At 44.2% G+C, this 59,759-nt stretch overlaps 4 protein-coding genes, 1 long non-coding RNA gene and 1 pseudogene across 9 annotated transcripts; 1 reads left to right on the forward strand and 5 right to left on the reverse strand.

Moving 5' to 3' along the window:
• Window positions 1-2,317: 2,317 nt before the first annotated feature.
• Window positions 2,318-15,245, reverse strand: LOC143480156 (ADP-ribosylation factor-like protein 13B). Of its 2 annotated transcripts, none has more exons than XM_076977653.1 (13): window positions 14,877-15,245; window positions 12,944-13,014; window positions 12,326-12,575; window positions 11,588-11,693; window positions 11,180-11,382; window positions 10,975-11,095; window positions 10,766-10,871; window positions 10,006-10,125; window positions 9,465-9,577; window positions 9,211-9,359; window positions 2,916-9,043; window positions 2,685-2,780; window positions 2,318-2,483 (listed from the first exon to the last, which is right to left on the reverse strand). In XM_076977653.1, exons 1-8 carry the CDS (start codon window positions 14,921-14,923, stop codon window positions 10,031-10,033), a joined length of 999 nt encoding a protein of 332 aa, XP_076833768.1. In that variant the 5' UTR covers window positions 14,924-15,245; the 3' UTR covers window positions 2,318-2,483; window positions 2,685-2,780; window positions 2,916-9,043; window positions 9,211-9,359; window positions 9,465-9,577; window positions 10,006-10,030. The 2 variants fall into 2 exon arrangements, with proteins under 2 accessions (XP_076833768.1, XP_076833767.1); XM_076977652.1 differs by having other exon boundaries at window positions 10,766-10,874; window positions 14,877-15,244.
• Window positions 15,246-23,998: 8,753 nt separating this feature from the next.
• On the forward strand, window positions 23,999-30,238 carry LOC143480736 (ubiquitin carboxyl-terminal hydrolase 42-like). Of its 4 annotated transcripts, XM_076978564.1 has the most exons (8): window positions 23,999-24,112; window positions 24,826-24,939; window positions 25,719-25,846; window positions 26,312-26,423; window positions 26,526-26,666; window positions 26,757-26,857; window positions 26,959-27,109; window positions 27,277-30,238. In XM_076978564.1, exons 3-8 carry the CDS (start codon window positions 25,788-25,790, stop codon window positions 27,397-27,399), a joined length of 687 nt encoding a protein of 228 aa, XP_076834679.1. In that variant the 5' UTR covers window positions 23,999-24,112; window positions 24,826-24,939; window positions 25,719-25,787; the 3' UTR covers window positions 27,400-30,238. The 4 variants fall into 4 exon arrangements, with proteins under 4 accessions (XP_076834679.1, XP_076834680.1, XP_076834678.1 ...); XM_076978565.1 differs by lacking the exons at window positions 23,999-24,112; window positions 24,826-24,939 and having other exon boundaries at window positions 25,224-25,846; XM_076978563.1 differs by lacking the exons at window positions 23,999-24,112; window positions 24,826-24,939; window positions 25,719-25,846 and adding an exon at window positions 25,945-26,173.
• Window positions 30,239-34,133: 3,895 nt separating this feature from the next.
• LOC143480907 (uncharacterized) lies at window positions 34,134-37,890 on the reverse strand. The gene is made up of 3 exons (XR_013121911.1): window positions 37,698-37,890; window positions 36,510-36,549; window positions 34,134-35,551 (listed from the first exon to the last, which is right to left on the reverse strand). It is a non-coding gene; the product is annotated as an uncharacterized LOC143480907 (long non-coding RNA).
• Window positions 37,891-40,970: 3,080 nt separating this feature from the next.
• Window positions 40,971-42,222, reverse strand: LOC143481096 (ADP-ribosylation factor-like protein 13B). The gene is made up of 4 exons (XM_076979044.1): window positions 42,204-42,222; window positions 41,829-42,078; window positions 41,323-41,428; window positions 40,971-41,180 (listed from the first exon to the last, which is right to left on the reverse strand). Exons 1-4 carry the CDS (start codon window positions 42,220-42,222, stop codon window positions 40,971-40,973), a joined length of 585 nt encoding a protein of 194 aa, XP_076835159.1.
• A 1,206-nt stretch (window positions 42,223-43,428) lies between these two features.
• Window positions 43,429-50,492, reverse strand: LOC143481098 (ADP-ribosylation factor-like protein 13B; annotated as a pseudogene).
• Window positions 50,493-51,104: 612 nt separating this feature from the next.
• Window positions 51,105-54,162, reverse strand: LOC143481099 (ADP-ribosylation factor-like protein 13B). The gene is made up of 5 exons (XM_076979047.1): window positions 54,144-54,162; window positions 53,769-54,057; window positions 53,254-53,359; window positions 52,909-53,111; window positions 51,105-52,824 (listed from the first exon to the last, which is right to left on the reverse strand). The coding sequence occupies exons 1-5, from the start codon at window positions 54,160-54,162 to the stop codon at window positions 52,680-52,682; spliced, it is 762 nt and encodes a 253-aa protein (XP_076835162.1). The 3' UTR covers window positions 51,105-52,679.
• Between the last annotated feature and the right edge of the window lie 5,597 nt (window positions 54,163-59,759).

A 59,759-nucleotide genomic window follows, 5' to 3' on the forward strand; every position in this document is an offset into this window, starting at 1 on the left:
GCAAGCGGCGATTGGCGGGTTCACACACGAATAGGCTTTTTGGCCTTAATAGGCATAAAGAAGCCCAAAAGGTCCTTTAGACCCAAAAGTTGAAAGAAAGGTGTTTCAGTGGAAAAAAATGCCACTGAAATTATTAGATCACAGAACTAAATCACATGCTGAGATCAGCTTTGTGGTGTGTTTGTGTGGTATTTCATGTGAGCAATAGTTTTTATTCAGTTCTGGAATTTGGCCACTAGATGGAGCCCAAGTACTACCATACTGATATCTCATTAATCTCAGAAATGAAATAGGACATTTTGGTGAAATAAAAGGTTTATTTCTGGTCAGGCAGTGCACTTTTTGTTATGAGATGTAACTGCAAAGTTATGGAGGCAGTTTTTACCTCCAGAGTCTACCAATTATGCTCATACCAATTTTGCCATAATTGGATAAAATTCCTAGGACTAGTTCGTAAAGAGCTGTTTTCAAACAATTGATGAATGTGACAAAACTATGCATTTTTAAATAGAACTTGTAATTGCAAAGTTGTCAGGTGTAGTGCAAGGAATCAAAAGAATCAAGTTTCATGATCCTAAGCGAAAATATGGAGGTGTTATGCATGGTTTTCACAAATGTTTCGAAACTGCACAGCGTAACAGAGTCTTGAGATATGCACAGTGGTGAGGTTTCATGTTGATTGGCCAATAGTAAGTCTGTCAAATGGCCAATTAATAAAAATTTAAATTAATTGGCTCATGGCGGCCATGTTTTTTTGAGTGATGATGTCATCATTGTGTGCCTTGATACCACTTGGGCCCCTGATGATGCATGTAAAGTTTTGGCTTGTTGTGTCTAATGGTTTCTGAGAAACAGTTTTTCCCATGTTATAGCGCCCCCTATTGGACAATCGTGGCCATCTTGGACCTGTGACCTCAAAGTCATGTGCCCTATTAGCTGATCAATTTTCATGAAGATTGGTCAAAGCATTGCTGAGATATAGCTGCTGAAGTAAATTTGGCCACACCTCAGAGCTATTTATTGACATGTGACAACCAGACTATATGCAAATCTCAAAATGTTTTTAAGCAGTCTTGATAATGAGATTCTTCTGAGTAGATTGGTTAGTTCCAACAATTAATAAAGTAACAGCAGGGGGAAAAGCCTTTTCTTGTAAGCCCCCCCCCAGCTTTGGAATAATCTTCCAAAATGCTTCCCGGACTCTGACACAGTCTCAATCTTTAAGTCTAGGTTGAAAACCCACTTATTAAGTTTAGCGTTTGGTAACTAATAAGCCCCCTTAGATAAAGGTACAGATCCAGGGGTTCATAGGCGAAGGGTTTTATGGTAGACTGGAGCGCTGGTGCTGTCATCCTGTCACTGCACGTGGTCACTCAAGTTTGTTGACAGTGCAGTGGATGGATGCTAATGTCTCAGAATGCTCCCAAGTCTATGTTACCTTCTGGGTCTGCCTTTTTAAGCTAGGCTGTAGTAATATAGTTTAATGAAGGAGTTGCTGCCACACTCCAGAAATGTTTATAATTTCATCTGTCACGTATATGTCCTTATACAGAGCTAATTTTCCCTGTTCTATCTTCTCCACATTGCTGCCTGCCTACTCGAGGCACACCGAGATGAGGAGAGACGAGCCTTTCCAAAGATCCATCCTGGGCCAGCCACCTCCTGCCTAACCAGATATGAGGGAGGATCAACCCACTGCCCTGAGTAACCTGTGTGGATGATGGATAAAGGATGATGGATAGGACTAAACAGGAATTACATAAAGGACTCATGTATAACATTACCAACTATCAAGAAGTTTGGGACTGTACAGGAATTGCATAAAGAACTCATGTTTATAAATCCACACCAAGATGGACTTATACATGACGACACAAACATGCTCAATAAACTGAGACCAGATCTTCCTCTTCTGAGCATTCTAACTCCCCCCCCTGAATAGAAGACATGGGGCTCCCCTCTCTCCACACCGCCATCCCCCAAATACTCCAACTCCACATGGGAGACATACACGTCCAAAGGGAGGAGTTAGCGGCTGTACCCGGGGCATTATTTTTTAAAAAGCTGTGGAATGGACCAATTTAAATTTTCATTTCATTCATTCATGAATAAAACCACAATCACCACTTGTCAAGCACACCTGTTTATAGTTTAATCACCTAAAGTGAACAGTGAACAGTTAGGTCTCATTTAATATTGCTATTTAAGTAATCAATATATTTTTTGTGTTTAGTTAACAATATATCGCAGAATACTGGACTTCAAACAGTCACTGACACTGAATCTCATGTTATTAAGAAGAATTGTCACAAGTGAATTCATTTTCATAATGCTGTAGTTTATTTTCACCATGTGTGTATTTTTGTGTTTATGTGCGTGTGTAGTTTGTCCAGGAATCTGCGGTGTGTCAGTTGTGCAGGAGATCACAGCAGTAGCAGAGCTGGAGGAGGAGCTCTAGTGTTGGGTAAGTGGCCGTCCTGCACCTACCATAGAGTGGAGTCATGATAGGGACTGAGTCAAAGTTATACACACACACCAAATTCAAATTAATCTCTTTATCACCTGTTCAACTCATTCAGCAGAGATTTTGTGTGTATGTGTTTATCTTTGTGTGAGGTTTGCCTCACTATCACCCAGACAATCAGGTGATTATCCTGGAGCAGTTATTTCATTCTTACTCTTACCTTTATTCTCCTCACAGGCTGGATCTCTCTTCCTGTAGTTGATTTTCCGACCTTTCCCCCTTGACCCTCTCCTTGTTTTTCTTTTCTCAGTTGTAGCTATGAGGAAATTCAAAGAAGAAAAAGACTCTACACTCCTGGACCTTTTATCCCCCTGGAGCGAATATTATGGTAAAACATAATACCAGTATCATCCCAGTATGATGGGATGTGATGTACATGTGCTTGACTCACTCGGTGGTTGCATAGTGATTATATTGGCCTGTTCGATGTCCTCAAAGGCCACAACCTCAGCACTCTTCAAAGATGCTTCTGCAAAAAGAAAGAATTTATCAATAAACTCTAATTAAATATTACATGGTAATAACAGGTGAATGTTTTTCAGCTGAACTGTAAGTTTGAATGTTGTTGATATTAATAGCTATTGAACAGGTCGATGACAGCAAATTAGCAAATGTGTTATCAACATGGGATGAATGTCTTTTGCTGGGTTAGAGGCCAGCATCCACATACCAGAGTGAAGAAATTTTGTATGTGTATGTTTATCTTTGTGTGAGGTTTACCTCCTTGTTGTCCAGACAATCAGGTGCTTTCCCTGGAGCAGTTATTTCATTTTTACTCTTACCTTTATTCTCCTCACAGACTGGATCTGTCTTCTTGTAGTTGATCTTTCCACCTTTCCCCCTTGACCCTCTCCTTGTTTTATTTATTTTCTCATTTTTGTTATCAATTGTAGCTATGAGGAAATTCAAAGAAAAACACTTCTACAATATTTCATCAATTTTTCCTGTTTCGACCGCAGATATGGAATAACCCTGCAGGTGCGGTAGCCTGTCCAGGTACAAGTTACATGGGCATTTTTTAGACCACATTTTCAAGGTCCCTCCTCAAAACTGAGGTGAACAGTGCGGTCCCTAAATAGGGCTGCTCAGTCACACAGGGGTCTGGCGAGAACAGCTGCCACTCAGCCCCAGCTGTGAGCGACCAATACCCTATGACGCTGACATGTAGGGCTCTAACTAGGAGCTCCCAGCCAATTCAAACCTGCCCCCGTCGCCAGACACCCCATCGCTGTCAGACTTCAACCAGATGTGGATCGGTAATATCACCATTGGTCAGAGGTGGATACCTGCGCCAGGAGATTTTTAAGTGCTGTAGGGGGTGCGCTATCTGCAGGAGGCTGCCGGATCCTGTTTCTGTTCAGGTCTGCCTATTGCGCGCCACCAGCGCCTTACTTTTCTGTCAGGGTGTGCTCCCTTAGCCCTTGCCTGAAAAAAGGCTACCCACAAGGCAGTGGGGCTATTTGCCCATAGTTGGGGCAGTGGTTGATGGGTGCTAGGACATGTCCACCCTGTGGTGGGCCTACACACCGCATCTCTGGGGCCCACTGCTGCTCCGAGATCCCCTGCAGTTTAGCCTGGGACCACGAGGACCCAGTTTACGTGTGTGGCCGCGAGGAGGCACTGCAGGAGTCTTGGCGTGGACAGGCTGTGTACTGGCAGAGGAGACTTACGCACTCAGCTCCTCGTTTTACCCCCGGTGAGGGGGCTAGCCAGCGGCAGTAGCTGAAAGGAGAAAGTTGCGAGCAGAAAGAGACATGCACTAACTACAAGAACTTCTACACTACTGCACTAGACGCCTCACACACACCCTGTGCACAAACGCGCACACACACACACACATACACACACACAGAGGCGGTCTTTGCATAGAGGCATTGGTAGGCAATTGCCTTGGGCCCCTCCCACTGCAGCCCACTGTAGGGCCCCCCTGACTAGCTAACTTATTTCTCGCATATTAATGTTGATTGGCCCCCTAGCTAAATTCACCTTGAGCCCCCAAATTGCTAAGTCCGCCACTGCACACACATACACACACACACCCATACACACACCAACACAAAACACACACGCACACTTACCCTGATCCCCCTACCATGGGGGAGGGGTCTCCTCCAATTCAGGAGAACCCCCCACGTTCCTGGTCAGGGCCTCCCTCGGGAGCTACGCCCTGTGTGTTGGGGGGGACAGGCTGTGGTCCCGTGCCATGGACCACAGCCGGTCCCCCCCAACACACATTTAAGGGGAGGAGCATGCGTGAAATTACATTTAACATAACAAATCACAAACACGCTAGGACAAAACACACACGGAAAGACTAGACACAAAAAAATAACGAACAAATACAAATAACGAACAGATGGGACCCACAAATGCGCGCTTTACGTACATACAAAATAGTGACGCGCCGCTCATGTTCGCAGTCGCTCCCCACATGAAACACAAGACAACACGGGGAGCGAGGCGACAGTGACGAGCGGTATCAGCGTCACACACAAACCATTTAACATTTAACATAACGAGCACGCACACTGATCCACACGTCCCGTTCATACGTACACACTTTAAACACCCACACAACATGAAGAGTTTTCCCAGGGAAGACAGCCCTGGTCCTCGCCGTGCCACACACACAACACATAAGCACGGCGGAACTCTTCACACAAACATCACACAGAGAAACACTTACCACGAGACATGACCACGAACAAACGACCCTCAGGTGAGACGGATCGCGGGCTCCGCCCACCTGAGGGACGAACACCACAACAACAACGACGACAACTGCCGCTGTGGACGGATGCGACCGGTAGGGGGCCCCCGTACGGAGACAGGCCCCCCACCCCCACCAAGCCACACTCCCCTCCACTAGGTGTGTGGCACACAGCGGCAGCACACAAAACATGAAGGGGCAGGAAGGCAGGGACAAGGCAGGGACACACCCCCTGCAGTCCAGCAGCTGAAACACAGAACACAAAACATACATTTGCTCTCCTACCTGGGCGGGACCCTGGACCGACTGGGCCGTCAACAACACAAAACCACGCCCCAGTCGGTCACAGGGCCCTCACGCCCTAACCGGCATTTGGCCGCTTAGCCCCACAGGTGTGAGGACGAGGAGCTACGGCTCCTTATTCGTCCGTGGTGTACGTATGTGCAGGTTACCTCCCTGGGGTGTGGCTACGTCCCCTCCTGGACCTACCTCCTCCCGGAGCTGACCCCTGCCTTCTGCTAGGGGTCACCCCAGCCTCCTGGGGAGTCAGCCCCAGCCGGGGCCTCCCATCACGAGGTGGACTCCTCCACCCAACCATGGAGCGCCAGAGACCGAGGCCCAAAGCACCCCCATCGCGGGCTGGGGTACAGCCCCAAGGGCCTCCTGGTCACCCCGGGCAGGAGGGAGGATCTGCATCTTCAGCAGGAGCTCTTCAGACCAGAGCCCCATGGTCACCAAACAGCCGGGGGCCCCAGCCCTATAGGGAGGGGCTCTTTAAGACCAGGCTCCGGTCACCCCACAACATAAGGGGGCTCCTGCCAGGTAGAAACCCCAACAAGGTCCAGGAAAACCACGATCCGCCGCCAGGGAGAAGACCTGCACATAAAAAACACACACATACACACACACCCATACACACACCAACACAAAACACACATGCGCACTTACCCTGATCCCCCTACCATGGGGGAGGGGTCTCCTCCAATTCAGGAGAACCCCCCACGTTCCTGGTCAGGGCCTCCCTCGGGAGCTACACCCTCCGTGCCACACTCCGTGGCACGGGACCACAGCCGGTCCCCCCCAACACACATTTAAGGGGAGGAGCATGCGTGGAATTACATTTAACATAACAAATCACAAACACGCTAGGACAAAACACACACGCAAAGACTAGACACAAAAAAACGGTACAAATAACGAACAGACGGGACCCACAAATGCGCGCTTTACGTACATACAAAATAGTGACGCGCCGCTCATGTTCGCAGTCGCTCCCCACATGAAACACAAGACAACACGGGGAGCGAGGCGACAGTGACGAGCGGTATCAGCGTCACACACAAACCATTTAACATTTAACATAACGAGCACGCACACTGATCCACACGTCCCGTTCATACGTACACACTTTAAACACCCACACAACATGAAGAGTTTTCCCAGGGAAGACAGCCCTGGTCCTCGCCGTGCCACACACACAACACATAAGCACGGCGGAACTCTTCACACAAACATCACACAGAAACACTTACCACGAGACATGACCACGAACAAACGACCCTCAGGTGAGACGGATCGCGGGCTCCGCCCACCTGAGGGACGAACACCACAACAACAACGACGACAACTGCCGCTGTGGACGGATGCGACCGGTAGGGGGCCCCCGTACGGAGACAGGCCCCCCACCCCCACCAAGCCACACTCCCCTCCACTAGGTGTGTGGCACACAGCGGCAGCACACAAAACATGAAGGGGCAGGAAGGCAGGGACAAGGCAGGGACACACCCCCTGCAGTCCAGCAGCTGAAACACAGAACACAAAACATACATTTGCTCTCCTACCTGGGCGGGACCCTGGACCGACTGGGCCGTCAACAACACAAAACCACGCCCCAGTCGGTCACAGGGCCCTCACGCCCTAACCGGCATTTGGCCGCTTAGCCCCACAGGTGTGAGGACGAGGAGCTACGGCTCCTTATTCGTCCGTGGTGTACGTATGTGCAGGTTACCTCCCTGGGGTGTGGCTACGTCCCCTCCTGGACCTACCTCCTCCCGGAGCTGACCCCTGCCTTCTGCTAGGGGTCACCCCAGCCTCCTGGGGAGTCAGCCCCAGCCGGGGCCTCCCATCACGAGGTGGACTCCTCCACCCAACCATGGAGCGCCAGAGACCGAGGCCCAAAGCACCCCCATCGCGGGCTGGGGTACAGCCCCAAGGGCCTCCTGGTCACCCCGGGCAGGAGGGAGGATCTGCATCTTCAGCAGGAGCTCTTCAGACCAGAGCCCCATGGTCACCAAACAGCCGGGGGCCCCAGCCCTATAGGGAGGGGCTCTTTAAGACCAGGCTCCGGTCACCCCACAACATAAGGGGGCTCCTGCCAGGTAGAAACCCCAACAAGGTCCAGGAAAACCACGATCCGCCGCCAGGGAGAAGACCTGCACATAAAAAACACACACATACACACACACCCATACACACACCAACACAAAACACACATGCGCACTTACCCTGATCCCCCTACCATGGGGGAGGGGTCTCCTCCAATTCAGGAGAACCCCCCACGTTCCTGGTCAGGGCCTCCCTCGGGAGCTACACCCTCCGTGCCACACTCCGTGGCACGGGACCACAGCCGGTCCCCCCCAACACACATTTAAGGGGAGGAGCATGCGTGGAATTACATTTAACATAACAAATCACAAACACGCTAGGACAAAACACACACGCAAAGACTAGACACAAAAAAACGGTACAAATAACGAACAGACGGGACCCACAAATGCACGCTCTACGTACATACAAAATAGTGACGCGCCGCTCATGTTCGCAGTCGCTCCCCACATGAAACACAAGACAACACAGGGAGCGAGGCAACAGTGACGAGCGGTATCAGCGTCACACACAAAACATTTAACATTTAACATAACGAGCACGCACACTGATCCACACGTCCCGTTCATACGTACACACTTTAAACACCCACACAACATGAAGAGTTTTCCCAGGGAAGACAGCCCTGGTCCTCGCCGTGCCACACACACAACACATAAGCACGGCGGAACTCTTCACACAAACATCACACAGAGAAACACTTACCACGAGACATGACCACGAACAAATGACCCTCAGGTGAGACGGATCGCGGGCTCCGCCCACCTGAGGGACAAACACCACAACAACGACAACTGCCGCTGTGGACGGATGCGACCGGTAGGGGGCCGCCGTACGGTGACAGACCCCCCCCCCCCCACCAAGCCACACTCCCCTCCACTAGGTGTGTGGCACACAGCGGCAGCACACAAAACATGAAGGGGCAGGAAGGCAGGGACAAGGCCAGGGACACACCCCCTGCAGTCCAGCAGCTGAAACACAGAACACAAAACATACATTAGCTCACCCTCAGGTGAGACGGATCGCGGGCTCCGCCCACCTCAGGGACAAACACCACAACAACAATGACAACTGCCACTGTGGACGGAGGCGACCGGTAGGGGGCCGGCGTACCGTGACAAATACAGAATATCTAATTGTAAAATATGAAGTTAATGATTATAGAAATGTAGAAGTAATAGTAAATATTATAGTAAGTGTAATATAATAATAATAATAATGATGTTAGTGTCTTGGCCTTTTCTTCTTAGGCTGTCGTGGCATGGGTTCTCCACCGATGTCCACTTCAACTGCCGAAGAACTGCAGGGGCTGGGCTGGCTCTGGCTCGGCCGCGCTGTCTTTCCCCGGCCCGATCCAGGGCCCGTCTTCGGGACGCTGCAGCTGTTGCTGCTGCCAGGCTTTGAGCCTTCACGGGAGAGTTATTCTGCAAAGTGAACAGCGGTCAGTTATGGGAAATCTGAATATCAGGAACAGAAAGTAAGAGTTTAACAGTGTAAACAAACAAAACACAGCCCTCTCAATTATACTAGTGAACAATAACAACCAGTTCCCAGTCAGATTTCCTGGCATGGTGCAGTGGTGTGGTGATACCTTCCCCATGTGAGGAGGAAGCAGTGGACCGATGAAGGAGTTGGAGGTGTACTGAGGCCCGTTCACCTTGGCCGTGCTGACCGGGCGAGGGGAGCAATGACCGGGACCACGGGTCACAGAGTTACAGTCTCCGTTTAAGATCTGTTGACCTAAAAATGATGGATTGGGGGGGGAATAAAAGTGTATAAAATGCCTTTCTAAATATTCCACTATTCAAAAATCTGGAGCTGGTTTAAACATTAGGTTGAACTTACCGGATGTAGAACAGTAAGTGCGCTTGTTGGTTCAGCACTGATCGTATGGGAGAGACGGCGAGGGGGTCGTTAGTGACGGGGCGAGTGCAAGGAGACCTGGTCACAACATAAAACTGGGAGGGGGGAAAAAAGGTGTTAGTGGCTCATGCAGGAGGACGCGCTTTTGGGGGGGGTTTGAACAGTTACCAGAGTGCCAGAGTGCCGTGTATCTCCAAGCGGCTCAAGTTTAGGAAGTCTAGAAACTTTGGGAGTTGCCCATCCAATTACAAACAGAAGTAAAATGACGCTTTTGTAAAAACTCCACCAAAACACAAAAGGCATGTTATTGAAAATCTGAGGTCAGATTAGGGATTCTTTGGAGTAGACTTCCATGTTGGTTTCACCGTAGTTATAAGGTAACATATTGTTTTCTACAAGCACAATTGGAATTATAAATGCTACAAAAAATAAATTATACATTGTGTAAAACAAAAAAACAGTGAAGTCCAGTGAGTGTCACGTGTTTCAGTGCTGCTTAAGTAAGTTTGGCTAGAACTCTCACCTGGTGAAGGTGGTGGAGTGGGGCTCTAGGTGGAGTCCTCAACCCTCAGAGGTTCAACCCTGTTGTTTCTCCACCTCAGACGCAGTTTCCTGCTCTTCTTTTGGGCTTGGTCTGCTGGCCCTGAGGAGGAGATAAAACCTTTTAGCAGCCTAGATTAGGTTGCCAACGATCTGTTTCCCAGGGTGTCTCAGTTCTGCTGACTGTTTGTTGACCCTAATTAAATAGCAATTGTAGTTTTTATTAAATCCATCATTTTAAGTGTTAATTCAGGTTAGTTATCTAAAGCAAGGCTATCAAGTTCTACTGGTAGAAGCCCGCAGCTCTGTATAATTTAGTGCGTGTCATGTTTTAACATTAGTGATTAATTTCATCAGCTAATCAAGTGTTTGCTGAGGTGAGTCAGGTGTGTTAAGAGGGGAAAATGCTGAGGGATGTATTGCAGATCAGAACAGACTAGAGCGTGGACCTAGGGGACTAGAGCGTGGGCCTAGGGGACTAGAGTGTGGGCCTAAGGGACTAGAGTGTGGGCCTAGGGGACTAGAGTGTGGGCCTAAGGGACTAGAGCATGGGCCTAGGGGACTAGAGTGTGGGCCTAAGGGACTAGAGTGTGGGCCTAGGGGACTAGAGTGTGGGCCTAGGGGACTAGAGTGTGGAGATAAGTAATCCCACACCCAACAGACACCCTTCCACAACAGCAAAAAGAGTAATCACTTTAAAACAACTTAATACATTTTATTTGGATCATATGAAACATTCTGACCTGATTTGGTGCTCTCAACATCCTCCTTCGGTTTGCTCCTGCAATCCAGAGCGCCGCCCTGCAGGGCGTCCTCTCCCTTTCCCGTCTCCTTATCCTCTTTATTGTCCTTCTGAAATAATTTACTAAATTAACTGAAGTTTGAACAGCGGTCTGATTAAGAGGAACATTGAGGCACATTAAACACCTCATTGGCTGGGAGGGAAACCTGCCTCATGAACAACATTGTAAATTGGCTGGAACGGGTTGGGCATGTTGGCACCCTCCTCCACCTCCTTCTTCTCCTCCACTCGCCTCTCTTCCTGCTCCGCCTCCTCACGCTCTTTCCTGTCCCTACAGGAAGTGTAAACCCTTCAAAATATATATTTCACCAGAACCAAAACAGTACTGTCTCTCTCACACACACGGTTTCCTGACCTCTCCTCCCGTATTTTCCTCACTCGTTCCGCTCGCTCCTTCCTGTCTTGCTCCTCCCAGGCCCGCTGCTTGGCCGTGTCCCTCCGCACGCGCTCGGCGATCGCCTCGTAGTCCTCGGCGATGTTGCTCAGGAGCCATTTCAGGCCTCTCCTGATGGACTTGTCCACCGTCCGGCCGTAGCCCAACACCGCCGAGCACGGCTCCTGGTGAGGTCAGCACAAGTTCAGCCTCGTCTCGTTGGCTTGTTTTCTACAGCTGGATTTCACTCATCAATGGCAACCTTGCTATTAGCTAGCAGAGTGCTGCCAAAGTCTGCAGTAAGCTAGCAACCCCCCCACCCCACAGGAAAACCTTGTAGGCTGCCAAGTTTCTCACTGCTGTGAGGATGCTCACTGAATAAATACTCACAAGCTGACAGCGACATTTATGCTCATTGACCAGCTTCTCCAATGACAGGCTCTCAATGATTTCGCCTTCAAGCAATGCTCCGTCCCGGTCCTGCTTATTGGCCAGTCTAAGGGGAGGGGGAGGGGGGTTAGAGTGAGCTGTATGTGTACGCCACCAAGTGAAAGCTGTCACAAACACATGACTCAAGGTCTGCACTTCAGAGCACTGAAGAGGTGTGTGTGTGTCAATCAATCAATCAAAGTTTATTTGTATAGCGCTTTTAACAACTCAAGTTGTCGCAAAGCAGCTTTACAGGGTTTACAAGGTTAACAATACTATGGGTCCAGAACCCTAATGAGCAAGCCAAAGGCGACAGTGGCGAGGAAAAACTCCCTATGATGGTGGGGAATAGGAAGAAACCTCGGGAGAACCAAGACTCAAAAGGGGTGTGTGCGTGTATGTGCCTAACACGGACAAAACACAAACAACACTGGACAACCAATACATCCTCATGGTGTCTGCTGTCTGCGATGTTGTGTTTCGTGATGTCTGTTACCACAATATCACGTTGGAGAAACATCTATAACAGGAGATGTCATGTGGATGATCTAAGGTCTGTGCTTCTCACAGTGACGTTGTAGGAACTATGGTGTTGAAGTGCAGGGGTGCTCTGAAGGCTGCGAGGAGGTGCGGGAAACGAGATGTGCGTGAGACGCGTGCGAGACGCGTGTGAGACGTAACGAGAGACGTGCCACTCACACTAGCACGGGCTTGCCGGCGATGCGAGGGTGTCGGAGGACCTCGGCCAGGGTGGCTCTGGTCTCATGGATCCGCTGGATGTCGCTGGAGTCCACCACGAACACCACGCCGTGCGACTCTGAGTAGTAGTTCTCCCAGATGCCGCGGATGCGCTTCCCGCCGCCGAGGTCGAAGATGGTCACCTGGAACTTGCCTCGTTTCAGGTCCACCTTGGAGAAGCCCACCGTGGGGGCCACATTGACTGGGTTCTCTGAGGGAGAGACATGCGTTACTGTGAGACTACGGTGCGCTTAGCGACCCGCAGTAGCTTTAACCTTGGAGCGAGCTGAACTTGAAGAAAAGATAGACTTTGAAAAAGAAGAGAATAATAAGTAAATAAAAGCAAGAAATAGCAGCTACAAATGACAAACCAGTATATTAATCACGATATGCTGTATGAAAGGGTGGGTATAAAACACTATGGCATCTGCACCTTGGCATTAGGAGTTTAAGGTGATGGATGAATGGCATACCACACACACTCACACTTACACACACTCACACACACACACAAACACTCACACACACACACACACACACACACACACACACACTCACACACACCAAGTGTAGCCTCACCTCCCTGAATGCCCCGCACGGCTGCAGTCTTGCCAGCGTTGTCCAGGCCCACCATCAACAACGTCACCTTCCTGTGAGCACACACAAACACAACGCTAGCACGGAGCTCTTGCTAGTGGTCCGCCTGTGCCCTACCTCCTTCCATCGATAGCACGCACAGACAATGACTCAGGCTGCGTGTGGGCACTGCCCCGTGAAATGTTCTGGTCCAGGACTGTCACACTATTCTGGGATTAGCTGGGGATTTGCACTTTAGTCCTGAAGGATTAGTGGCCAGGTTGTTGGAGGGCAGTGTTAGTGTTTAGCATTCGGTGACACTAAATGAGCAGTAGGCAGCAAGCTTTATCACTGATTTTGGAGTACTCTTTACGTTGGGGTTGTGGTTTGAGCTGTATACTCAATCAAGGGAAGGACTCTGGGTCTTCCACCTCTTAGGGTATAGCTGCAACTGGGATTAACTAATATTTAATATTTAACTAATATTAACTAATATTTGACCCAATTCACTCTCACCATAAAACACCTTACACCAGGAAACAGTAGAACATTGGCCAATAGTGAGAGTGCACCAGTTTTGGAAAGATCTTTACTATGAAATTCAAAGTTTTCCATGCCAAGAAAGTTCACCAAGTTCACTGCACAGCTAGTGAAAGGTAAGAAATAATCTGTACCCCCAACAGAGGGAGCTTTGTGTTTAGTATGTGTGCACACTGTGTTTTTGGTCATTTCTCCAACAAACAGGGCTGAAGCAGAGAGATGTTATGAAGAACAGAGGTGCTCTGTTAGTGTTCACAAACCAACTTAAACTGCTTCCAAGGTGGAGGCCATGTTTCCAACATTGAAAGACAAAGACACACTCACTATACCACATATCATGTCTATAGTGTAGCCTACACACTCACTATACCACATATCATGTCTATAGTGTAGCCTACACACTCACTATACCACATATCATGTCTATAGTGTAGCCTACACACTCACTATACCACATATCATGTCTATAGTGTAGCCTACACACTCACTATACCACATATCATGTCTATAGTGTAGCCTACACACTCACTATACCACATATCATGTCTATAGTGTAGCCTACACACTCACTATACCAAATATCATGTCTATAGTGTAGCCTACACACTCACTATACCACATATCATGTCTATAGTGTAGCCTACACACTCACTATACCACATATCATGTCTATAGTGTAGCCTACACACTCACTATACCACATATCATGTCTATAGTGTAGCCTACACACTCACTATACCACATATCATGTCTATAGTGTAGCCTACACACTCACTATACCACATATCATGTCTATAGTGTAGCCTACACACTCACTATACCACATATCATGTCTATAGTGTAGCCTACACACTCACTATACCACATATCATGTCTATAGTGTAGCCTACACACTCACTATACCACATATCATGTCTATAGTGTCGCCTACATAAGAAGAATTTTCTCTGAACTTGGTATTAGTTCTCAGTAATCAGACAGATTTTCTTCAGAACAAAATGGTCTCTCGAAAACACTGTCAAGTCTAACTTAGTGATGGTAATCTAGATTTAAAATGATATTGCAATAAATGTCAATACATCACAATTTGTTCTCAAACACCTTAATGACTGAGGGTTAACCGTATATAAACCTTAAAGAACAGTTGAAGTAGTTGATGAGGTGGAACCCACAACACACCTCATATAGTAGATCAGTACAGAAATGTACAGACCACATTTACAAACACATGTATGCCATTGTATATACAATACTTTGTCTAAATACATAGTACTATTAAGATAAACAGATTTAAGCTCATCTACGCGGCAATTACGTGGTCGTGCGGATTAAAAGTTAAAGTACAATTCAGACATCAGCGATGTATGGACAGTATAATCAAAATACACTGACTTACTTTGCAGGCTTACGCCACCTCTTCAACCAGCTGCAGCAGCTCGCCATCACACTGAACTTTATAATTCAGCGTTCACCCTGAAAGCCTAAATGGTCACCAATACACGATCACACACTGGTCTTAATAACCAGTCCAACTAAATACAATTTAAACACAGATATAAAATCAAGAAATAAAGCTGTATGTATTAAACTTTGTCGATCCACGATTGTTAAAGGTAGCGCTAGCTAACTTTAGAATCCAAACAAGACGCTTTGGTTGCTGTTTACGCAGCGTTCTCTGGCTGCTATGGCTGCATGTGATTTCATACGTTCTGTCCCGCTGGCACAACCGTCCATATCGGCAGTAGCGCCCCTAGTGGACAGTGTGAGGATGTCAGGCCCAACACCTCACACGTCTCGGTAGCCGCTAAGCGATACAAGAGTAGTTTAGTAACTTTTATTCTGTGAAAAGAAACCGATTACATTGCATACTTGGAGTCGAGGTTCAGTTTTTGTAACCTTCCTACACTCTTCAGTGACAAGTTATGATCAGTGGGATTCATTTTGGAATAAACAAAAACATTTTATACTTTCATATATGCATTTTATAATTTTTTTTAGGACAAACATTTTGATATAAACCCTTGAACCCATTCCAATTATATATACCATTTTAATTTTTTTCAAACATTTACATAAGATAGAAAAAAATAATAAATAAGTAAATCACTGTTGCTCTTTGGAACAGTTCTGACATGTTTATGTTGAGACAATATTTCTTCTCTTCATAATTCTGTTTAAAGAGAAGTCCTTTGGCAGGACACATAACATCAATGCTTTAGGAAGTTGTATCTGAGACACACACACACACACACACACACAGGCGCGCACACATAAGCACACTCTCACAATTGGTCCTACAAATACCTTGGTGTCCACCTTAACAACAAGCTGGACTGGACTGACAACACAGCTGCTCTCTACAGGAAGGGTCAGAGCAGACTGTATCTCCTAAGGAGACTCAGATCCTTTGGTGTGCAGGGGTCACTCCTGAGGTCCTTCTTTGATGCTGTGGTGGCATCAGCCATATTCTACGGAGTGGTCTGCTGGGGTAGCAGCATCTCCACCGCTGACAGGAAGAGACTGGACAGGATCATAAGGAAGTCCAGCTCTGTCCTCGGGTGTCCTCTTGACCCAGTGGAGGTGGTGGGAGACAGGAGAATGAGGTCTAAGCTAAAACACATGCTAAAGAACCTGTCCCACCCCATGCACCACTCTCGGACCACACTGAGCAGCTCCTTCAGTGCCCGGCTGCTGCACCCGTGGTGTGTGAAGGAGAGATACCGCAGGTCCTTCCTTCCACACACCGTCAGACTGTTCAACACGCACTGCACTCAATAATCTGTAGTTAATGTTTAACATTGCTACCACATGCCGGACAAACTGTGCAATTCTTCTTTCAATATGGCTAATGTGCAATAGCTACTACTTCTATGTGCAATAACACCTTACATAAGATTACTACATTTTTAATAGCACATATTTCTGTAACCAATATACATACATTTTTTTGTTTTTTTTTATTATTATCTACCTTATATATTGTCTTTTTACTCCCTCTCCTTGTCTCTTCCTCTCTGTTGCTGTAATATTGCAAATTTCCCCGCTGCGGGATCAATAAAGGACTATCTTATCTTATCTTATCTTATCTTATCTTATCTTATCTTTAATAGTTGAACCCGTCATTGAGATGGAAGTGCTAAGCTTGGCTTTGTTGGTTGCTAATACGTTCCTTCTTATAATTCCTTCTTTTGTTATTCCTTCTTTACACGTTCCACATCCATGCCTTCATATATTCATTTGGGTATTTAGGTAAAAAAAGTATCTTGCTGTTCTTATTTTAGATAAAATTTCACACAACCTCCATGTTTATGTTTGAGATTAATGACAAAATGAAAAAAAAAAAAAAAAAAAAAAGTGTTCATAGATTTAAAATACAAGTTTCTAAATAATTAAACTGAGTTTTCTCCCCACACATGCCAGAAATATGCTGAATTGCAGAGCCACTACATCCGCATTTATTCCTGAAATCAAAGTCAAAGCGATGAAACGGGTCAAAGCACGCTACTGCTCCCGAAGCCCTCCTTGGTCCAAACCAGACTCACTATGTCTTCCATCACCCAGAGAAAAAGCAGTCAGTGGTAACAAGAGAGGAAAGCAAGCCCCTCTTTACCAGATGAATGACGTGTTCGGGTCAAATCTGACCGATTTACAACTTAAACCACTCATAAATATTGTGTTTTACATCTGATTGCTGCAAGGCCTTATGCCATCCTCCACACTATGCACTGGAACATATAAAAGTGATGATCATCTTTTTCATTGAATTTTGAGTGTTTTAAACCAACGTTTTACATCTGTGTTGTTGCCGGTCAAATGTGACCGTCACAGGAAATGAATGGGTATATATGGTTAATATCATGTTCAAAAGTGCATTTTCTTAACTAAATAACAACTCTGCATTTCACAACGCAAACAAAGTTTTCTCTTTATACACCACTTTGTTAAAACACAGCAAGGTTTTCTCTTTATACACCACTTTGTTAAAACACAGCAAACCTGGTTCAGTATCCAATCATTCTTTCAAACACTAGCACAGATTCTCTATTTGAGATGAACATAATCAATCACTGCATAACCACTGTAAAAAAACTAACATTTGATGGCAATACAGAAACAGTACTAAGAAAACAGAACTGTTTTCTTAGTCAGTTTATTTTTACTGTAATCCGCTTTGTTTGGACTTTTTTCAAATGTGTGCATTTTTGGCAGCATACTGTCTACACAATGAGTGATATTTACTGTTAGTGTGACGGGCAGGGTGAGCAACTCAAAAAGGAAGCGATCACGCCAAGTCTCAGGGAAAGAGGATGGTTTAATAGAAAGTGTGCAAACCAAAAACCCGTGCATTGTTCCAAATGAAGGAAATAATAACCAGCAGTCAACTGGTACAAAGACAAGACATATATAGACGAACAAACGACCCTCAGGTGAGACGGATCACGGGTCCCGCCCACCTGGGGGACGAACATCACGTGACCAAAAACAGGACCGCTGCCGCTGTAACCGGGGGCGACCGGTAGGGGGCCCCCCCACAACGTGACAGTTAGGTACTGTACTATATGGAATGTAGATTAGACAAAAAAGGAGTCAGTAACAGTTTTGCAGTAAAGGGTATATTTTACTGTATTTGGGACATTACTGTGAATTGTGGCCTAACCCAAAAAATAATTACCGTAATTGTAAACATAATTAGCCATGGTCCCATATGTGTAAAAATACACATATACAAAAAAAAGGCACACAAGGGGGAAAAAACAGAATACAAAACTGAACAGTCTTGTTATGTGTAATGTAAGTGGTCTTCAGCAGTTGGCCACATGTTTTCATCCACATCACATCAGATGTTGGCCCTTGCCATGCACCTGAGATAGAAACGCTTGGTATGCCTTATTCACCCCTGGCAGTCTTCAGCTGAAATGTTTCTGCAGCCGGGATCCATTGTATCCAGGACAAACTCGCGAATCGACAGCGCGCGAGGCCCTCGCGCACGGGCGGTGCCACAGCGATTATGTAATTTTCGCCGCGCGGACGCGTATAACCAGGCTTTACGTTCGCCACCCCCCCGTCAACAAATTACGTTCTGGCCCTCTGCCAAATCTGGCCCGCAGATAAATATAGTTGAATAGCCCTGTACTAGAGCCTTCTAAAAAAAGTGTCTACATTAAAAGTATCTTCTAAACGGCGTTTTCATTCATTTTAAAACCAAATTATACATTCATTGCCAAACTGCGATACCTGTTGTTCATTACAGCCTACGTTTAACGAACACAAAAGACTACACATCTTTACCAGGACACTCGAGGACAGTACACAGACATGTAGGTCCCTGCGTGAGCGGCGTGCGTGTGAACGTCTCGTGGTGCACGAGGACACGCGCACAAAGACGCATCAAAGATCTACGGTGCAAAGTGCGGCGCGAAGGACAGCGGCCGCTGAAAACTCATATTTTGTTTCAAAACAGTGTTTGGATGTGATAACAAGCTGTTTTATCATGTTTGTAATGTTACACATGCATTTCCAAACAAGTAGTAAGTCTTGCATTAAGGCGTTCAAAACAGCGTTTGCTGGCGTTGTAAGCGTTCTAAACAGTGTTTCTGAGCATAACTTGTGGCAAAAGTGCAACTTTTGAAGAATGAACTGAAAACTCATATTTTGTTTCAAAACAGTGTTGGATGTGATAACAAGCTGTTTTATCATGTTTGTAATGTTACACATGCATTTCCAAACAAGTACTAAGTCTTGCATTAAGGCGTTCAAAACAGCGTTTGCAGGCGTTGTAAGCGCTCTAAACAGTGTTTCTGAGCATAACTTGGAGCAAAAGTGCAACTTTTGAAGAATTTACTCATTCATTCATTTTAAAACCAAATTATCCATTCATTGCCAAACTGCGATACCTGTTGTTCATTACAGCCTACGTTTAACGAACACAAAAAGACTACACATCTTTACCAGTACACTCGAGGACAGTACACAGACATGTAGGTCCCTGCGCGAGCGGCGTGCGCGTGAACGTCTCGCGGTGCACGAGGACACGTGCACAAAGACGCATCAAAGATCTACGGTGCAAAGTGCGGCGCGAAGGACAGCGGCCGGGTGCGTCTCCCCATCAACTACTATCAGAGCAGCAAACTGTGGTTTATAAAGGAGGCGTGTAACTCAAACAGGGCAAACGAAGATACATTATTTACTTCAGTTAAATAATAGAGGAGCAGGCAGAACTCATTACACATTGACTTATATTAAGGAGAAGGGAGCTGACGTTCAACGCTTTCCTTCTAACACATTAAAAGCATGTTCTGCGATGGCCTGGCGCCATGTCCGAGTCTGCGTCCCGCTTTGTCGGTAAAGACTCCTGCGTTGAAGTCTTGAATGAGGAGGAATGAACGATTAAGCGAATGGCTGACTGCATGAATGAACGAAAAAGTGAATGAACATACCGTCAATTAATAATGACATGTTATTTTGTATTTTATTGCGTTTTATTACTAGCAATAATTAATAATTATTAATAATCAAATCAAATCTAATATTGTTTTATTACATTTTAACAAGGATTTATTTGTTTCAATACACAAGAAACCGGAGGGGGATGATATATTTAAAATTGTCATTTATTTAAAAAAAGATAATCCACAGCACCATCTGCTGGGCACGCAAAGTGTTACGTGCGAGACCAGCCTGCCCCCTACTGTGTTTTTATATGAAAACCACATTACATTTCTTGGGACTATGATGACTTTTAACAGGTTTACAAATCGTAGAGGCGTATGGTTTATCTAGAGCTAATGAAAGTGTCCCAAGAGAACATATAACAGGAAAAATAATATAACAGAAAAAATTGCTGGATAGACTATGCTAATGTTTATACGTACATGGGAAAAGGTCTTCAAACGGGGTTCTTTCCTGGGGTGTGTTTGTAAGAACGTGTCTGGGTTTGCTGAGTAGAACAGGTGTACAGAAGGGTGAGGTTCTTCTCCTTTACTAATACAGAGTAACTACTGATATTCAGAAAGTATGAGGAACTGACACACACCCACACACACCCCTCCCCAACTGCTCTGTCTGTCTCTAGCACCTTTTTATAAGGAACTGTGTGTAGGAACACTCACGAAGTCTCTGCTGTTCGATGCTGAGGGAAACATGGTGTGTGCCAGCTGCGTTTCTCTGACTGGCCCCCTGCTCACTGTGACCACTAAGAGCTTCTCAAAGCGATATCACTGAAGGACCGTTCTTCTGAGCACATGGAGATTATGAGTTTGCTGTCAGATTACAGATTTTCCTTTGCTCTTTCTCTTTTATACTTTTTGTAAATATTACTTTGCCTGATTCTGTTTATGTAATAGTTTATTTATCAGTTTTCACTTCATTTGGGTTTGGCTGCCTACAGCTTGTCTCAAGAAAATCCATGAATCTGTGAGAGATGAAGAAGAAACGTTGCACTGCACCACATTTCATGGTAGGAACAAACAGTGGCAGCCCTCCGTTTCTGCTCAGAAACACCCAAAAACTGTAAAAACATTAAATAAATATTTGACAATAAAGAACATGAATTAAACAACATTGTAAAAATAAAATCATTTTATAAAACACAGGAGCCAATCATTAACATTCTGAATTGAAGTTTCTGCACTTTTTCCTGAACATGTGACTTGTCATGGTTGACCTTCCACCCCACTAGCTGTATATGAAAAAATATAATAATAATGTGCAGGTCATCATCATTCAGCATTCTGTAGCATTTTGTTCACCTCTCTTTCTCTCACTGTGTGTGTGTATATGTGTTTTTTATTTTATTTTATTTTTTTATTAATGTCCCACCTCCACCCCCCATCTTTGGAGGACAACTTTGTTTTTATGTACAGTTCAAATGACAGTTATAACAATTATAACAATATGCAAAGTGATAATTATTGGGGTTAGGTGGACCAAGAAAAGAGTGGGAGAGAAAGATTAAAAAGGGAAAAGACAAAAGGGCAGGGGAAAAAAAATAAAAATAAATAAATAATTAAATAATAATTATATAGAAAGAATAATAATAATAATAATAAATAAATAAATAAATAAAAAACCCCAACCAGCTCGAATGACCACAGCAAAGTAAAGCAGAAAGTGTACCAAAGACATTTAGCACAAATGACATGATGTATGTGTGAGTGTGTGTTTATGTGTAACCTAGTTGTGTAACATAGGATAAATGTACGGAATGTACTTACCAGCAAGGATAGAAAGCTGAGACAACATTCCCCCAGAGGCCAGAGGTAGGCAGAGAAAGACCCGGGAATCCCACCCGCCCTCGGCCCCCCCAGGAGCTGTGGAGCCCCAGGGCAGCACTTCCCAGTGACCCTCGCATGCCCGCCCCCACAGGCGGGAGAGTAAGAACCCTGGACCGCGCCCCCACAGCCAAGAAGTGCAGGTCCAGGGGAACCCCCCCCCCGACGTGGGCCGGTAGCAAAGCCCCAGCACCCCGCGCCCCGGAAAACCACCCACCACCCGGCAGGGCCCCCCTCCCGCCGAGGAGCACCGAGCCGCCCCGGACCACAACCGCCCACGGGAGCGGACCAGCCGCCCCCACGCCAAAGCACCAGGCCGGGCTCCAGAACCCCAAGGTGCCCCCCCCGGACCGGGCACGACTAGCCCCCGACCCAGAACCAGCCGTCCTCACTCATACACTCAACTCATATATGCATTTGCCCCTATACACCTTATATACACCCCTACCATGCACACACCCACACCCATCCCCATACACATACACACACGTGCCCCCAAACTCACCTTCACATGTAGACCCTCACACATACACCTACACGCACATGCACATTCATCCCAACATGACTTCCTCCACACATCCGACCACACCCATATACAGTCTTGCGCACATGGGCCTACCCCCAAATGTGCCCACACCCCAATATATACACACATACCCATATATTCCCCCCAACATGTACTCATTCACCTACCTGTATAAAAAGATAGGACAAAGACACACATACCTCCAAACCAACACACCCTCCGCGGCGGGGGCAAATGGCTGGACCAGCAAGGATCGGTAGTAGTTTCCAGGACGCCACCAGCCTGGCCCCGCGCCTGCGACCCTCCCCCGCCCCGGCAGGGAGCAGGAAACGGGTGAAGGAAGGCCTTCCCACCCCTCCACCCCCAGTGCTGTGTTGTGTGTAGGTGTATGTGTATGTGTGGTAGTGTGTAATACTATGGTGCTGTTAAAATTGAGGGGACAGGTGTTGGGACCAACGTGGACAAAGCCCCGGCCCACTGGCCAGTGTTCGTCCATACCGTCCCCTCAAAGGCCCTCAATGTCTAATGTATTGGTTGTCCAGTGTTGTTTGTGTTTTGTCCGTGTTAGGCACATATGCGCACACACACACACACACACACACACACACACACACACACACACACACACACACAAACACACACACACACACACACACACACACACACACACACACACACACACACAAACACACACACACACACACACACACACACACACACACACACACACAAACACACACACACACACACACACACACACACACACACACACACACACACACACACACACACACAAACAAACACACACACACACAAACACACACCTCTTCAGTGCTCTGAAGTGCAGACCTTGAGTCATGTGTTTGTGACAGCTTTCACTTGGTGGCGTACACATACAGCTCACTCTAACCCCCCTCCCCCTCCCCTTAGACTGGCCAATAAGCAGGACCGGGACGGAGCATTGCTTGAAGCCGAAATCATTGAGAGCCTGTCATTGGAGAAGCTGGTCAATGAGAATAAGTGTTTCTATAAGATTGTGAGTATTTATTCAGTGAGTATTTATTCGGGGGGGGGGGGGGGGGGGGGGGGTTGCTAGCTTACTGCAGACTTTGGCAGCACTCTGCTAGCTAACAGCAAGGTTGCCATTGATGAGTGAAATCCAGCTGTAGAAAACAAGCCAACGAGACGAGGCTGAACTTGTGCTGACCTCACCAGGAGCCGTGCTCGGCGGTGTTACGGCCGGACGGTGGACAAGTCCATCAGGAGAGGCCTGAAATGGCTCCTGAGCAACATCGCCGAGGACTACGAGGCGATCGCCGAGCGTGTGCAGAGGGACACGGCCAAGCAGCGGGCCTGGGAGGAGCAAGACAGGAAGGAGCGAGCAGAACGAGTGAGGAAAATACGGGAGGAGAGGTCAGGAAACCGTGTGTGTGAGAGAGACAGTACTGTTTTGGTTCTGGTGAAATGTATATTTTGAAGGGTTTACTCTTCCTGTAGGGACAGGAAAGAGCGTGAGGAGAAGGAGCCGGAAGAGAGGCGAGTGGAGGAGAAGAAGGAGGAGGAGGAGGGTGCCAACATGTCCAGCCCCATTGAGCCAATAAACAATGTTGTTCATGAGGCAGGTTTCCCTCCCAGCCAATGAGGTGTTTAATGTGCCTCAATGTTCCTGACTGTCCTCTTAATCAGACCGCTGTTCAATCTTCAGTTAATTTAGTAAATTATTTCAGGAGGACAATAAGGAGGATAAGGAGACGGGAAAGGGAGAGGACGCCCTGCAGGGCGGCGCTCTGAATTGCAGGAGCAAACCGAAGGAGGATGTTGAGAGCACCAAATCAGGTCAGAATGTTTCATATGATCCAAATAAAATGTATTAAGTTGTTTTAAAGTGATTACTCTTTTTGCTGTTGTGGAAGGGTGTCTGTTGGGTGTGGGATTACTTATCTCCTTCATCTTGGTAGTACCAGTATCCTAGGCCCACGCTCTAGTCCCCTAGGCCCACGCCCTAGTCCCCTAGGCCCATGCTCTAGTCCCTTAGGCCCACACTCTAGTCCCCTAGGCCCACACTCTAGTCCCCTAGGCCCACACTCTAGTCCCTTAGGCCCACACTCTAGTCCCCTAGGCCCACGCTCTAGTCCCCTAGGCCCATGCTCTAGTCCCTTAGGCCCACACTCTAGTCCCCTAGGCCCACGCTCTAGTCCCCTAGGCCCACGCTCTAGTCTGTTCTGATCTGCAATGCATCCCTCAGCATTTTCCCCTCTTAACACACCTGACTCACCTCAGCAAACAGTTGATTAGCTGATGAAATTAATCACTAATGTTAAAACATGATACGCACTAAATTATACAGAGCTGCAGGCTTCTACCAGTAGAACTTGATAGCCTTGCTTTAGATAATTAACCTGAATTAACACTTAAAATGATGGATTTAATAAAAACTACAATTGCTATTTAATTAGGGTCAACAAACAGTCAGCAGAACTGAGACACCCTGGGAAACAGATCGTTAGCTGCCTAATCTAGGCTGCTAAAAGGCTTTATCTCCTCCTCAGGGCCAGCAGACCAAGCCAAAAAGACCAGAAAACTACGTCTGAGGTGGAGAAACAGGGTTGAACCTTTGAGGGTTGAGGACTCAACCTAGAGCCCCACTCCACCACCTCCACCAGGTGAGAGTTCTAGCCAAACTTCAGCAGCACTGAAACACGTGAAAGTCACTGGACTTCACTGTTTTTTTGTTTTACACAATGTATAATTTATTTTTTGTAGCATTTATAATTCCAATTGTGCTTGTAGAAAACAATATGTTACCTTATAACTACGGTGAAACCAACATGGAAGTCTACTCCAAAGAATCCCTAATCTGACCTCAGATTTTCAATAACATGCCTTTTGCGCTTTGGTGGAGTTTTTACAAAAGCGTCATTTTACTTCTGTTTGTAGTTGGATGGGCAACTCCCAAAGTTTCTAGACTTCCTAAGCTTGAGCCCCTTGGAGATACACGGCACTCTGGTAACTTCACTGTTCAACCCCCCCCAACAGGTCATAGAGATGCAGGAGGTGTTCAATGTGATGTACATTTTTCACAGTGTTCTGCAACTCTGTGTATTGTTTATTGTAATTCATCTGATGCGCACTGATCTGCATGGTTAGACACCAGGTTGTTGATCAGGAGAATAAGGTTTGTATGTATGGGCAGGACAAATATAAAAACCCAGCTGAAGATTTCATGTACATGGAAAATGTTGACTATATGCTGCACTACACTTGACAAACTTTGTTCAGGAAGGTTTTCTTGGATATTTAGTCCTTCGGGTGTTATAAGCAATAAATTCCAACTGTGTTTGATGGAGAATGAAGAACCGAAGGAATTAGGCTGATGTATCGTTGTTTTAGTAGGATGGATTTCACTAATCTCTCTTCTTCCATCATTTTCTCCCATTGGCAGATTTCTATGGCAAGCCCCTCCCACTTGTAATAAGGTGAAGTCCATGTACGTCCGCGTGTTTGGATTGTAATGTTCAGTGTGATGGCGAACTGCTGTAGCTGGTTGAAAAGGTGGCGTAAGCCTGCAAGGTAAGTCAGTGCTATAATAATTATACTATATTTTGATTATAGACTGTCCAGAAATCGCTGATATCTGAATTGTACATAACTTTTAATCTGCACGACCACGTAATTGCAGTGTAGAGGAGTTTAAATCTGTTCTTTCTTAATTGTACTATCTATTTAGACAAAGTATCGTATATACAATGGCGTACAAATAGTTGTGTTTATAAATGTCGTCTGTACATTTCTGTACTATATGAGGTGTGTTTTCCCTTCTCTGAAACCACCTCATCAACTTTTTCAAGGTGCTCTTTACTTCTGTCCCTTAACACACGGCAAGACTATCTTGGATAAGTATGAGGCACACCGGTTTATCTCTGGAGATAAATCAAGCTCTATTTGTTGTCATGGGACCACTAGAGATGAATTTACTGTGGTCTGTGTTGCCTATTATCTTTTCTGTCCTCATTGTGAATTTGGTTGTGTTTGTAGATGTAAGAAAATTGTTCAAGCCTCAAAGAGATTTACCGTCCACCGTAGCTCCAATGTGCTCACCATTGCTCTAAAGCGCTTCGCTAACTTCAACGGAGGCAAAATTGCAAAGGTTTGCCCACCGTACTTAATTCTGCCGCACTGTTGTACACTTTCCTTAGTCGTTTCACGTGATCTATGCCGTTGCACAACTGTTCTCTGTCCCCCTGTGCAGGACGTGAGATATCCAGAGTATCTGGACATGCGTCCGTTCATGTCGCAGTCCCACGGAGAGCCACAGCTCTACGGCCTGGACGCTGTGCTGGTCCACTCCGGGTTTAGCTGCCACGCCGGACACTACTACTGCTATGTGAAGGTTTGATGTGCTGCGCGGTTTCAGCATTCTCTGCGTTTTTGCACTGAGTTTCTGCTCTAGCTAATGGATGGAATAATGTTTTTATTTCAGTCTGGTAATGGGCAGTGGTATGAGATAAACGATGCATCAGTATCTGTAAGTGACATACGATTAGTGCTGAACCAACAAGCGTACTTACTGTTCTACATCCGGTAAGTTCAACCTAATGTTTAAACCAGCTCCAGATTTTTGAATAGTGGAATATTTAGAAACTTTTACACTTTTATTCCCCCCCCCAATCCATCATGTTTAGGTCAACAGATCTTAAAAACGGAGACTGTAACTCTGTGACCCATGGTCCCGGTCATTGCTCCCCTCGCCCGGTCAGCACGGCCAAGGTGAACGGGCCTCAGTTCACCTCCACCTCCTTCATCGGTCCACAGCTTCCTCCTCACATGGGGAAGGTATCACCACACCACTGCACCATGCCAGGAAATCTGACTGGGAACTGGTTGTTATTGTTCACTAGTATAATTGAGAGGGCTGTGTTTTGTTTGTTTACACTGTTAAACTCTTACTTTCTGTTCCTGATATTCAGATTTCCCATAACTGACCGCTGTTCACTTTGCAGAATAACTCTCCCATGAAGGAGGACCACAGTGGCTTAAATTGTCTGGATTGTCTCTCTCTTCCTCCGCATCTCAACCCGTGCGGCCCACGGCCATCCCGGAAGCACCAAACAGGCCTAAGCTGAACTTCCTCATCGGCCAGGGAAAGACAGTGCGGCCGAGCCAGAGCCAGCCCAGCCCCTGCAGTTCTTCGGCTGCCGTGTCCCACCTGCGCCCGCTGCCCTCGTCCTCTTCCTCCAGCGCACCACAGTCTACCTCAGACCTCAGACGGCCTGTGCAGGTGAACGGTGGCGCCGCCGCTCACAATGGAGCAGTTTTCCTGGTTCCGTATGGCCAAGAGTCATCTGACGAGTCCAACCAGGAAGGCGGAGCCTTGGATAATGGCACAGGGAAGTCTTACCCTGGTACCAAGGGGCAGTCATGGCCTGGTGGTTGGGGAACTGGTCTTGTGACCGGAGGGTTGTGGGTTCGATCCCCAGGCCTGATGCCATGACTGAGGTGCCCCTCAGCAAGGCCCCTAACCCTCAATTGCTCACTTGTATAAAAATGAGATATAAATGTAAGTCGCTCTGGATAAGAGCGTCTGCCAAATGCCATAAATGTAAATGTAAATGTGCCAAGGCGTCCGACGGGAAAGGTGGGATGGATGGTCCCCTCTTCCACAGCTCAAACTCCCTCACGCCCAAGACCAACGGAGAGAGGCCCGTGGCAACTGCGGACGCCCAACGGCGATGACTGCAGGGAAGATGCAGCGGCGTCTCTGTCTGGTGCGCCAAGCTGTAGTGAAGGCAGACGAGCGTGTGAGGAGCGGAAGTGTGTTAAAGACTCTGAGCAGCCACACCTTTCCTCCACCCTGAAGGAGCGAGGCAGATCCAGGCAGCGACATTATCGAGAGCGGGAAAACCGGCAAGGTGACTTCCCTCGCTCATTTGAATACTATGTTCAATACTATGTTGGGAAGAAAGACTCGGGACACAAGTGGGCTAAAGCACCGCGGCTTTAGATTTTTTTTTTACCATACTGTACAGCTGGACTTTCAGATCAATGAAAATGTAGACAGTATAAATTTAATATATACATAAAAAAAGAAGCCTGGAGCTTTAACATCAGAATTACTGCTCAGACATAGACTCAGGACTTTCTCACTTGTGAAGATGAGACGATTTCTCCCTTTATGGACACCTCCTTGGGAGCGAGAGGAAAAATGAACCAACATGCTGCATAAGAGGAGAAAGACTGCACCGTCTCCTGGCTATGAGCTATGATGTCACCATACTCACATATCTGTTCAGAACTATAGAACTACGCTCGCTCCGTCTGAACCTCCACCACCGTTAACCTGGACACACTTGATTCTTTCACATTGCTTCATCCTCCCCACCAAGACCCCTGTCATTTTCTTTCACTTCTTTCAAGCTTGAGACTATCTAGCATCGTGGCATTAGTTTTCTGATTATTCCAGTTTTGTTCAAAGTGAAATGTATAAAAAAAAAACCTTGCATTATATTGTGTGGCTGTGGATTATATTGCGTATGTGTGTGGGTTTTGGTTTTTGTGGTTTTAAAAATATATATTTTATTTTTTTATATAAATCATATTGTCAAAAATACTGTGAATTGAAGTTCAACTGTACCATCAGTTATTTGTTTGCGTTCCTGTATCAGGAGTTCAGTATAGACACTTCTTTCAGTAAAACCACTCAGCATAATGTAGGCCATGTTACATCACCTTTTTCTCACCTACAATAAACTGAAAAAGGTTATGTTCAATTTATACATTTTACTGTAGCATGTCAAAATAAATGTATACATTGTACATTATATATTAATTATGAGGGGAAAGCCTTAATGTCTACAATTGTAACATTTGCTCTCGGTATGTTTACAAATTGTTGTTGGGGTGAATAGATGTGTATGTGATGAGGGGCTGAGTGGCTTTGTATAGAGTGAGGTCTGATGCCCCCCCCCCCTTTGGGGATAAAGAAAAAAGGAAAAAAAAAACAGCTATGTGCGTGCTGCTTCACTGTGCATTAGCTGCTATGATGGTATTTTTGCTGGTTAAATTTATGCTTTTGTAAATCTTCTCCAAAAGCTGTTGCTTTGCTAGTCTTCAGTTTTCAAGATGTCTGTACCAAGGATCTGTACAAAGTTTGCAGTTTTAATTATTTTCTACCAATTTCTGTCAGTCCTCTGCATCACATTTCCATATAGAACCTTCACAATACAGAGAACCTACAAATAGTCACTGACTACTACTTGAGAACTGAAAAACTATAGGATTTCTCATAAATCAACTTGAATGTGTTCAACATTTTTCAAGTTTTCTGTTGCTGCAGCCCTTCAAGGCAGTTGTAACAAAATCAAAAGTCAAGCTTTCTAACAGTTAAAAATTATAAACATTTCACTAGATCGAGTTGTCCATACAAATATGAGGGCTTATCCTGAAGTACAAAGACTTTTTCATTGGAGTATGGTTGATGTTAATTGAGGTCAGAGCAGCAGACTTCATATATTAATGTACTTGGGTTTTGCCAATAAATATTAGCCTGACAGCAGTCTCCAGTTCTAGGGATTTTGGCCGCTTGAAAAAACCAAATTGGCCCCGGTCATTTGGGGACTGTGTCAGCAGAGGTGGGTAGGAACGCGTTACATTTACTCCGTTACATTTACTCAAGTAGCTTTTTGGACAAAAATGTACTTGTTGGAGTAGTTTTAATATGAAAGATTTTTACTTGAGTAAATATGTGGTGAGAAAAACGCGACTTTTACTCCGTTACAATCGGATTTGTGCCACGCGCTACCGTTACTTTTGTTTTGTAAATAATTAGTCTTTTCAGTGAGAAGACTGACCAACGTCTCGTCACCCAAGTATGAGTGACCAATCAAATGAAGCCGGTCAATCACGTGATCACATACGCAAACTTTCTCCACCGTAGCAAGAAAGTGACAGAAAAACCTACCGAACATCCCTGACCTCACATACAGCCAATGTTTATATTACAAACGTGTAAAAGGACAGCTATATAATGCGCTGCAGGGTTGCCAAGTTTTCAAGATCACTTTTAGTGAGATTTAAACCGGGGTGGGGGGTGGGGGTTTGGGTGGTGAACGTAAAATGTTGACGGGGGGGGGGGTGTAAAATGGATACAAATTAAGTGTTATATCGCGATCGATCGATCGCCAGTGGTTGGTGCCAGAGCGAACTAGTAACTCATTGAATCATAAATATGGATCAGAGGTAAATAAACTAGATTTTTTTTTTCGGCGTGAGAAATCGGATGTGTGGGGTGTAAGCGTGTGAAGACGGTCAAATGCGTGTGTCTCACGCTCAATGCGTGAGAGTTTGCAACTTTGGCGCTGCCAATTGTGTCTGTAAACGTGTGGACATTTCAGCCTACAAGAACTCAACATCAAATATGAGGAAACACGATGCGATAAGTTTGCTGTATGTATAATTTTGTGTAATGCTATATCTCTGAGGCATAACGTTTGTATGATGTAATTATTAAATGTAACACAGTGCAATACTAAAAACCAGTTCTCACACTGATTGTACACACTAGCAATATATGATGATTAAGTTTGCTACAAATTGATTCAGTTGGTGTCAAGTTGTAGCTACTGTGACGCCGGAGGCGTCGGGACAGAGGCAACCGGAGACGGGGGTTGAACAGAAGGATGTTTATTGTCCATGGCAACCAAACCAGTAAAGCTCTTAGCGCACACACTGCAAGTGATGCAAGGTAAAGCTTGTAGCGCACACCAGTAAAGCTCCTAGCGCACACACTATAAGTGATGCAAGGTAAAGCTCGTAGCGCACACTAGTAAGGCTCCTAAAGCACGCACTGCAGGTGATGCAAGGTAAAGCTCGTGGTGCGCACGCAGGTAGGGAACGCAGTGACGGACACGCAGAGACCAGAGACGCTCATGTAGCGGCAATGTGCAGCACTGGACCAGACGACCTGCGGGCTTAAGAAGAGCAAAGTAAATAAGAAACAGGTGTTCAGTATACTGGTGATTGGGACTGTGGGAGTGGTGCGCGGGGGTGTGTGCTGGGATCGGCTGCTGGCCGGGATGCGCGCCCTCTGGTGGCGACCCGGCCCCCTCACCGTGACAGCTACACGTATTGGCTGACAGTCTTATCAGTTAGTGCCTTTGTGGAACACATTAAAGTTACACAGGCCTATTAATTAGTAACAAACAAAAATACATATTAGTTATAATAAATAATTTATATATATATAATATTTATTTATAATAAATAATTTTTGTTATCATTAAAAGTCATTGTTTCCCGTAATTCAATTTCCCATGATGTAATTTACTGACACGAGACAGTACTCATGCATTTACTCACTACTTGAGTAGCTTTTAATCAAAGTACTTTTTTACTTTTACTCAAGTAAATTTTTGGGATGCATACTTTTACTTTTACTTGAGTAACATTTGGTTCAAGTAACTGTACTTTTACTTGAGTAAAATTGTTGAATACTCTACCCACCTCTGTGTGTCAGTCATAACTGCTCTCCCTCACCTAGCATCTCTGCTTAAACCTGTACTTAGCGTGCCTGTCTGGTCAGGCACACTTAGGTGCGGATTGTGAGGTATTGACCGTTTTTGGCCTAGCTACGCTGTTTAGACTAGTTTGCACAGCTATCAACACCTTAGGCATTCTGAAGGAATAACGGTACACCAGTGATTAAGAGGTCAGTTTTGAAGTGATCAAAATAATGATAATGCCAACATCTTCAGTTTTTCCTATAGGTTTTTGGTGTTGAGCCAGCAAGGTTTGATTAGTGTAGTGAGTAGAAGTATCTCACAATTACACTTTCCTAAAGCACAAGTAAATCTAACTAGCACACAATGAAGTAAAGGCCTATCATCCTCCAACATTTTACACATGAAAAAGCCAAATTCTTCTGGTTATCTGCAGATGATCACATCAAGGTTTGCACCAACCACAGCCATCTCTTACGACCGAGAGTCTTTGCTGACGTTAAAACAGTCCGTCACCCATGGCTGAACCACTGTGGGTTTGAGGATATGGAAGCCGTTGGTTCAAGGTGTGAAGCTATAAAATATAATTTTTATTAGAACTACAGTAAACTTCATGCTAATTAAATGTTAGAATACTGGTATAATTGTGTGCTCCTCTCAGAGCATTCTGACTCATGGACTAACATTCTTGAATCTGCATGCTCTGACCCAAATGGGTTAGGGATACAGAGGGGCTGAGATGGAGTCAAACGATCAGGGGGACCAGAACCTAACAGGAATAGGGGAACACACAACGGGCAGGATTGGGGTCGACAGCTTGGACAGGGACAGCCAGAAATGGCCAGGGTCATGGCAAGACAAGACATAGAGCAGCCAGGAGAGGAAACTGGTTGGGGTATGGGGTTGAGACATGGGAATGAGCCTATATCTTTTATGTCAAACGTTTTATTTAAATGTCTACATTTAATTTTAATAATGTGTTTTCCTCTATAAATTTATTTCTAACATTTCATTATTGAATTTTTGTTCTATTTAAATTAATTGTATTTAACTTTAATTATTTGTGATAGCTTTTATCTCTAATTTTTTTTTGGCAAAAACAATCCTGAGGTGATATGTACTGGGACATAATAAACTTTACAAAACTTGTAACTTGTAAGAGTAAGTTTGATGCACCTGCCTGGTTTTGTCTTGATTAGACCCCAGACTGGCACCTGAAGAAGGACCAACTATATGGGTCACCCACTCTCCCACAGATACTCTACTCACAGGTACTGTGTAACACTGAAGATTACATGCATATTCACCAAACCAAATAACCATGCGTGATAAAGTAAAAATATATATTTATTACATTTTTTGTAAGGTTTGGCAAAGGAGAAAAAACATCAGCTTTCTGCACATGACCTGACTAGTAAAACATCAGTAGGTAAGAAATGCTTTCAGGTTTTTCACACTCTTTGTAGCTGGGGACATTGTAATCAAAACATTATCATCCAATGGTGTACAATTTAATGCAATCCAAAGTCACTACTAATATTTCTGTAAGCCCCCTTAGTGACCACTGCTTAATAAGCCTGATCCTGTCTGATCAAACTCTCTTCAAGGGAAGGAAGGAATATTGGAAATTCAACACATCCCTCTTAAAAAATGATGCATATTGCTGTAAAATAAATAACTGATTATAGATTTGAATAATAATGCAAACTTATCTTGAATACAAAAATGGGAATTTTTAAAATTCTCAATAAGGAAATTATCTATTGCTTTTAGTAAAAATCTAGAAATGGAAAAAAGGGAAAAGGAAAACAATTTGGTTAAAACCTTGCTCAATTATTATTCTAAATGTATTTGGTCAGAAGAAGATAAAATACAAATCTCTAATATACAAACTGAATTAGACCAATTTTATTTGATTAAAGCCAGAGGTGCATTTGTCAGATCACGGGCAAAGTGGCTAGAAGAGGGAGAAAAAAATTCATCATTTTTCAGTAGGCTAGAAAAACAAAGACAAGAAAAAAATGCAATTACTTGTTTATTAATTAATGGGGAGGAATGTACAGACTCAAAAACAATATCCAAAGAAGTATACAGTTTTTACAGTAATATTTACTCCCCTTCTTATAATGAACAATATTCTAAATACTTATATAATCTATATAAACAATAATCTATATATATATATATATATATATATATATATATATATATATATATATATATATATATATATAATATTGATTATGTATTATATTATATATTATATTATATAATATTATTGTATTATAAAATTATATATTATATTATATATCTATAGATTATATATATATATTATATAATCTAAAAACAATAGAGGATAAGAGTCCAAAAATTGACGACAATTTCAAAAATATTTGTGAAGAAGACCTAAAATTAGCCGAATTAGATAAAGTCATCACTAAAATTGCATCGGATCGTTCACCTGGTCCTGATGGATTAACTGCTAACTTCTACAAGCATTTCTGGGAGGAGATAAAAATTTTACTATTTGATGCAATTATAGAAAGTATTAATAAAAAGGAATTGATGACAATGATGAAACAAGGTCTAATAAAACTTATCCCTAAACCAGAAAAAGACAAAAGAATGTTAAATAACTTAAGGCCTATTACTCTTCTCAATACAGACTACAAACTCTTTACAATGGTACTGGCATCCAGGTTAAAAGTAGGTCTTTCAAAATTAATTAGCAATTCACAATCAGGATTCATGAAAGGTAGATCTATTCATAACAATATCAGATTGGTTTTGGATCTTATAGATTACAGTGATCTAGTACATTCTAAAAAGTAAAACGGTAATGTACTTAATTTTTTTGGTTAAACATTTTCACACTTGAGTAAAATTGAGTAAAATTTAAAGCTGTGAAATCATTTACATATACTATCTGAGTTGAGTAAAAGTGAAAAAATTAAGTAGATATGAGTAATCACATTAAGCTCTACAGAATAAAATATTGACTGAAAAGAAATAGAATCCTTACTTAAAACTATTTAAAACAATTGAGTAGATCTAATTGAAGTGTTAGGTAAAAATAACTATTAAAAAAATGCAACATGCAGTAAATGTATGTATGGAATATGTAGCAAACTCTAGTGAGCTGGTTTTAACTTTGCCATCTCAAACAATACACCAACAAAAATGAGTCCTTCTATTTAAGACTCCACACAACAGCTGTGAACAGAGGCTGTTTGGGATTAATAAAAACCTCAAAATTGATTAGACTAATAAAACATAACATTTAATATAAAGTAACTCCGGTGTAAAACTAGAACTCATCTTTAAAATTGAAAACAGTCTTAAAACATTGTCAAATCACAGACAGATTCAAAAACTCTGGAAATCTCCACCTGCATTTAATGAGAAGTCATCCCTTCACTCAGTAGTACACAGCCAATTGAAAATCCCAACGGCAAAACATCTTTGCGATCAGTACTTTGAAGCTACACATGCAGGTAGTTTTTGAGTCTTTGAACTTTGGTTGAAGGGTTTCCAGAATCCAGCTCCAGCAGTACTTTTTGGAAAAACTCAAAACTGTATTTGAGATTCTTGGGGTATCTAAGATCCAAGGCATAGGTCAGTCCCAACAAGTAGCAACAGGATCTGCTAAGACCGTGGTGCCCTCAATCACAATGCCTACATCAGCTGATTCTTCCAATGACTCTTGATTCCGCAGCAGGTAAATCTTCATCATCTCCTCTGCCAGCTCTTCTTGTATACTGACAGAAGCATCAGCAGGGTTCTGCAGACATTGAAAAAACATTTTGTTAGAGCTCACTCGTAGTATGCATGTTACAAGACAGGGACACCGACATACACTCAGATCTTTAAAGTCCAATTGTTCACCTAAAAAGGTACTTTGCATATCAGCATGAATAGTATATATTTGTACCTTTATCGATACATGTTTTAACAAAAAAAAAATAGAATGCTTATTTTGAAAATGTATGAGAAAAGAAAATAATTTAGGTACTACAGTGTATTTCCACAGGTCGAGCTAAAGGAGAACTCCAGTGTAAAAGTAAATGTGGGTGCAGTAAAACATGAGAAAGAGTACTAACCTTTGTTGAATAGCCCCCTTCTCCCACAGCTTTCTGAGATCCAGCAGTTTTGTGCCGCTATCTTAAAGTAAAGACGAGTTCAGTAGAGTGAAGAGCACAAAATGGAGCTCATGCTAAAGTACACGCTGAGTTGCGTGTCCGTCACTGTGCTGATCACATCTTTACTTTAAGATGGTGGCACCCAGAGATTTAGCCAAGTTACAGAATGTAAACGGTGGTTTTAATAAACTGCTTGTGCACTTTTAATGTTCTTAATGCCTCGTTTTAAATGCCAGTGCTCTCTGGATTCTACTAATGAGGTGTGGATAACGGTGTAAAACGCTATTTATCTGCATAAGCAAGAAATGCCAGGTTTCACCCATTCTAAAGCCTGTATGTACAAAATTTCTGGACCTCTGAAAGCGGCGGGAGAAAAGAGATGGGCTATTCAACAAAGGTTAGTACTTTTTATCATGTTTTACTACACCCAAAGTCCATTTCACACCGGAATTCTCCTTTAATATTAAGTTCTTAATTTTGGGATTCAGAAATTTGGATGTGTGCTGAACAGGCTTGGTTCAAAATGCATTCAGTAAATTTTTACATTCAACATTTACCTATTTTATCATCCAGGAGCACATTAATAAATGGACAACGTACCTCCTTTGTTTAATCCTTCAGCTTCTCTTCTTAAATGCTACTGGTGATGTAAAACAAAAATAGGACATTTTAAAATATGCTTGACAAGTGGGGGGAAATTTTAACAATAGAAATGAAATGTTTCATTGAAAACAATAGGTTGGACAACCTATTGTGTGGCTTTCTCCTTAAGAACGTATATACAATGTCATATATGTGACAAAACAGTTCCACAACAGTTGCTGAAATCATTAGCTATAAAAGTCAGTTTAACATTTCCTAGCTAGACAGGACATGTGGCAGGTATCAGTAATGCATCCTCTCTCAGTAAAACTAAAATGTAATGCCATTCTTCCTAAGGTAACATGTGCAGTCACAATTAAGCACAATTATGCGATATTAGCATGATTAATTTTTTTTCAAAACACTACCGTTAAACATTGTTAGTCAATTGACCACCACCAAGCTTAATTTAAGTTCCTCAGTAAATTACACATAGAAGTGATAGTTGGGAGTCAACTGTAGTATAAAGATTTTATTTAAAAAATGCATCAAGACAGAGACCAAGACCAGATTAAGATTTAAAAATAAAATATGTAACCACTAACTACATTCATTGTTTATCATTTTATTTAAAATGTTACAGAGTGGGGTTGGTTGGGGGCACTGTAAAACATTAGCTAGCTATCTCCTCTATAAATAAAAACATTTTCTGATTTGGACATAACCCATCTTAAAAGAGATGCCATACTGCTAATGCACGCGGTAGCTAGTTTGTTAGCTAGTTAGTTACATTACACATAGAAAATCATATTGCTGAAAATATAATTATAGTGACTAATGTTACTAGCTAGATAGCTCGCTGCTAAGGCTAGTTCTCAGTCAGTTTACTAAGTATGCTAGCTAGCTAGCTCACCGGTAACGTTAGCTAGTAGTTATTAGTTAGCCAACCAGAAGGACGATTAAGCTCACTTAACTGCTAGAATAATTTTAGCTCTGTTAATTCACCGCACTGAGACATGCCTTTTAACGGCATTTATTACCGACTTTACGCCAGAGTAGAGTAAAATAAACAGAGCGGTAGCTTTAGAGCTTGTACCGCAGAAAGTAATACCCCAGGATACTCAGTAACCGTAAGTTAAAGTTGTAAATGCAGATGTCACAATTACCTGGAAAAACAACATTAACAGCTGCTAGCTGACTACTTACCAATAGGCGGTGCTCCTCAGCAGATTTCCCAGGAGGCACTGGTCTTTTCCCGCACTTTTTTGTTAATGGTGTCCACGTGATGATATTTAAGTTAACTTACTCAATTTCTTCAGTTCTTATAGAAGAAAATTAAATATTGATTTGTAGTAAATAATAATTGTAGTATTTAAAACTGATCAGTTAAATTACTCCTATCTTAACTATTTTATTTGGAATCTACCAAAAATATTAAGCATGTTCTAAAAATCTAATCAGTTAGTCAACTACTAACTTATTTTCTTCAAATAAACTTAAATAGAAGATGTAAATTGAGGACAAATTTAACTGTTGGAGATTTAGGTATTTTTTTTTACTTGTCCAACTCAAACAATCGCTTAAATTATTTTCAGAGATTTTTTAAATGCAGTATAGCTGTTTATTATTGAGATATTTACAAAGCCACTGGAATATTTTTTAGAGTGTAGAAGACAATTCTTATATTTTATTCCTTGACTTTCAGAAAGCATTTGATTCACTTGAACATCCCTTCATTTACAATACACTAAAATATTTTGGATTTGGAGAACATCTTCTAGATATAATTAAGATGTTACACACATACATCAATAGTTGTGTTTCCCTCCATGAAGGAACAGGCCCAAGGTTTAATATAGGAAGAGGTATAAGACAAGGTTGCAGTTTGTCTCCACTGTTATTTATTACTGTCACTGAATTATTGTCCATACAATGAAAAAATTCTCAAATTGAAGGCATTACAATAGATGAAAAACAAATTATTATTGGTCAATTAGCAGATGACACAACACTGTTTTTGAAAAATAAGGAACAAATACCAGTTGCTCTTCAGGTAGTGAAGTCATTCTCCCAGGCTTCAGGTCTAATTCTTAACCTTAATAAATCTGAACTTTTAAGTATTCATGACAGTTCAGAAAATACGTTGTATAACATCCCAGTGAAAAAAGAAGTTAGATACTTGGGTATATGGGTGTCTAAAGATTCTAAATCTAGTTATAATAATAACATTCAGAAGCCAATTGAAAAATCCAGAAGAATCTTAAATAATTGGTTGCAAAGAGATTTAACGCTATTTGGAAGATCACTATTGACAAAATCTGAATTTATTTCGAGACTAATATACCCCACTTACTCTTTACCCCTTTCTAAAAAAAAACCATAAAAGAAATAAATACCCTAATTTTCAATTTTATCTGGAAAAATAAACATCATTATATCAGAAAAGCAGACATGATCAAAAATTATGAAGATGGAGGAATAAAAGCAATTGATTTATTTATTTAAAAAATAAAGGTTCCTAAGGTTAAAGAAGTTCACTTTAAAATTTTTAATGAAATATATCCTTCACAGGAATTTATTTAAGAGAATTGTCAATTTTGTAAATCATCAGTGGAATCAACTGAACATTTATTTTTTGAATGTGAGGTTTCACAAAGATTTTGGAAAGAAGTGCACAATTGGTTAATCTCTAAGTCTGTTCAACTAAGTCCTTTTTCCTGGAAAGATACTGAAAGAAACTGAATATCTGTTCACATTATTTTGTAAATCCTTAAGAAAAGTTAATACAGCCCCTGCAATTAAACTTTTTGTTTATTTCAGAATTTAAACTGATTTAAGCCCAGGTTGTTGTTGAAGTTTTGTTTCTGTTTTTATTTTTTTTATTATTTCTAATATTGCTAAGTTAAGTTACTTGACTAATATTTATGGTAGTTTGATAAAGTGTTTATAACTTGACTTTAAGGAGGAATTATTTAAAATAGTTCATTTAGAAATGTATGTAAATGTGAAATGGTCGTTAACTCATGTACGTCTTTATTTGTTTTTGTAATGTTGTGTTGGTTTAATAAAAAAAAAAAAAAAAAAAAACTCCTTTCAACCGCAGTCAAGTTTAGCGCACTGCAACCATTTGACCTCATCTACCCAGCAGACATTGCACGTCAGAAAACATGGCTGCGCCCATATGTCAAATATTTCTAATAAAAGCGTTGATTTGTAAATAAATCTGCTGCTTTTGTGATTTTTTTACAACATGTCTTAATAATTTAGATTAATTACAGCATATTAAGGCTTACAAGTGTTACCAGCTGGGGTTCCCTTTAAGGTTTACTGGTATTGTGAGAAAATGTATGTTTTTGGTCAGTAAGGTAACATTTTATAACATGACACAATATACAGTTAACCCTCAGTCATTAAGTTGTTTGAGAACAAATTGTGATGTATTGACATTTATTGCAATATCAATTTAAATCCATATTGCCGTCACTAAGTTAGACTTGACAGTATTTCCGAGAGACCATTTTGTTCTGAAAAAAATCTGTCTGATTACTGAAAACTACTACCAAGTTCAGAGAAAATTCTTCTTATGTAGGCTACACTATAGACATGATATGTGGTATAGTGAGTGTGTCTTTCTCTTTCAATGTTGGAAACATGGCCTCCACCTTGGAAGCAGTTTAAGTTGGTATGTGTGCACACATACTAAACACAAAGCTCCCTCTGTTGGGGAGAACTACAGGTTATTTCTTACCTTTCACTAGCTGTGCAGTGAACTTGGTGAACTTTCTTGACATGGAAAACTTTGAAATTCATAGTAAATATCTAAAAAAAAAAACTGGTGCACTCTCACTATTGGCCAATGTTCTACTGTTTCCTGGTGTAAGTTGTTTTATGGTGAGAGTGAACTGGGTCAAATATTAGTTAATATTAGTTAAATATTAAATATTAGTTAATCCCAGTTGCAGCTATACCCTAAGAGTCCTTCCCTTGATTGCGTATACAGCTCAAACCACAACCCCAACGTAAAGAGTACTCCAAAATCGGTGATAAAGCTTGCTGCCTACTGCTAATTTAGTGTCACCGAATGCTAAACACTAACACTGCCCTCCAACAACCTGGCCACTAATCCTTCAGGACTAAAGTGCAAATGCAGGGCGTCCTCTTCCTTTCCCGTCTCCTTATCCTCCTTATTGTCCTTCTGAAATAATTTACTAAATTAACTGAAGTTTGAACAGCGGTCTGATTAAGAGGAACATTGAGGCACATTAAACACCTCATTGGCTGGGAGGGAAACCTGCCTCATGAACAACACTGTTTATTGGCTGGATGGGGCTGGGCATGTTGGCACCCTCCTCCTCCTCCTTCTTCTCCTCCACTCGCCTCTCTTCCTGCTCCGCCTCCTCACGCTCTTTTCTGTCCCTACAGGAAGAGTAAACCCTTCAAAATATATATTTCACCAGAACCAAAACAGTACTGTCTCTCTCACACACACGGTTTCCTGACCTCTCCTCCCGTATTTGCTCGCTCCTTCCTGTCTTGCTCCTCCCAGGCCCGCTGCTTGGCCGTGTCCCTCTGCACACGCTCAGAGATCGCCTCGTAGTCCTCGGCGATGTTGCTCAGGAGCCATTTCAGGCCTCTCCTGATGGACTTGTCCACCGTCCGGCCGTAGCCCAACACCGCCGAGCACGGCTCCTGGTGAGGTCAGCACAAGTTCAGCCTCGTCTCGTTGGCTTGTTTTCTCAAAGGTACAGCTGGATTGTACCCCCCCCAGGAAAACCTTGTAGGCTACCAAGTTTCTCCCCGCTGTGAAGATGCTCACTGAATAAATACTCACAAGCTGACAGCGACATTTTTGCTCATTGATCAGCTTTTCCAGTGATAGGCTCTCAATGATGTCGGCTTCAGGCAATGCTCCTTCCTGGTCCTGCTTATTGGCCAGTCTGGGGGGGGGGTATAGAGTGAGCTCTGTGTGTACGCCAAGTGAAAGCTCTCACAAACACATGACTCAAGGTCTGCACTTCAGAGCACTGAAGTGTGTGTGTGTGCGTGTATGTGCCTAACACGGACAAAACACAAACAACACCGGACAACCAATACATCCTCATGGTGTCTGCCGTCTGCGATGTTGTGTCTCGTGATGTCTGTTACCACAATATCACGCTGGAGAATCATCTATGACAGGAGATGTCATGTGGATGATCTAAGGTGTGTGCTTCTCACAGTGACGTTGTAGGAACTATGGTGTTGAAGTGCAGGGGTGCTCTGAAGGCTGCGAGGAGGTCCGGGAAACGAGACGTGCGTGAGACGCGTGTGAGATGTAACGAGAGATGTGCCACTCACACTAGCACGGGCTTGCCGGCGATTCGAGGGTGTCGGAGGACCTCGGCCATGGTGGCTCTGGTCTCATGGATCCTCTGGATGTCGCTGGAGTCCACCACGAACACCACGCCGTGCGACTCTGAGTAGTAGTTCTCCCAGATGCCGCGGATGCGCTTCCCACCGCCGAGGTCGAAGATGGTCACCTGGAACTTGCCTCGTTTCAGGTCCACCTTGGAGAAGCCCACCGTGGGGGCCACATTGACTGGGTTCTCTGAGGGAGAGACATGCGTTACTGTGAGACTACGGTGCGCTTAGCGACCCGCAGTAGCTTTAACCTTGGAGCGAGCTGAACTTGTACCGACTCCGAGAGCGAGACTGGAGAGTTTCAGCCTTTACCCAGAGCTTTACTGCTCATCTCATTAGCGTCCGTGGTCGTGCAGATTAAAAGTACAATTCAGATATCAGCAATTTATGGACAGTTTATAATCAAAATACACTGACTTACCTTGCAGGCTTACGCCACCTTTTCAGCCAGCTACAGCAGCTCGCCATCTCACTAAACCTTTTAATCTAGCTTTCACTCTGAAAACCTAAATGGTCAAGTATCTAACTGAGGTTAGGTGAGTGACAGGCAGGGAACGACACCGTGTCTGTGTCCCGTTATGCTGCAGGCTGCTTATACCCTCCAAAACACGATCTTAACTAACAGTCTTAACTAACAGTCAAACTAAATACAATTTAAACACAGATATTAAAAAAAGAAAGGTAATTACAGATATTTACAGAATTACAGATTTGTTTTTTACATAAACAGTAAAACGAATCTAGAAATAAAGCAGTTGGTATTGAATGAATGAATGAATGAATGAATCTTCAACTTATATAGCGCCTTTCTATATACCCAAGGATATATTTATAGAAATAAAGCAGTTGGTTTTGATATAGAAATAAAGCTGTTGGTTTTAAACTTGGTCGATTCACGATCGTTAAAGATAGCGCTAGCTAACTTTAGAATCAAAACAAGACGCTTTGGTTGCTGTTTACCCCGCGTTCTCTGGCTGCTATGGCTGCATGTGATTTCATACGTTCTGTCCCGCTGGCACGACCGTCCATATCGGCAGTAGCGCCCCTAGTGGACAGTGTGTGGATGTCAGGCCCAACACCTCACACGTCTCGGTAGCCGCTAAGCGATACAAGAGTCGTTTAGTAACTTTTATTCTGTGAAAAGAAACCGATTACATTGCATACTTGGTCGAGATCCAGTTTTTGTAACCTTCCTACACTCTTCAGTGACAAGTTATGATCAGTGGGATTCATTTTGGAATAAACAAAAACATTTTATACTTTCATATATGCATTTTATAATTTTTTTTAGGACAAACATTTTGATATAAACCCTTGAACCCATCCCAATTATATAAACCATTTTAATTTTTTTTCAAACATTTACATAAGATAGAAAAAAATTATAAATAAGTAAATCACTGTTGCTCTTTGGAACAGTTCTGACATGTTTCTGTTGAGACAATATTTCTTCTCTTCATAATTCTGTTTAAAGAGAAGTCCTTTGGCAGGACACATAACATCAATGCTTTAGGAAGTTGTATGACTGAGACACACACGCGCACACATAAGCACACTCTCACACTTGGTCCTACAAATACCTTGGTGTCCACCTACACTAGGTGTGTGGCACACAGCGGCAGCACACAAAACATGAAGGGGCAGGAAGGCAGGGACACACCCCCTGCAGTCCAGCACCTGAAACACAGAACACAAAACATACATTAGATCACCCTCAGGTGAGACGGATCGCGGGCTCCGCCCACCTGAGGGACAAACACCACAACAACGACAACTGCCGCTGTGGACGGATGCGACTGGCACACAGCGGCAGCACACAAAACATGAAGGGGCAGGAAGGCAGGGACACACCCCCTGCAGTCCAGGAGCTGAAACACAGAACACAAAACATACATTAGATCACCTTCAGGTGAGACGGATCGCGGGCTCCGCCCACCTCAGGGACAAACACCACAACAACAACAACTGCCACTGTGGACGGAGGCGACCGGTAGGGGGCCGGCGTACCGTGACAAATACAGAATATCTAATTGTAAAATATGAAGTTAATGATTATAGAAATGTAGAAGTAATAGTAAATATTATAGTAAGTGTAATATAATAATAATAATAATGATGTTAGTGTCTTGGCCTTTTCTTCTTAGGCTGTCGCGGCATGGGCTCTCCACTGATGTCCACTTCAACATGTGGCGCGAAGCTTTTTAGAGTAGGTGTGGAGAAGGTCTCAGAAACACGGAGCTGTCAATCAGGCTGCACTTCCTCTTGTTGACTGGGACAGTACAGCACCTCCCACAGGCGCTGCTTAATCCTGCGGCCCAGATCCAAGCTGTAGGGCCGAGGCTGTCCGGAGGGAGTCCTGAGCATGGGATCCACGACACGGTGGTAGATGTCTTGGTACCCCTGCACACTGTGGCCGTGGATCATCAAGGGATCGTCTCTGCTCAGCTGGCCACAGATGGAGCTCATGGCTGTGTTGGATGAGTGAGCAGTGGTTGGGAGTGAACAGAGGTGTGGAAGAATAGCAGCGTTGTTCATATAGCACTCCTCCACAAACTCTGAGGGCTTTCCCAGACTCTCCAGCATCTCAGTCTCCCTCTTCCTCCTCTTTGCAGGCTAAATCAAGACAATAAAAAAGTTATTTTCATCGATCATTCACTACCTGCACAAAATGGAGGGCATATTTCTAACCTGCTACTACAGTTCAGGCTTGAGGCTTTAGAACCATTTATCACAATTGTTCACCTACATCTGAATTTACCTCAGTTTTAAAGGAGGTGTCTGGCTTCATCTGAGGAGTTTTCTCTGTGGCTTCAGACTTGGGACCTTCACTTGTAAATGTTGAAACTCCATCCACCAAATAATCCCTAAGCCGCTTTGAAGGTGATATGTTCTTTCCTAGGCCGTATACAGCTGTAGAAGTACGCTTCTTAGTGTTCTGAAACAACACATTAAACATCACAGTTTTTATCTTAATTCACTGTACATCAATGAACATCCATTTTATGCTGTTACACTTTAAAATGTTAATCTACATGAGAAGTAACATGAGAAAGATTACCATTGCTTTTGATAGGTAAAATGTCAATGTTCTTGTTGAAAAGTCTTGAATCTGTGTGTTGATATCTGACTCAAGATTGAAACTGATATTTTGTTTAAGCTTGGTTGCCATTACCAGTATTCTTTTGAAAATTCCAAATGTATTTCAAAAGAATTTACTGACTCCCAGTCTGTCCCGGAGTGTCCGCTGCCTGACTCCCAGTCTGTCCCGGAGTGTCCGCTGCCTGACTCCCAGTCTGTCCCGGAGTGTCCGCTGCCTGACTCCCAGTCTGTCCCGGAGTGTCCGCTGCCTGACTCCCAGTCTGTCCCGGAGTGTCCGCTGCCTGACTCCCAGTCTGTCCCGGAGGCCATTCTGCCTGACTCCCAGTCTGTCCCGGAGGCCATTCTGCCTGACACTCAGATGGAGTCGGTTCCTGTTCATCCAGCTTACCAAGAGCCCCTATGCGGTACTTCTGTTACAAATTCGACCACAGAAGAGCCTTCTGGAAGTGTCCTTTCTATTTTTGATCTTTTAAACAGCTTTGACTGTAGGACTATGCCCTTACTCCTTGCTCCTGTTCCAGGTTATGTTTTAGTCCCTGTGCCTGTTATGATGTCTTTGCCTGTACTGGTTCCTGTTGTTCGGGAAGTGTGTAAACATTACGTTTCTGTTCCTATGTGTTTGTCTATGCCTTGTGTGCTTACGTATTGGGTGCCGGTGCATATGTCTGTTGTTTTGTGTATATTGTTATCTGTTTTTGTGTGTTCATCTGGTGTTAGTTTTGTTCCCCATGGCCCCTCTTCGGAGTCTCCATTGGGTTCCGGTTTAGCTGAGTCTGTGCCTGCCAGTCCGGTGTCCGTTGCCCTGGATCCTGTCCAGTGCCCCAGGGATCTGCGACCCTCCCGTTCTCTTGGAACAAATTCTCAGTCGGTCGGGCCCGTGTCTGCGTCGGCTGGGCCTCGGTACTGTCTTCGAGTGGTCCTGCGCTGGGGTCTTCGTGTTCTGTTAGGGATCCTTCTGGTTCATTTTGCGAGTTTCCGAGAGACCATTTTGTTCTGAAAAAAATCTGTCTGATTACTGAAAACTACTACCAAGTTCAGAGAAAATTCTTCTTATGTAGGCTACACTATAGACATGATATGTGGTATAGTGAGTGTGTCTTTCTCTTTCAATGTTGGAAACATGGCCTCCACCTTGGAAGCAGTTTAAGTTGGTATGTGTGCACACATACTAAACACAAAGCTCCCTCTGTTGGGGAGAACTACAGGTTATTTCTTACCTTTCACTAGCTGTGCAGTGAACTTGGTGAACTTTCTTGACATGGAAAACTTTGAAATTCATAGTAAATATCTTTCCAAAACTGGTGCACTCTCACTATTGGCCAATGTTCTACTGTTTCCTGGTGTAAGTTGTTTTATGGTGAGAGTGAACTGGGTCAAATATTAGTTAATATTAGTTAAATATTAAATATTAGTTAATCCCAGTTGCAGCTATACCCTAAGAGTCCTTCCCTTGATTGCGTATACAGCTCAAACCACAACCCCAACGTAAAGAGTACTCCAAAATCGGTGATAAAGCTTGCTGCCTACTGCTAATTTAGTGTCACCGAATGCTAAACACTAACACTGCCCTCCAACAACCTGGCCACTAATCCTTCAGGACTAAAGTGCAAATGCAGGGCGTCCTCTCCCTTTCCCGTCTCCTTATCCTCCTTATTGTCCTTCTGAAATAATTTACTAAATTAACTGAAGTTTGAACAGCGGTCTGATTAAGAGGAACATTGAGGCACATTAAACACCTCATTGGCTGGGAGGGAAACCTGCCTCATGAACAACACTGTTTATTGGCTGGATGGGGCTGGGCATGTTGGCACCCTCCTCCTCCTCCTTCTTCTCCTCCACTCGCCTCTCTTCCTGCTCCGCCTCCTCACGCTCTTTCCTGTCCCTACAGGAAGAGTAAACCCTTCAAAATATATATTTCACCAGAACCAAAACAGTACTGTCTCTCTCACACACACGGTTTCCTGACCTCTCCTCCCGTATTTTCCTCACTCGTTCCGCTCGCTCCTTCCTGTCTTGCTCCTCCCAGGCCCGCTGCTTGGCCGTGTCCCTCTGCACGCGCTCGGCGATCGCCTCGTAGTCCTCGGCGATGTTGCTCAGGAGCCATTTCAGGCCTCTCCTGATGGACTTGTCCACCGTCCGGCCGTAGCCCAACACCGCCGAGCACGGCTCCTGGTGAGGTCAGCACAAGTTCAGCCTCGTCTCGTTGGCTTGTTTTCTCAAAGGTACAGCTGGATTGTACCCCCACCCCCCCCCAGGAAAACCTTGTAGGCTACCAAGTTTCTCCCCGCTGTGAAGATGCTCACTGAATAAATACTCACAAGCTGACAGCGACATTTTTGCTCATTGACCAGCTTTTCCAGTGATAGGCTCTCAATGATGTCGGCTTCAGGCAATGCTCCTTCCTGGTCCTGCTTATTGGCCAGTCTGGGGGGGGGGGGGGGGGGGGTATAGAGTGAGCTCTGTGTGTACGCCAAGTGAAAGCTCTCACAAACACATGACTCAAGGTCTGCACTTCAGAGCACTGAAGTGTGTGTGTGTGCGTGTATGTGCCTAACACGGACAAAACACAAACAACACCGGACAACCAATACATCCTCATGGTGTCTGCCGTCTGCGATGTTGTGTCTCGTGATGTCTGTTACCACAATATCACGCTGGAGAACCATCTATGACAGGAGATGTCATGTGGATGATCTAAGGTGTGTGCTTCTCACAGTGACGTTGTAGGAACTATGGTGTTGAAGTGCAGGGGTGCTCTGAAGGCTGCGAGGAGGTCCGGGAAACGAGACGTGCGTGAGACGCGTGTGAGATGTAACGAGAGATGTGCCACTCACACTAGCACGGGCTTGCCGGCGATTCGAGGGTGTCGGAGGACCTCGGCCATGGTGGCTCTGGTCTCATGGATCCTCTGGATGTCGCTGGAGTCCACCACGAACACCACGCCGTGCGACTCTGAGTAGTAGTTCTCCCAGATGCCGCGGATGCGCTTCCCACCGCCGAGGTCGAAGATGGTCACCTGGAACTTGCCTCGTTTCAGGTCCACCTTGGAGAAGCCCACCGTGGGGGCCACATTGACTGGGTTCTCTGAGGGAGAGACATGCGTTACTGTGAGACTACGGTGCGCTTAGCGACCCGCAGTAGCTTTAACCTTGGAGCGAGCTGAACTTGTACCGACTCCGAGAGCGAGACTGGAGAGTTTCAGCCTTTACCCAGAGCTTTACTGCTCATCTCATTAGCGTCCGTGGTCGTGCAGATTAAAAGTACAATTCAGATATCAGCGATTTATGGACAGTTTATAATCAAAATACACTGACTTACCTTGCAGGCTTACGCCACCTTTTCAGCCAGCTACAGCAGCTCGCCATCTCACTAAACCTTTTAATCTAGCTTTCACTCTGAAAACCTAAATGGTCAAGTATCTAACTGAGGTTAGGTGAGTGACAGGCAGGGAACGACACCGTGTCTGTGTCCCGTTATGCTGCAGGCTGCTTATACCCTCCAAAACACGATCTTAACTAACAGTCTTAACTAACAGTCAAACTAAATACAATTTAAACACAGATATTAAAAAAAGAAAGGTAATTACAGATATTTACAGAATTACAGATTTGTTTTTTACATAAACAGTAAAACGAATCTAGAAATAAAGCAGTTGGTATTGAATGAATGAATGAATGAATGAATCTTCAACTTATATAGCGCCTTTCTATATACCCAAGGATATATTTATAGAAATAAAGCAGTTGGTTTTGATATAGAAATAAAGCTGTTGGTTTTAAACTTGGTCGATTCACGATCGTTAAAGATAGCGCTAGCTAACTTTAGAATCAAAACAAGACGCTTTGGTTGCTGTTTACCCCGCGTTCTCTGGCTGCTATGGCTGCATGTGATTTCATACGTTCTGTCCCGCTGGCACGACCGTCCATATCGGCAGTAGCGCCCCTAGTGGACAGTGTGAGGATGTCAGGCCCAACACCTCACACGTCTCGGTAGCCGCTAAGCGATACAAGAGTCGTTTAGTAACTTTTATTCTGTGAAAAGAAACCAATTACATTGCATACTTGGTCGAGGTCCAGTTTTTGTAACCTTCCTACACTCTTCAGTGACAAGTTATGATCAGTGGGATTCATTTTGGAATAAACAAAAACATTTTATACTTTCATATATGCATTTTATAATTTTTTTTAGGACAAACATTTTGATATAAACCCTTGAACCCATCCCAATTATATAAACCATTTTAATTTTTTTTCAAACATTTACATAAGATAGAAAAAAATTATAAATAAGTAAATCACTGTTGCTCTTTGGAACAGTTCTGACATGTTTCTGTTGAGACAATATTTCTTCTCTTCATAATTCTGTTTAAAGAGAAGTCCTTTGGCAGGACACATAACATCAATGCTTTAGGAAGTTGTATGACTGAGACACACACACACACACACGCGCACACATAAGCACACTCTCACACTTGGTCCTACAAATACCTTGGTGTCCACCTACACTAGGTGTGTGGCACACAGCGGCAGCACACAAAACATGAAGGGGCAGGAAGGCAGGGACAAGGCCAGGGACACACCCCCTGCAGTCCAGGAGCTGAAACACAGAACACAAAACATACATTAGATCACCCTCAGGTGAGACGGATCGCGGGCTCCGCCCACCTGAGGGACAAACACCACAACAACGACAACTGCCGCTGTGGACGGATGCGACTGGCACACAGCGGCAGCACACAAAACATGAAGGGGCAGGAAGGCAGGGACACACCCCCTGCAGTCCAGGAGCTGAAACACAGAACACAAAACATACATTAGATCACCTTCAGGTGAGACGGATCGCGGGCTCCGCCCACCTCAGGGACAAACACCACAACAACAACAACTGCCACTGTGGACGGAGGCGACCGGTAGGGGGCCGGCGTACCGTGACAAATACAGAATATCTAATTGTAAAATATGAAGTTAATCATTATAGAAATGTAGAAGTAATAGTAAATATTATAGTAAGTGTAATATAATAATAATAATAATGATGTTAGTGTCTTGGCCTTTTCTTCTTAGGCTGTCGCGGCATGGGCTCTCCACTGATGTCCACTTCAACATGTGGCGCGAAGCTTTTTAGAGTAGGTGTGGAGAAGGTCTCAGAAACACGGAGCTGTCAATCAGGCTGCACTTCCTCTTGTTGACTGGGACAGTACAGCACCTCCCACAGGCGCTGCTTAATCCTGCGGCCCAGATCCAAGCTGTAGGGCCGAGGCTGTCCGGAGGGAGTCCTGAGCATGGGATCCACGACACGGTGGTAGATGTCTTGGTACCCCTGCACACTGTGGCCGTGGATCATCAAGGGATCGTCTCTGCTCAGCTGGCCACAGATGGAGCTCATGGCTGTGTTGGATGAGTGAGCAGTGGTTGGGAGTGAACAGAGGTGTGGAAGAATAGCAGCGTTGTTCATATAGCACTCCTCCACAAACTCTGAGGGCTTTCCCAGACTCTCCAGCATCTCAGTCTCCCTCTTCCTCCTCTTTGCAGGCTAAATCAAGACAATAAAAAAGTTATTTTCATCGATCATTCACTACCTGCACAAAATGGAGGGCATATTTCTAACCTGCTACTACAGTTCAGGCTTGAGGCTTTAGAACCATTTATCACAATTGTTCACCTACATCTGAATTTACCTCAGTTTTAAAGGAGGTGTCTGGCTTCATCTGAGGAGTTTTCTCTGTGGCTTCAGACTTGGGGCCTTCACTTGTAAATGTTGAAACTCCATCCACCAAATAATCCCTAAGCCGCTTTGAAGGTGATATGTTCTTTCCTAGGCCGTATACAGCTGTAGAAGTACGCTTCTTAGAGTTCTGAAACAACACATTAAACATCACAGTTTTTATCTTAATTCACTGTACATCAATGAACATCCATTTTATGCTGTTACACTTTAAAATGTTAATCTACATGAGAAGTAACATGAGAAAGATTACCATTGCTTTTGATAGGTAAAATGTCAATGTTCTTGTTGAAAAGTCTTGAATCTGTGTGTTGATATCTGACTCAAGATTGAAACTGATATTTTGTTTAAGCTTGGTTGCCATTACCAGTATTCTTTTGAAAATTCCAAATGTATTTCAAAAGAATTTACTGCCTCCCAGTCTGTCACGGAGTGTCCGCTGCCTGACTCCCAGTCTGTCCCGGAGTGTCCGCTGCCTGACTCCCAGTCTGTCCCGGAGTGTCCGCTGCCTGACTCCCAGTCTGTCCCGGAGGCCATTCTGCCTGACTCCCAGTCTGTCCCGGAGGCCATTCTGCCTGACACTCAGATGGAGTCGGTTCCTGTTCATCCAGCTTACCAAGAGCCCCTATGCGGTACTTCTGTTACAAATTCGACCACAGAAGAGCCTTCTGGAAGTGTCCTTTCTATTTTTGATCTTTTAAACAGCTTTGACTGTAGGACTATGCCCTTACTCCTTGCTCCTGTTCCAGGTTATGTTTTAGTCCCTGTGCCTGTTATGATGTCTTTGCCTGTACTGGTTCCTGTTGTTCGGGAAGTGTGTAAACATTACGTTTCTGTTCCTATGTGTTTGTCTATGCCTTGTGTGCTTACGTATTGGGTGCCGGTGCATATGTCTGTTGTTTTGTGTATATTGTTATCTGTTTTTGTGTGTTCATCTGGTGTTAGTTTTGTTCCCCATGGCCCCTCTTCGGAGTCTCCATTGGGTTCCGGTTTAGCTGAGTCTGTGCCTGCCAGTCCGGTGTCCGTTGCCCTGGATCCTGTCCAGTGCCCCAGGGATCTGCGACCCTCCCGTTCTCTTGGAACAAATTCTCAGTCGGTCGGGCCCGTGTCTGCGTCGGCTGGGCCTCGGTACTGTCTTCGAGTGGTCCTGCGCTGGGGTCTTCGTGTTCTGTTAGGGATCCTTCTGGTTCATTTTGCGAGTTTCCGAGAGACCATTTTGTTCTGAAAAAAATCTGTCTGATTACTGAAAACTACTACCAAGTTCAGAGAAAATTCTTCTTATGTAGGCTACACTATAGACATGATATGTGGTATAGTGAGTGTGTCTTTCTCTTTCAATGTTGGAAACATGGCCTCCACCTTGGAAGCAGTTTAAGTTGGTATGTGTGCACACATACTAAACACAAAGCTCCCTCTGTTGGGGAGAACTACAGGTTATTTCTTACCTTTCACTAGCTGTGCAGTGAACTTGGTGAACTTTCTTGACATGGAAAACTTTGAAATTCATAGTAAATATCTTTCCAAAACTGGTGCACTCTCACTATTGGCCAATGTTCTACTGTTTCCTGGTGTAAGTTGTTTTATGGTGAGAGTGAACTGGGTCAAATATTAGTTAATATTAGTTAAATATTAAATATTAGTTAATCCCAGTTGCAGCTATACCCTAAGAGTCCTTCCCTTGATTGCGTATACAGCTCAAACCACAACCCCAACGTAAAGAGTACTCCAAAATCGGTGATAAAGCTTGCTGCCTACTGCTAATTTAGTGTCACCGAATGCTAAACACTAACACTGCCCTCCAACAACCTGGCCACTAATCCTTCAGGACTAAAGTGCAAATGCAGGGCGTCCTCTCCCTTTCCCGTCTCCTTATCCTCCTTATTGTCCTTCTGAAATAATTTACTAAATTAACTGAAGTTTGAACAGCGGTCTGATTAAGAGGAACATTGAGGCACATTAAACACCTCATTGGCTGGGAGGGAAACCTGCCTCATGAACAACACTGTTTATTGGCTGGATGGGGCTGGGCATGTTGGCACCCTCCTCCTCCTCCTTCTTCTCTTCCACTCGCCTCTCTTCCTGCTCCGCCTCCTCACGCTCTTTTCTGTCCCTACAGGAAGAGTAAACCCTTCAAAATATATATTTCACCAGAACCAAAACAGTACTGTCTCTCTCACACACACGGTTTCCTGACCTCTCCTCCCGTATTTTCCTCACTCGTTCTGCTCGCTCCTTCCTGTCTTGCTCCTCCCAGGCCCGCTGCTTGGCCGTGTCCCTCTGCACGCGCTCGGCGATCGCCTCGTAGTCCTCGGCGATGTTGCTCAGGAGCCATTTCAGGCCTCTCCTGATGGACTTGTCCACCGTCCGGCCGTAGCCCAACACCGCCGAGCACGGCTCCTGGTGAGGTCAGCACAAGTTCAGCCTCGTCTCGTTGGCTTGTTTTCTCAAAGGTACAGCTGGATTGTACCCCCCCCAGGAAAACCTTGTAGGCTACCAAGTTTCTCCCCGCTGTGAAGATGCTCACTGAATAAATACTCACAAGCTGACAGCGACATTTTTGCTCATTGACCAGCTTTTCCAGTGATAGGCTCTCAATGATGTCGGCTTCAGGCAATGCTCCTTCCTGGTCCTGCTTATTGGCCAGTCTGGGGGGGGGGGGGGGGGGGTATAGAGTGAGCTCTGTGTGTACGCCAAGTGAAAGCTCTCACAAACACATGACTCAAGGTCTGCACTTCAGAGCACTGAAGTGTGTGCGTGTGCGTGTATGTGCCTAACACGGACAAAACACAAACAACACCGGACAACCAATACATCCTCATGGTGTCTGCCGTCTGCGATGTTGTGTCTCGTGATGTCTGTTACCACAATATCACGCTGGAGAATCATCTATGACAGGAGATGTCATGTGGATGATCTAAGGTGTGTGCTTCTCACAGTGACGTTGTAGGAACTATGGTGTTGAAGTGCAGGGGTGCTCTGAAGGCTGCGAGGAGGTCCGGGAAACAAGACGTGCGTGAGACGCGTGTGAGATGTAACGAGAGATGTGCCACTCACACTAGCACGGGCTTGCCGGCGATTCGAGGGTGTCGGAGGACCTCGGCCATGGTGGCTCTGGTCTCATGGATCCTCTGGATGTCGCTGGAGTCCACCACGAACACCACGCCGTGCGACTCTGAGTAGTAGTTCTCCCAGATGCCGCGGATGCGCTTCCCACCGCCGAGGTCGAAGATGGTCACCTGGAACTTGCCTCGTTTCAGGTCCACCTTGGAGAAGCCCACCGTGGGGGCCACATTGACTGGGTTCTCTGAGGGAGAGACATGCGTTACTGTGAGACTACGGTGCGCTTAGCGACCCGCAGTAGCTTTAACCTTGGAGCGAGCTGAACTTGTACCGACTCCGAGAGCGAGACTGGAGAGTTTCAGCCTTTACCCAGAGCTTTACTGCTCATCTCATTAGCGTCCGTGGTCGTGCAGATTAAAAGTACAATTCAGATATCAGCGATTTATGGACAGTTTATAATCAAAATACACTGACTTACCTTGCAGGCTTACGCCACCTTTTCAGCCAGCTACAGCAGCTCGCCATCTCACTAAACCTTTTAATCTAGCTTTCACTCTGAAAACCTAAATGGTCAAGTATCTAACTGAGGTTAGGTGAGTGACAGGCAGGGAACGACACCGTGTCTGTGTCCCGTTATGCTGCAGGCTGCTTATACCCTCCAAAACACGATCTTAACTAACAGTCTTAACTAACAGTCAAACTAAATACAATTTAAACACAGATATTAAAAAAAGAAAGGTAATTACAGATATTTACAGAATTACAGATTTGTTTTTTACATAAACAGTAAAACGAATCTAGAAATAAAGCAGTTGGTATTGAATGAATGAATGAATGAATGAATCTTCAACTTATATAGCGCCTTTCTATATACCCAAGGATATATTTATAGAAATAAAGCAGTTGGTTTTGATATAGATATAAAGCTGTTGGTTTTAAACTTGGTCGATTCACGATCGTTAAAGATAGCGCTAGCTAACTTTAGAATCAAAACAAGACGCTTTGGTTGCTGTTTACCCCGCGTTCTCTGGCTGCTATGGCTGCATGTGATTTCATACGTTCTGTCCCGCTGGCACGACCGTCCATATCGGCAGTAGCGCCCCTAGTGGACAGTGTGAGGATGTCAGGCCCAACACCTCACACGTCTCGGTAGCCGCTAAGCGATACAAGAGTCGTTTAGTAACTTTTATTCTGTGAAAAGAAACCAATTACATTGCATACTTGGTCGAGGTCCAGTTTTTGTAACCTTCCTACACTCTTCAGTGACAAGTTATGATCAGTGGGATTCATTTTGGAATAAACAAAAACATTTTATACTTTCATATATGCATTTTATAATTTTTTTTAGGACAAACATTTTGATATAAACCCTTGAACCCATCCCAATTATATAAACCATTTTAATTTTTTTTCAAACATTTACATAAGATAGAAAAAAATTATAAATAAGTAAATCACTGTTGCTCTTTGGAACAGTTCTGACATGTTTCTGTTGAGACAATATTTCTTCTCTTCATAATTCTGTTTAAAGAGAAGTCCTTTGGCAGGACACATAACATCAATGCTTTAGGAAGTTGTATGACTGAGACACACACACACACACACGCGCACACATAAGCACACTCTCACACTTGGTCCTACAAATACCTTGGTGTCCACCTACACTAGGTGTGTGGCACACAGCGGCAGCACACAAAACATGAAGGGGCAGGAAGGCAGGGACACACCCCCTGCAGTCCAGCACCTGAAACACAGAACACAAAACATACATTAGATCACCCTCAGGTGAGACGGATTGCGGGCTCCGCCCACCTGAGGGACAAACACCACAACAACGACAACTGCCGCTGTGGATGGATGCGACTGGCACACAGCGGCAGCACACAAAACATGAAGGGGCAGGAAGGCAGGGACAAGGCAGGGACACACCCCCTGCAGTCCAGGAGCTGAAACACAGAACACAAAACATACATTAGATCACCTTCAGGTGAGACGGATCGCGGGCTCCGCCCACCTCAGGGACAAACACCACAACAACAACAACTGCCACTGTGGACGGAGGCGACCGGTAGGGGGCCGGCGTACCGTGACAAATACAGAATATCTAATTGTAAAATATGAAGTTAATGATTATAGAAATGTAGAAGTAATAGTAAATATTATAGTAAGTGTAATATAATAATAATAATAATGATGTTAGTGTCTTGGCCTTTTCTTCTTAGGCTGTCGCGGCATGGGCTCTCCACTGATGTCCACTTTAACATGTGGCGCGAAGCTTTTTAGAGTAGGTGTGGAGAAGGTCTCAGAAACACGGAGCTGTCAATCAGGCTGCACTTCCTCTTGTTGACTGGGACAGTACAGCACCTCCCACAGGCGCTGCTTAATCCTGCGGCCCAGATCCAAGCTGTAGGGCCGAGGCTGTCCGGAGGGAGTCCTGAGCATGGGATCCACGACACGGTGGTAGATGTCTTGGTACCCCTGCACACTGTGGCCATGGATCATCAAGGGATCGTCTCTGCTCAGCTGGCCACAGATGGAGCTCATGGCTGTGTTGGATGAGTGAGCAGTGGTTGGGAGTGAACAGAGGTGTGGAAGAATAGCAGCGTTGTTCATATAGCACTCCTCCACAAACTCTGAGGGCTTTCCCAGACTCTCCAGCATCTCAGTCCCCCTCTTCCTCCTCTTTGCAGGCTAAATCAAGACAATAAAAAAGTTATTTTCATCGATCATTCACTACCTGCACAAAATGGAGGGCATATTTCTAACCTGCTACTACAGTTCAGGCTTGAGGCTTTAGAACCATTTATCACAATTGTTCACCTACATCTGAATTTACCTCAGTTTTAAAGGAGGTGTCTGGCTTCATCTGAGGAGTTTTCTCTGTGGCTTCAGACTTGGGACCTTCACTTGTAAATGTTGAAACTCCATCCACCAAATAATCCCTAAGCCGCTTTGAAGGTGATATGTTCTTTCCTAGGCCGTATACAGCTGTAGAAGTACGCTTCTTAGTGTTCTGAAACAACACATTAAACATCACAGTTTTTATCTTAATTCACTGTACATCAATGAACATCCATTTTATGCTGTTACACTTTAAAATGTTAATCTACATGAGAAGTAACATGAGAAAGATTACCATTGCTTTTGATAGGTAAAATGTCAATGTTCTTGTTGAAAAGTCTTGAATCTGTGTGTTGATATCTGACTCAAGATTGAAACTGATATTTTGTTTAAGCTTGGTTGCCATTACCAGTATTCTTTTGAAAATTCCAAATGTATTTCAAAAGAATTTACTGACTCCCAGTCTGTCCCGGAGTGTCCGCTGCCTGACTCCCAGTCTGTCCCGGAGTGTCCGCTGCCTGACTCCCAGTCTGTCCCGGAGGCCATTCTGCCTGACTCCCAGTCTGTCCCGGAGGCCATTCTGCCTGACACTCAGATGGAGTCGGTTCCTGTTCATCCAGCTTACCAAGAGCCCCTATGCGGTACTTCTGTTACAAATTCGACCACAGAAGAGCCTTCTGGAAGTGTCCTTTCTATTTTTGATCTTTTAAACAGCTTTGACTGTAGGACTATGCCCTTACTCCTTGCCCCTGTTCCAGGTTATGTTTTAGTCCCTGTGCCTGTTATGATGTCTTTGCCTGTACTGGTTCCTGTTGTTCGGGAAGTGTGTAAACATTACGTTTCTGTTCCTATGTGTTTGTCTATGCCTTGTGTGCTTACGTATTGGGTGCCGGTGCATATGTCTGTTGTTTTGTGTATATTGTTATCTGTTTTTGTGTGTTCATCTGGTGTTAGTTTTGTTCCCCATGGCCCCTCTTCGGAGTCTCCATTGGGTTCCGGTTTAGCTGAGTCTGTGCCTGCCAGTCCGGTGTCCGTTGCCCTGGATCCTGTCCAGTGCCCCAGGGATCTGCGACCCTCCCGTTCTCTTGGAACAAATTCTCAGTCGGTCGGGCCCGTGTCTGCGTCGGCTGGGCCTCGGTACTGTCTTCGAGTGGTCCTGCGCTGGGGTCTTTGTGTTCTGTTAGGGATCCTTCTGGTTCATTTTGCGAGTTATCAGACCGTGGGCCGGACTCATCGTCTGTTTCCTTTGCCCATTGTCGGTCCTCTTTTGTCCCCTCTAGGTCCGAGTTGTCCACGCCGGTTGTTATCCCGGTGTCTAGTTCGTCTTCCCTGGCTTCTTCTGGGTTTTTGTCTGATTCTATCGGTCCCCTTTGAGGGGATTTTTGCGTGCCCCAGTGTGGCACGCTTTAGGGGGGGGGTACTGTTACATGGTCATGTTCCGTCTCTTCTGTTTCTTGCGTTTCAATAGTCTTTGTGAAGTGTTAGCCCCGCCCTCTGTGTTAGTTTGGTTTCTAGAGTCACTCAGCTGTTTTGAGTTCTCGGCTGATTAGTATCCAGTTATATTCTCCGATGTCTAATCTCCTGGCGTGAGTCATCCTGTTCGTTACCCGTGCTTAGTCTCACCGTTTCTCCGTGGGTAGATTTCGTCTGTCTAGTCCGGTACTGTTGTTCTTCCATTTCTGGTCGTTGAGTCGTGCTCACCTGTCGTTCCGGCTTTCTTTATCTACGCTACCAAAGTTAAGTAGTCTCTCGCTTTGATCCTTGAGGTTCTGGGGTTGTTAGGTTTGCAGAGCCGTTTATTCTCTGCGAGGTTCTGTGTGCATGTGTTATGTACTGTCGGTGATCTAGTCGTCACGTAAAGAGTGTTACTGCCCAGGTTGCATACGTTATGTACTGTCGGTGATCTAGTCGTCACGTAAAGAGTGTTACTGCCCAGGTTGCATACGTTATGTACTGTCGGTGATCTAGTCGTCACGTAAAGAGTGTTACTGCCCATGTTACATGTGTTATGTACTGTCGGTGATCTAGTCGTCACGTAAAGAGTGTTACTGCCCAGTTTGCATACGTTATGTACTGTCGGTGATCTAGTCGTCACGTAAAGAGTGTTACTGCCCATGTTACATGTGTTATGTACTGTCGGTGATCCGGTCGTCATGTAAAGAGTGTTACTGCCTAGGTTGCATACGTTATGTACTGTCGGTGATCTAGTCGTCACGTAAAGAGTGTTACTGGCCATGTTACATGTATTATATACTGCCTGTCTATGAACGTAGATCTGTCTCAACACGACTGGCCTATGTAAGGCTTTGAGTTATACTGCATGTCTGTTAAAGTACTGCTTGTCTGTTAAAGTAAAGCTGTCTCGTGTTTAACATGCCTCGCCGTTCCCGTGCGTTAAGGGTTGGCACGATTCGCCTCCAAGAGGCTCAGAGTGTTTCTCTCAATAAATTGAGTTTTCTTCCGCATTTGCGTCCGTCTCCAAGTTGCGAAACGTTACACTGCTCTGTATATAGAATGGGAATCTACGTCACGACGCATTGCATGCTGGGTAGTGGCCGCCATGTTTTAGGACACGCATCCAAGAATAAATGGACCGTGCATGTGATATCACTCACTGCCACGAGATAAATACAGAAGAAAAAAAACTGGTATTTTGACAAAATAAAGGGAATTAACGTTTCCCTTCATTATTATTATAGTAGTAGTAGAAGTATTGATTGTACACATTTCTATATACTGTATATATGTATATACATATATACTATATGTGGGTCATTCTACAAAAACGTCCACTTTTGACAGGTGGACATTTTTCCTACATAAATTTATTTTTTTAGGATTTTAAATTATACTACATTATTACTGTACTGATTGGCTATAAGAACATACATAAGGTACACCTAAATGGCTTTTTGCCTTTTTTGTACATTTATTTGAAGATTTCATGTACCGTTACCCATCGTGACAGTAACACCGGTGACAACTGTCATAACAGTTTTTTTTACAAAATAGCTGCCACAGGGAATCAAACCACATGTTGACTGTCATGAACTACTCACTGAATTATGTATAAATTAATCAATTTTTATTATTCTATGTTCATTTTCCAAAGATTAAAGTAGGGCATACCAGTGACTTGCACTG

The sequence above is a fragment of the Brachyhypopomus gauderio genome, chromosome 17 (genome assembly GCF_052324685.1).
Source record: "Brachyhypopomus gauderio isolate BG-103 chromosome 17, BGAUD_0.2, whole genome shotgun sequence".
Classification (NCBI taxonomy): Eukaryota; Metazoa; Chordata; class Actinopteri; order Gymnotiformes; family Hypopomidae; genus Brachyhypopomus; species Brachyhypopomus gauderio.

What these genes read in the sequence shown, in the direction of transcription:
- LOC143480156 (XM_076977652.1), bottom strand. Translation starts at nt 14,923, where the DNA reads ATGGCGAGCTGCTGCAGCTGGTTGAAGAGGTGGCGTAAGCCTGCAAA. An exon ending in GCCGGCAAGCCCGTGCTAGT is followed by an intron (nt 11,694 to 12,325) that starts GTGAGTGGCACG and finishes CCCTCCCCTTAG; the next exon opens with ACTGGCCAATAAGCAGGACC. An exon ending in AGGAAAATACGGGAGGAGAG is followed by an intron (nt 11,096 to 11,179) that starts GTCAGGAAACCG and finishes CACTTCCTGTAG; the next exon opens with GGACAGGAAAGAGCGTGAGG.
- LOC143480736 (XM_076978562.1), top strand. Translation starts at nt 26,076, where the DNA reads ATGAGGTGTGTTTTCCCTTCTCTGAAACCACCTCATCAACTTTTTCAA. An exon ending in ACGGAGGCAAAATTGCAAAG is followed by an intron (nt 26,424 to 26,525) that starts GTTTGCCCACCG and finishes CCCCCTGTGCAG; the next exon opens with GACGTGAGATATCCAGAGTA. An exon ending in ACTACTACTGCTATGTGAAG is followed by an intron (nt 26,667 to 26,756) that starts GTTTGATGTGCT and finishes TTTTTATTTCAG; the next exon opens with TCTGGTAATGGGCAGTGGTA.
- LOC143481096 (XM_076979044.1), bottom strand. An exon ending in GCCGGCAAGCCCGTGCTAGT is followed by an intron (nt 41,429 to 41,828) that starts GTGAGTGGCACA and finishes CCCCCCCCCCAG; the next exon opens with ACTGGCCAATAAGCAGGACC. An exon ending in AAAAATGTCGCTGTCAGCTT is followed by an intron (nt 41,181 to 41,322) that starts GTGAGTATTTAT and finishes TGACCTCACCAG; the next exon opens with GAGCCGTGCTCGGCGGTGTT.
- LOC143481099 (XM_076979047.1), bottom strand. An exon ending in GCCGGCAAGCCCGTGCTAGT is followed by an intron (nt 53,360 to 53,768) that starts GTGAGTGGCACA and finishes CCCCCCCCCCAG; the next exon opens with ACTGGCCAATAAGCAGGACC. An exon ending in AAAAATGTCGCTGTCAGCTT is followed by an intron (nt 53,112 to 53,253) that starts GTGAGTATTTAT and finishes TGACCTCACCAG; the next exon opens with GAGCCGTGCTCGGCGGTGTT.